General features: G+C 32.2%; 7 protein-coding genes across 10 annotated transcripts; 5 read left to right on the forward strand and 2 right to left on the reverse strand.

Moving 5' to 3' along the window:
• The first annotated feature begins 206 nt into the window (after positions 1–206).
• Positions 207–2,450, forward strand: LOC109815799 (cytochrome P450 89A2). Its single transcript, XM_020380597.2, has one exon. The coding sequence runs from the start codon at positions 590–592 to the stop codon at positions 2,138–2,140; it is 1,551 nt and encodes a 516-aa protein (XP_020236186.1). The 5' UTR covers positions 207–589; the 3' UTR covers positions 2,141–2,450.
• Positions 2,451–5,932: 3,482 nt separating this feature from the next.
• On the forward strand, positions 5,933–17,044 carry LOC109815788 (LRR receptor-like serine/threonine-protein kinase FEI 2). Of its 3 annotated transcripts, none has more exons than XM_020380585.3 (14): positions 5,938–6,244; positions 6,773–6,988; positions 7,361–7,496; positions 8,131–8,202; positions 8,301–8,372; positions 8,826–8,897; positions 9,242–9,313; positions 9,439–9,510; positions 10,441–10,532; positions 11,839–12,006; positions 12,114–12,446; positions 14,461–14,706; positions 15,621–15,754; positions 16,341–17,044. In XM_020380585.3, the coding sequence occupies exons 2-14, from the start codon at positions 6,892–6,894 to the stop codon at positions 16,557–16,559; spliced, it is 1,785 nt and encodes a 594-aa protein (XP_020236174.1). In that variant the 5' UTR covers positions 5,938–6,244; positions 6,773–6,891; the 3' UTR covers positions 16,560–17,044. The 3 variants fall into 3 exon arrangements, with proteins under 3 accessions (XP_082922343.1, XP_020236174.1, XP_082922342.1); XM_083066216.1 differs by having other exon boundaries at positions 6,777–6,988; XM_083066217.1 differs by lacking the exon at positions 12,114–12,446 and having other exon boundaries at positions 5,933–6,244.
• A 3,602-nt stretch (positions 17,045–20,646) lies between these two features.
• LOC109815789 (SH3 domain-containing protein 1) lies at positions 20,647–25,399 on the forward strand. 2 transcript variants are annotated; one of them, XM_020380587.3, is made up of 11 exons: positions 20,647–20,878; positions 21,010–21,076; positions 21,409–21,522; positions 21,629–21,698; positions 21,794–21,942; positions 22,341–22,442; positions 22,520–22,720; positions 23,361–23,423; positions 23,574–23,717; positions 24,142–24,216; positions 24,889–25,399. In XM_020380587.3, the coding sequence occupies exons 2-11, from the start codon at positions 21,017–21,019 to the stop codon at positions 24,997–24,999; spliced, it is 1,089 nt and encodes a 362-aa protein (XP_020236176.1). In that variant the 5' UTR covers positions 20,647–20,878; positions 21,010–21,016; the 3' UTR covers positions 25,000–25,399. The 2 variants fall into 2 exon arrangements, with proteins under 2 accessions (XP_020236176.1, XP_020236175.1); XM_020380586.3 differs by having other exon boundaries at positions 21,013–21,076.
• A 2,717-nt stretch (positions 25,400–28,116) lies between these two features.
• LOC109815790 (uncharacterized) lies at positions 28,117–29,178 on the reverse strand. Its single transcript, XM_020380588.3, has one exon. The coding sequence runs from the start codon at positions 29,088–29,090 to the stop codon at positions 28,407–28,409; it is 684 nt and encodes a 227-aa protein (XP_020236177.1). The 5' UTR covers positions 29,091–29,178; the 3' UTR covers positions 28,117–28,406.
• Positions 29,179–30,107: 929 nt separating this feature from the next.
• Positions 30,108–31,316, forward strand: LOC109815792 (uncharacterized). The gene has a single exon (XM_020380591.3). It carries the CDS (start codon positions 30,611–30,613, stop codon positions 30,938–30,940), a length of 330 nt encoding a protein of 109 aa, XP_020236180.1. The 5' UTR covers positions 30,108–30,610; the 3' UTR covers positions 30,941–31,316.
• A 10,390-nt stretch (positions 31,317–41,706) lies between these two features.
• LOC109815815 (Protein kinase superfamily protein) lies at positions 41,707–45,943 on the forward strand. The gene is made up of 5 exons (XM_020380617.3): positions 41,707–42,198; positions 44,403–44,538; positions 44,661–44,794; positions 44,907–45,030; positions 45,335–45,943. Exons 1-5 carry the CDS (start codon positions 41,779–41,781, stop codon positions 45,775–45,777), a joined length of 1,257 nt encoding a protein of 418 aa, XP_020236206.1. The 5' UTR covers positions 41,707–41,778; the 3' UTR covers positions 45,778–45,943.
• An 8,952-nt stretch (positions 45,944–54,895) lies between these two features.
• On the reverse strand, positions 54,896–59,410 carry LOC109815809 (protein NUCLEAR FUSION DEFECTIVE 4). Its single transcript, XM_020380609.3, has 3 exons — positions 58,920–59,410; positions 56,232–57,166; positions 54,896–55,796 (listed from the first exon to the last, which is right to left on the reverse strand). Exons 1-3 carry the CDS (start codon positions 59,319–59,321, stop codon positions 55,322–55,324), a joined length of 1,812 nt encoding a protein of 603 aa, XP_020236198.2. The 5' UTR covers positions 59,322–59,410; the 3' UTR covers positions 54,896–55,321.
• Positions 59,411–71,592: the final 12,182 nt, after the last annotated feature.

A 71,592-nucleotide genomic window follows, 5' to 3' on the forward strand; every position in this document is an offset into this window, starting at 1 on the left:
TTAATAATAATAGTAATTTGTGAAAATAAAATGAATCATAAAGACCAAAAATCATAGATATAAAAAGTTTGACCTATTTTTTAATATGTGAAAATCAAACCTAATATCAAGAAATTTATAACACTCACATATTATATTCAACCAATTAAACTAAATTCTCTAGATTGAGATTCGATATTCATGTTTCTTAATTAAATATTAAAATTTGATCAATAACTTAAATATGAAATAAAAATTAAAAATATACACTTTATTAAGTCAAAGGTAAAAAAAAAAAAAGAGATTAGACAATTATTTTAGTGGTTTAGTGACCTTGTCACTATCTTAACGGACCAAACAAAGGGTTATGGCATGTAGGAAGTTTTTATTTTTTAATAATTAAAGGCGCGTTAAATTAGAAACTATTAAACATCAAGTGAGGTATAGATAACGGTGACAAAACATGGTAACAGTATATTTCACATAACATAACCTATAAAATATATACATAAATTCTCAAAACGAGCCTAACTTGCAAGTTAGTTAAAAGAGAAAAATAGAGTAAAGAAATAGATATCTTAGAAAGAAAAAAGAAGATAGAATTGAAGAAATGGCATTGTGGTTCTATATTCTTGCAACCATTTGTCTATGTATATCTTTTCAAGCACTTCTCAAAGTAAACCGCAACAAAAGGTTACCACCAAGCCCTCCTACCATACCCATCATAGGTAACATATTTTGGCTCCTTAAGTCATCAAAAAATTTTGCTGATCTTGAACCCGTTCTTCGCTCTCTACGTTCCAAGTACGGTAACATTGTTACCATCCACATTGGATCTACCCCTTCAATTTTCATAACATGTCATGAAGCTGCTCATAGAGCACTTGTTAAAAATGGCACTGTATTTGCTGGTCGTCCTTTGGCTCTTAAAACCACCCAAGTTTTCTTCCCTAACCAATACACTGTTACTACTTCTCCATATGGCTCCAATTGGCGAATGTTGCGCCAAAACTTAATGCAAATAATTCAACCTTCTAAGTTAAAGTTATATTCTCATTGTCGTAAGTGGGCATTTGATGTATTAAAGAAACATATTTTAGATGAAATTGAGTCGGGCAATAAGGAGATTACAATTAATGGTTATTTGAATTACACATTGTATGCTTTATTTTCATATATATGTTTTGGAGAGAAATTTGATGAGAAAACCATTAGGGATATTCAAAGGGTACAACACGGTTTTGTTCACAATTTCATTAGGTTCAACGTGCTGAATTTCGTGCCACTCTTGTCTAAGATTGTGTTTAGAAGACTGTGGAGAGAGATCTTGGAAATTCGTGAAAATCAGGTGAATGTGTTACTCCCTATCATAAAAGCACGCCACGAGAAAATGAATAGCAAGGTTGGTATTGAAGATGACAATGAAGAAGAGTTCAAGGCTTATGTGGATACCCTTTTTGATATGAAGCTTCCAAGCAATGGAAGCAAGCTAACGGATGAAGAGTTGGTGAGTGTGTGTGCTGAGTTTATGTTAGGTGGCACGGATACAACAGTTACCACTTGGGAATGGACCATGGCGAATTTGGTGAAGTACCAACACATACAAGAGAAACTGTTTGAGGAAATTAAGGAAGTTGTGAAACCTGATGAAGACATTGAGGAGGAACATTTGAAGAGGATGCCTTATTTAAAGGCTGTAGTGTTAGAGACTTTAAGGAGACACCCTCCGGGGCATTTTATATTGCCTAGGGCAGTTACACAGGACATTGTTATGGATGGTTATCATATACCAAAAAATGCAATTGTGAATTTTCTTGTAGCAGAATTTGGGTGGGATCCAAATGTGTGGGAAGATCCTATGGAGTTTAAGCCTGAGAGGTTTTTGAGGCATGACGAAGGTGATGCTAAGTTTGATCTGAAAGGGACTACAGATATTAAAATGATGCCTTTTGGTGCAGGAAGGAGAGTTTGTCCTGCAATTAGTATGGCAACTCTTCACCTTGAGTATTTTGTGGCCAATTTGGTGAGGGATTTTAAGTGGACACTTGAAGAGGGGTGTGAGGTTGACATGAGTGAGAAGCAGGTCTTCACTATTGTGATGAAGAATCCTTTGAGGCCATGTGTGTCTCCAAGAATTAATCACTTAAAGACAAGTATATAGAAACTTTCTAATTTTGCATTAGGGGAGCTAGGATTCCACAACCCCTCAAGAAAATGAAAAGAAAAATATTCTTTTTTGTAGTTTGGATGGATCAATTGTAAAACCCTTTTATACTATTCATAATGTAAACTTGTACAAGCGAATAATAATATCTATATGAAAGCTGTCATAAACATAAGAATAAAGTTAGAGTAGAAGGAATTGCATAGGCATTATTTATAGAAATATACAAGAAGTTCATCCTTAATTATTCTTTTTCTTTATTAAAGGATTTATCAGATTTTCTTTGTTACTTTTTCTTCCACTTTATTATTCCTTTTCAAGCTTCTTACTTAATACATCTACTAATAGAGGTAATAATATATGAAGGGGTTTTTTTGACCAGACAATATATTGATACATGACAAATAGAGGTTCCCATCCCAAGTGACTGCATAATCTTAACTTGCAGAACTATTATTTCTGCCAATCCATCCTTGATATGGGTATTATGGTAATGAGTTTATCTGTATATGTCATGGTGTATGTCCAAATTATTTCATAATGTGTTCATGTATTGTTACCATTTTGAATATAAAATTTATATGGTTGATTGCGGGTGGAACAAACACGAACATGCATTGCACTTGAGATAATTTGTCTGCATCCAGTTTTTTGGTATCATATTTAAACCAAAGTAGTTCTTATAGCAGCTTTATGATTTTGTCTATATATCTTCTAAAGCATTGAGAAATAGAGGTCTAGTTTTATCCATCCAACAAAACCTCAAATTTCCATGTGAGTAATAGTGAATTAATAATTAAATACTAACATATTTGTCTTATAATTTTCAGCAACTCGCTAGATGCTGGTCCATTCTGCTTAGAAATATTTATCCTACACAAAATTATCCTAATCTACATCGAATATTCGAATGTTATGGTACAAGCCGAACAATATAATTTTAGCCATTTATGTTTTATTTGCAGGAGCAAGATGAGGGACATCAAGATCAAGCATTTTGATAACAATGTTAAGAAGGTCTTTGTCTCTTGTCAATCAGGTACGAACATAGGCATAATTTTATCTGTATAGTAGAAAACTGATCACAAATATGATGCTAAGATAAAATACCTTTATCACTAAATTTTGTCTTTAGCAATGTGTAGTAAACTGTTAAATAGTATGTGGCAGGGCACATGGTTAGTTATAATGTCCGTGAACTGTTAACTATTTTGGAAATGATATTTCTATAGTTCATGGTTGACATTTGTAATTTGTTATATTTTTGTGAAACTTTAGTGAAACAGTAAGATTTCTAAACTAATTTTTTCAGTTACATGATTTTATTTATATAATATATTTTTATACATTTTTATCTGTATACAAAATAAAAATACTATTTGTAGGAAATAAAATTTAACTTACTAAATGATGTGCATAAAAATATTTTAAATTATTTTAAAATTATATTAATATGAATTTTAATTTGGTTTCTTTAAAATATATTTAATAAATTTTTTTATAAAAAAAATGTATAGAAAATTTTAAAATACTTAAACACAAGTTATTTTAAAAGTAATTAAAGACACAAATTTAGTGACAATTTATAACTATTTATATTTTAAATTGTATACATTATATTATTAAACATTTGATTTTTTAAAATATTTTTATACACTAATTTTTAAGTTTTAATTATGTAACAAATCTCTGTCAAAAATCATTTTTATATTTATTTTAATATTTTTTCTCCTCAAATGAAAACTATTCTCTTAATAATATAGCATTTGAATTTTCTTCTTATTACATTTGTATTGTTACATTCAATATTTTTAAATTAAAACATTATTATATTCATTGTTTTATTTATTTAACATAAAATATCAATGTAACTTAGTTTATCTAATATAAAAAACTCATATAATAACATAACATCTATTATTTAATTTAATTATTTTTAGCACATAAAACTTAACTTACTGTATTGTATGCATAAAATAAAAATATAGCAGGTAAAAAATGATTAGATGAAATTAATGCTCAACATATAACATAATCCTTAACAAATTTAAAATTATATTAACATGATTTATTTTCTTCTTTAAAATATGTTTTTTTTACATGTAAAAAAAATAGTTTAAAATAAGGTTTAGATTAAAATCTATAGAATATTCTAACAATTCATTGTAATTTATTAAAAATGATAAATTATGAAAAGAAAATAGGAGATAAACTATTACATATATGTGTGTGATACTAATATAAACTTGAATTATTATTTTTATTTTAAAATATGTTTTAGAAACTTTTTAAAACCTTATTTAAATAACAAATTTGTCCGGCTAATATTATATAAGAAAATATTATTTATTTGTACTATAAAATGAATAACGTTAAATATTATATTAATACTTTTTTTCAAGACTAATAAACTTATTTAATATTTTAAATGTAATAATGGGAGTTATAAAATGTCGTAGTTATTTTAATTATAAGTTGGTTATTGTATTAAAAATGTTATTTTATATTGAGAAACTTTAAAATTTAAGAAATTTTTTTTTAAAGTTTGAGTAGTGTTGAGGTCTCTCTAAATAGAGATTCAGATTGATATCGAGAAGAAAAATATAGAAAGTTTCTGTTTTAATTTAAGTTTCATAAGTTTAAATTTTAAAAAATTCTATATTGAGAAAAATTCTATATACAGGAATTCTATTGAAGAAGAACTTTGGTTTTAATATTTTATAATATTCAATAATTTATAGATATTTTTATAATATTCAAAATTTAAAATATATTAATGCACATTTAATATTTTATAATATTTTTTTTAATAAAAAACAGTACTTAAAAATAGAATTTTTTTATATATTAAATTTTTCAAAAGCATTTATTATATTTTGGATAGGAATTAAAAGATAAATTATAGTGTATATATATATTAATATAAATTTGAATTTTTAATTTAATATATGTTTTTATAATTTTTTAAAATTAACTAATAATTTTTTCAGAAGAAATCTATTTACTTTTATATAAATATTTCATTAATAACATTAAATGTTACGTCAATTCTTCATGTCGAGTTTATTTGATTACATTAAATATTACATATAGAGTTATATAGATAAATACATATAACTCTTATAAAAAAGATAAATACATATAAACTTATTTTTAAATATTTGATATAGATAATGCTTTTAAAATTATAATTAAATAATGAAATTATATTATATATATATACATTTTATAATAAAGATATTAGTATGAAATATTTACTATTGAAAATAATGATTAATACATTTTTTTAATATAATTTATTTAATATCTAAAATGAATATTTAAATTTGAATAATTTGATTAAATGAGACAAGTTGTTATTATTTCTCTCCATTAAAATAGATTTTTGTCATATTATACAGGAAAAAACCCTATAATAAATTTTACATTAATAATATTAAATGTTACATTAATACTTCTTATCAATTATAGTTTCCTTACTCGTAAAAGAATTAATAATTATTTTCTTTCATATTGTCCAGTTACATAACAAAGAAGAAGAAAGAGAAAGGAATAATATTTTTTCCTGTTTTAATATTCGGATAATACTTACTATTTTACTCTGTTATTTTTTTTTCCTATTTGACAGTGTAATTTTATTTTTATTTAAAAAAATAAAACTTGAAAAAACAATTATAGATGTTAAGTTTGAGGACTTTAACAGAAGGAAGAGGTTTGAAAAAAAATTGGGGAGAAAAAGTTGGGATAAGTATTATTACAGGCGTCAGTTGAGTGTGGTATGAGCTGTGTGACTGGGTTCTAGTTCTAGAGCAAAGGCGTCGGTCGCACGTACGGTGTGTGGATGTTCTCACGTGCGAAACAGCCTTGCTCCCATTGGCTCCCCTTTAATTCCCGAGCATCTATTCACACTCTCACCTCACTCACACGCACACACGCTCACACACTCGTACTCGCTCTCGCTCTCCGGAATCACAGAAATCTCAACGAACACAACGCAAAGCAGTGAGACTCAGACAGGGTTTTGTTTTACCGTTTTTCTTCTAATTCCTTTACAGCTCAACCTGCATTTCTCTCACTCTCGCATCTCAGATCGAAATCCAGGTCAGTGCGTCTGCAATTTTCTCTCGATTTTCCGTGAACTCATATATGCTCCTCGATTTCATCATCGCTATTCCTGCAATTCAGACGCTGCCTTAATTAACTTCGATTTGATGTTTGCGCATTCACTGCTTTTGATTTCAAATGCTGAATTTCTCTTTAGTGTACTCTGTGCCAAGCTTTTCCAGCACTTTACCTAGTGTGCTTCTGTGCTGCTTTCTATTTAGATAGAAACGTGCTCCTGCGTTTCAACTGAAAATTATGGAGCTCAGCTTGAAGCATTTGCTCCTATTGTTATATATTTTTGGTTTTATTCATATGCATCATCTTAATTAAAATATAGAAAAGTTATTTGTGTTTTTATTTATTCGGTGATGTTATATTATTTAAGTGTAAGCAGCTGATGTGGACAATTGCCGAAATAGAATTTGCTTCTTGTGTGCTGTAATTTTCATTGATAAGTTTGTAATGATGATGATTCTTGTTTGCTGTGATTTCAACAGAGTTTTCTTTCTTTCTTTTTTGTTGCAGGCAGTGTCCACGTTTGTCTGCGCTGTGGATGTTCATATCGATTATATAGCTACATGGTGGAGCGAGATATTTTTCTCATATGACTTCTATTAGCTATATTATTATTGAGCAGTGTTGCTATGGGCATTTGTCTTTTGAAATGGCAATGGCCGTGGCTTCTTTGTATTCTGCTAATACGCGTTGTAATCAATGAAAGCGAAGCGATCAGTCCCGATGGTATGATCATATAACTTCTTACACTTCTATTTAGCTTATTATTTTAGAGGCTATTGTTAATTAGGATATAATCATGCTTCTAATATGATCACATTTTGCATTTATATTACACATGAAAATTTGGACATTACCATACAAATATTTGTGATTTCCCTTGTCTGACTGAAGTTATTGATATTTTTCATTATGCTTCCAATTGAAGTAAATCAAAATTTTACTCTACTGTACAAATTTACCACACATTCTTACTTGCATGCATTTGTTCTCTCTTGGGCATTGATTGAATTGGCATTTAACTATTTTTAATTAGGTAGATTCCTTTCTTTGTGCATAATCATTTTGATAGAATAATATATTCTCTCACATGTGTAGGTGAGGTGCTTCTGAGCTTTAAGACAGCAGTTGTTAGTTCTGATGGTATCCTGTTACAATGGAGGCCAGAGGATCCTGACCCATGTAAATGGAAAGGAGTGAAATGTGATCCGAAAACAAAGAGAGTAACACACCTGTGAGTTTTTATAACGATCATAAGACATTTCTTGTCTAGCACTGATTATAAGACTTTCCTAGTGATGAAAGTGTTTGATTGACTGGTGTAATTTGTCACATCTATTATTTAAAGGGTGAATAAGTTATATTATGTTGGTTTTGTGTTTGTAAATATGACAAAGTCGACAAGCCATCCTTATACAAATTACAAAGCTTAATTGGAATTATTTTTACCCCAAATGGAACATTTATATTCTTTTTAGACTGTGTATTTTGTAAACAAATGTATTTTGCCCAAGTGCTGGTTATAAATTTCTCATAAACCATTAGGCCATGTTCATTTTTTTATTATTGCTTCAGTCTATGATGCTTTTATAGATCAATGCTAGAATAAAATTCTTCCACCCTTGTAAGTTAGTTCCCCTTTTCTTTTAGGGATATTGTATTGGGGGTAGGGCTTTCATTAAAGCAGGATAGGATGGACTGTTCTTAGGTGTAAATTTCCTTGACAGTTCGCATCCATATAATACTTTGGTTACTGAACTTCTTAATTTTTGAAAACAGTGCTTACTTGATCATACATTTCAGGAGACTTGCTGACAGTTATGTCTGGAATTCTTTATCTAACTTTGCTTTCATTTGTGATATTATAGGAGTCTATCGCACCATAAATTAAGTGGGTCTGTATCACCTGACCTTGGGAAGCTAGAGAATCTGAGGGTTCTGTATGTATTTTTAAACTTTCGATTGCATATATATTTTCTTTTAAGTTATTTGTTACTTTTACATAATTGCTTATTTAATGATCATGTATCTATTGTAGTGCTCTTCATAACAACAACTTCTATGGGACAATTCCATCAGAATTGGGAAATTGCACTGAATTGGAGGGAATGTATGTCTTAACTCTGGTTCATTTGCCAAGTTGTGTTCTATCTTTTTGTTTTTCCATTTACCTTGGTTGTTGACGATATTAAGATAATGTAGTTTTATGACATCATCTTACTGTTGTTAACCTTAATTTAATGCACATTCTTACTGTTGTTAACCTTAATTTAATGCACATACTTATCAAGATTGCTTGATATGTGTGTGTGTGTGTGTGCACGTACTTATTCAGATTGCTTTTTAACCATATATATTGCATTTAATTAAGGGCTTCTTCATATTAACTTATAACATGACATTTTGCAGTTAGCGTGTCACATAACTCCCTTTTCTGAAACACATTTCTCTAATATAAGTTATATAACTACTTGATCTTGTTCTTTATATTGAGGTTTTAGTTGGGTAAATCCAATTGTTCTATATTGCTACTTGGTAATAACTGCTAATTTTTGTTGTACAGATTTTTACAGGGTAATTACCTTAGTGGAGTGATTCCAAGTGAAATAGGAAACCTTTCACAGCTTCAAAATTTGTGAGTTTCTCTTGTTTGTTTGTATTCAATAATTTGGGCGTGGATTAAACCTTATGCATACTGTAGTGCACATTTATTGTTTTCATTTGAAGAATAAATGGCCCAAGAGTATCCCCTGAAAGAAAAAGTAGTATTTGAGATGATTTATCTGGCGTTTATGTGAGTGGTCGGTGTATTCATGCATGCAGATGTGTCAGCTAATTTAGAGACGAGTGTAGTTTAGTTATTTGGTCATTTGAGGTTTCTAGTTTTTTATTTTTTATTTTTTAAGAAATTCAAATTTGATAGTTTGTGTTACAGTCTTACAGATATCATATTCATCAACATATCTCCCTATTTTACAGGGATATATCAAGCAATTCCCTCAGTGGGAATATTCCTGCATCGCTTGGGAAGTTGTATAATCTCAAAAATTTGTATGTGGGCTTTTCTTTTCTGCCGTGATACTTCTTTCTCTATGCACAATTGCACATTTTTATTAATATGTTATTTTATGTTAAACAAAAATGAATATTTTACTATTGTGGCCATGTTTCTGAAGCAATGTATCAACCAATTTTCTGGTCGGACCTATACCTTCTGATGGTGTCCTTGCCAACTTTACTGGAAGCTCGTAAGTACAGCATTTTCTGTTTATAGATGTTCTGTAAGCTAAGTGTTGATGCTTTCCTTTTGTTAAAGTAGAATTTCAATTAAATATATTAATGTGAATCTATTTGTACCCCTCAATATTAGTTATTTGTGTATTCAAAGTCTTATGATATTTGGTATTTATATTATTTAAATTTAAATTTCCTTTTATCTCTTTTTTCCTGTTTACCTTGCTAGTTACACATTTAAATTTTGATAAATTGCTCATTGTATTTTCTCATTATTAGGAACATGAAATAGCTAGAATTATTTGATGACCTTGTATTTCTAAACTTCGGTAGTTTAATAATAATATTAATGCATATTTTGTAGTTAGAGCTGTGGACGTTTGCCTTGTATTTTAATATTATATTCATAAGAATGAAGACTTTGATGTTTCAGAAAAAGGTTGGATTATTAAGATTAACTTGGAGTATGAATAGATAAATAGTAATATAAACTAATTTGACTAAATTGGCTAGATTTGTCTAGGTGAGCGTAATTCAGGTGATGCCAATTTTGAATTGTTCATGCAGATTGTGAATAGGTAATTGAGAATGTCAACAGTAGAGTTCGCATTGACAATAGTTGGCATATGTTTTATTTGCATCTACTGCTCTATGGTATGACAAGATGTGGCAGATGTCTGTAAGCATAATTTAATTTTAGAGAAGTGCTAGCAACACAGAATGCATTAACTTTGTCTGGCTTTTTGATCATTTTATTATGTTATACCAGTTGGTACTTTTATAGATATATCAAGTCTTGACATTAATATTGTCAATAATTATTTCTTAAATGCATATATTTTTATCTTTTTTTATCAATGATATTAGACCCTCCTAGTGTAATAGTCAATCTCTAAGGAACTAAATCTATTTTTCAATATTGAGACAAGTATGCTTTGTTGCAGCTTTGTTGGAAATCGGGGTTTGTGTGGAGTGAAAATCAATTCAACATGTAAAGCTGATGGTTCACCCGAGACAAATGGATCTACTTTGTCAGGTAAAGCTGTGTGCTTTTGAATCTAGTGTTTAATCCTTCATTTGATCTCATGTCAAGCTCTCTATTTCTGTTTTAATAATGCATTGTTTTTTATATAATTTTTCTTTTAAATAGAAATACAACCTAGGTGGTTAAAATAGAGAAAGGCATTGGGGTTATCCCTGACCCCAAAGTACCTAACAAGCTCAAAGGGAAGATTTATTGTTTGGCTATATATATGACCATCTAGTATCTACATTTTATGGTAATGAATGTTGAGATTTGAAGGGATAACAAAAAAAATGTGGGAGTAACAGAAATGAATGAATGTAAGATATGACCACGCAAAAATGGACAGGATACTCAATAATTGTATACAAGGGAATGTTGGTGTGACACCTATTGGGGAAAATATGACAGAAAATTGGTGGTTTGGACATGTGTAGATTGGATAGTTTTGGGCCCTTTTAAAAAGGGCAGAGAGAGACCAAGAAGGACATTGGGGAAAATTATCAAAAGGAATCATGATGAATGATGAATGATATTTCTAAAACTTTGGTTTTTAACTGAGCCCAATGGTGTCATGTAATCCATGTACTTGACTTCACCTAGTGGGATAAAACTATTGTTATTGTATTTGAGCCTTTAGCCATATAGATATTTTGGCTTATCCTTTTCGAGAAAAAGGTGGTAACTTGAGTCCTCAACTGCATTTAGATGAAGTTAAAATGAAAAGTGGGAAACCATATCTCAATCCTGGACCTATGTTGTAATCTAAATGAAGATAAGGTAGAGAGTCCTGGCAATAATATTTTTACACTTAAGATCTAATTCAGACTGCAATAATGGAAAATATGGGAAACACTGGCATCTGGTTCTTTGGGTAAAGCAGTATAGAATTAGAATGTAAACCGACCATTTTTGCACTTAAGTTCGGTTTGATGGACCATTCAAAATATCTGAAAAAAGAAACTGAATAAATGAAGGAAAAAAATCAACTGGTAAGAGCAATGGTTAAAAGTAATTTAAAGAATTAGGGATAAAATTCTAATATTCAGTTAATGAATTTGACAATATATGTGTTATAAGCTTACAACTTTTTCAATTATGGATTCCTTTGAGAGCTATCAAGTTGAGTTGTATGGTCTGAATTTATTTAATAATCCAAGCAAACAGGTCCATAGTATGTTTCACTTTCAATATGTTGGCACACTGGCTCAATTGTTTTCACAACTATGGTTTTGATTGTGTTGCATTGCATGTAATACAGTCAATTGAATCATTGTTATCAGTACCATTTTGACTTTTATTGTTTTACTCTTTATAGACCAAAATCAAATTGGGAAGAGGAAATATTCTGGCCGGCTGCTCATCAGTGCATCAGCAACTGTGGGAGCACTACTTTTGGTGGCACTTATGTGCTTCTGGGGTTGTTTTCTTTATAAGAAGTTTGGTAAAAATGACAGAATAAGTCTGGCTATGGATGTTGGTGCAGGTTTACTGCTTATCTCTTTGTACTTTGATAGACCAATTTGAGTTATCTTTTTTCTACTTTGAGCATTGTAAAATCCTTAAAAATTAAAATGTACAAATGTCTTGTAGGTGCATCAATTGTGATGTTTCATGGAGACCTACCATATTCTTCAAAAGACATCATTAAGAAACTAGAAACTTTGAATGAGGAACATATAATAGGGATAGGGGGATTTGGAACTGTATACAAGCTTGCAATGGATGACGGGAATGTATTTGCTTTGAAAAGGATTGTAAAGTTGAATGAGGGATTTGATCGTTTTTTTGAGAGAGAGCTTGAAATTCTTGGTAGCATCAAACACCGTTATCTAGTGAATTTACGAGGATATTGCAATTCACCCACATCAAAGTTGTTAATATATGATTACCTACCTGGTGGGAGTCTTGACGAAGCTCTTCATGGTAAGATCCCTATTTGAGTACTTACTATATTTAGATCATTATATCAATGCAAGAAACAACTGTATTTTTGGGTACAACAAGAATGTGTTTTTTAAGGTGGGCATGTGGTAATTAGAAAGTACGGAGAATGACTAAACTCTTATGAACCCTTACTAACTCTCAAAATAGGTCACAATATATTATGTAATTTGTTATGAACTGTTAGAATAGTGGATTAAGCCTAACTCAACCCTACAAAACTGACTTGTAAGGTGAGGGTTGCTCTGGAGCTGGGCCTGATGCCGGGCCTGACGCCGGGCCTGATGCTGGGCCTGGCGCGGGAGGGGAAGAGGTTGCTGGGCTTGGGGCCTGGGATGGAGGAGTAGGTGTTGCTGGTGCGGGTGCGGGTGCAAGTGTTGCCGCAGGTGGAGGGGTGTTTGCGGTTGGTGATGGAGCAGGTGCTGACGTGGATGGTGATGGGGTTGCCGCTGGTGGTTGCGTGGGTGCTGGTGCAGGGGCTTGTGCTATGCATGAGGTGGCCAAAAGCCCCAATATCACAAACACTTTAACTGCAGCGTAACCCATCTTATGAGAAAGAGAGTGCAAAATTTACTTTACTCCAACGAAAAGGAGATGAATTGAATAGTAGATAAGTGGAAAGCAACCCTCACCTTACAAGCCAGTTTTGTAGGGTTGAGTTAGGCTTAATCTACTATTCTAACATGGTATCAGAGCCATTTAGATCCACTTTAAATGGGCCACCCACCATTGATGCATGTGCCATAGGCATGAGGGGGTGTATTGGGAAAAAACCCAAGTCCCGCCTATCCTAGATCATTAAAAAGGGCCACCCACCATTTATCCACGTACCAAGCCCAATAGTGCTGGACGTGAGGGGGTGTATTGGGAAAAACCCAAGTCCCACATCGACTAGAGATTAGGCAATTGAATAGTATATAAGTGGAAAGCAACCCTCACCTTACAAGCCGGTTTTGTAGGGTTGAGTTAGGCTTAATCCACTATTCTAACATGAACATTGATTATTAATCAAATGAAGCAAAGCAACCTTTTCTTCACCTTAGCAGCTCATGTGAATCTCTGATGCTTTTTGTATATTAAACACCTATTCAACTGAGAATTATTTTCTAATAAACATTTTGATGTATGAAGATTAGGTTATTATAACTTATATTTGCTGGGGATGTCATGCTATTATGCTTTAGTTGTTTGGTTGTTAAATAAGGCAATTTCATATATGCTCACTAGTTGATACAAATTCAATTAACATGGAAGTTAATCTAGCAAGCGTTGTGGCTCTGCCTAGATGACAATCCTTCCAGTCCTCAGAGCACAATGTCATATTGTATTATTGATTAAAGTAGACATCAATAATCTGAAAATTGTTACTTCTGAATTGTGTGTTCTGTACAATAGTATTTACACCTTAAAGGTAAAGGCCCTTTAACTAGTTTCTTGGAAAAGGGATTAGTAACAGGAGCAAGATTTGCCCTACTGAAAGAGAATAACAGCTAGAAATGTACAATTCTTCGACAATGATACATATTCAAAGCCTGTTTAAATAACTGTTTTAGGAAAGATGTACTTGATATTGCTGCTTATTGTTTCTACACTTCAAAGACTGTGTTTGAGCTCCTCCTATAGTTTGGTGAGGTGTTAGCTCTAGACAATCTAGATATTATCTTGGCTGTCATGTTCAGTCATTAATTAACGAAAGTTTCATTTTGTTTAATAGTTACTTCTCAAAGGCCTTAAATCTTGTTCAATCTGGCTTCCTTTTTTTGCCAACACAATGTATTATTCTGTTTAGTCTGTTCAATTGGATATATTTCTAATGTTTTGTTCATTGGAAGTAGTGTCATACAGATTCTAGTACATTTGATGTGTATGTTGCATAGCAATATCATTTATAATCATTTCAGAAAATGAGTTTTCCTTTTGAAATTTACGTTTTCACTGTATTGTATCTTCACTTAAATTGTTTTGGGGGAATAATATTGTTTGTGATGCATCACAGAAAGATCTGAGCAATTAGACTGGGATTCACGCTTGAATATAATCATGGGAGCTGCAAAAGGGCTTGCCTACTTGCACCATGATTGTTCCCCTAGGATCATACACCGAGACATAAAATCAAGCAACATTTTGCTTGATGGAAACTTGGAAGCTCGGGTCTCTGATTTTGGACTTGCCAAACTGCTGGAGGATGAAGAATCTCACATCACCACTATTGTTGCTGGAACGTTTGGTTATCTAGCTCCAGGTAAGCAATGAAGAATGAGTATGATATGGGGCACATATATAGTTGGCTGAAGCATGATTGATATTTAGAATTTGAAATATTAATGAAGTTCTTTTTGTTGATTTGGGTGTCTATAACCTGTCACTAGGTGGTCTTAGACTGCATGGATGTTTACTTTGTTATATCTTGTTTTGATATCTACAATTTCTATGAAGATAGATAGCAACTCATGACATGATAACTTATGGGAAATATCTTTCTGTAGCAAGTGCTTGTGAATTATATTTTATTGATTTTGTGATTAAATGCAAGTGTTAAAATCTTCTAGCCATTCCGAGAGAGTGATAAGCGTCAAAGCAACAAAGTTTACTCCTACTCTTTATAGAAATAACTAGTGTGGTAACTTCTATATTGTGAGCCATGAGAGCACACGAACAACATGGAAGAGAAAGAGAAGAGAGGTGAAATATCCTAGTTGTTGCAAGAGAGGCAAAGTAAGGTTTCTAAACCCCTTTTTAAGAGTTTCCCTTAAGAGTTTCTAGATCCCTTTTATAAGTAAGGTTTCTAAAATGGGCCCAAGATATAAAACAAAACGGTTCTAAATGAGGTCTGAAATACGACAAACATATGAAAGTTCCTAAATAAGGCCCCAAAACATGACAAAAACATAAAAACTAAAATGAACCAATGTTTCCCAATCAACCGATGGAACAATGAGGAAAATGAACGAATGTGATTAAAACCCTTATTATTTTTTCTCAACATAAAGTAAAGTAGCTGCTAATGATCAATAGATGTGTGAGCCTTACCTGTTTGCGACATTTAAAATGCTGGTTATGTTTGGGGTGTGCTAAAATTTGGGTATTTGTTAGGACTAATAGTTTTGCATTTTAACTTCATGGTTGTCTGAGCAAGCTTCTGCTACTTCATGGCAGAATATATGCAAAGTGGCAGAGCAACTGAGAAGAGTGACGTGTACAGCTTTGGTGTGCTGACACTTGAAGTGCTGAGTGGAAAGCGGCCAACAGATGCAGCATTCATCGAAAAGGGTCTCAATATTGTTGGTTGGGTAGGTCATTCACCAAAATAGTAGATTTTAGTAGTTATGATATCTTTTCTAGTTTTTTTTCTTTTTTAATTTAAAAACTAAATTTTTAATACATACTCATTGAAGTATCATTTATTAACCTTGAGACTATATCACCTTATGTTGTACAACGGGCTTCCTTATGGCTGCCCTATAATCAGAAGAGTAGGTTGAGTGAGAGTTATATGGTAAAATAATTGAAATTTATTATCATCTTGGGTTTGGCTCTTTTAAAATGCATCCCACACTTTGAGGGTAAAGTGCGGAGTGATAGTTTTTCATTGGAAATCAATAATTTAGGTTTTAACAACATAATTTGCTTAACATGCATACGTATTTTACCACAGCCACAATATCAACCAATGATTTTCTAATCAATGGTTATCACTCCGCACTACACCCTCTGAAGGGAACCATGCACTTTAGAGGAGCCGAATTCCATCTTGTTTTAGTACATACACTAGGTGTTAGTGTTTATGTGATTACTAAGCAAGCCAAATTGTCTTAGTTGCTATTATAATGGATACTGGATCACCATTCTAATGCCATATATTTGCCATCTTTGCAGTTGAATTTTCTTATTACAGAAAATAGGCCGAGGGAAATTGTTGACCCACTATGTGAAGGGGTGCAAGTTGAGAGCCTTGATGCCTTGCTCTCTGTGGCAATTCAGTGTGTTTCCTCAAGCCCAGAGGATCGACCCACTATGCACCGAGTGGTTCAATTGCTTGAATCAGAGGTCGTAACTCCATGCCCTAGTGACTTCTATGACTCCAACTCCGATTAGAAAGCTTGCAAAGACAAACTAAAAGTATGTTGTTGTGTTTGCATCCATGTCACTGCAAACTACTTACAAGTCAGAAGCGATGAAAGAAAGAAGCTCAGAATCCGCGGTGTTACTTTTCATCTCAGTTGCATTCATTCTTATCTGGAATTATAATGAAAGAGGTCCTTCATTACAACACGTCATGATAGAAGTTGTGGTTCTCCGTCACATGTCATCATTGGACATGTTCATACATTTCTGTCATCGTGAATGGAGTTTCATGTGTTACTCAACCACAGTCCCAGTCTTCCTCTTGTTTTTTTTCCCTCCTACTTTTTTCTCCTTCTCTTTGCTAGCATTGTAATCTTTGTTACATTTGTTCACTCCAATTTAAGTGTATATGATTATGTACAAGTTCAGATGGCCCACTCTTGCAAGTGGTTCTTGGTATTTATTTTTGTAATATATGTCCCATAAAAGAATTCCTCTAATGAGTGTCCTTCTCACTTCTCAGGTTGTGTTTTGTTTTGTATTTTCGATCCATTTGCGTTTTAGTGTTTTGTAATGTCATTTACTGCTCTGGGCCGATGAATGTTCACTTTCTTTTCATTAAAAACAACACGTAAACGTTGATGAAGTTGTAATTGAGTTGAGGTCTTTGATGAAGAAAAGTACAAAAAAGGAAGTAAGATAATTCCTCAAAGGGCATGAAAGAAAGAGACACGGTGACGCAAAAATGAATATGCACTGTGCAATAAGATATTAATTACAAGAGTGGAGGATGAATTACTTGTTTAATCATATAAAAATGACTAATTGGCAGAATATATTAAATATTGCATTAAATGTCTTCAACTACCACTTTCTCCTTATAAAGAATAGAGACAAAGAACCACAGACTTGTATACTGCTCGTTAAAACGCTAAAATTATAAGTTACGTTCAATCTTTTAAAATCTTTGTTACAAGTAAAATACTCTTTAAGTGATAACTGTTACAAGTAAAATACTCTTTAAGTGATAACTACAACTTTATTGTATGTTAGTTTGATAAGACACATAACACTAAGTTAAATTTACCTACTATTTTTCTAAGTAAATTTGGTTGAAATATGAAAAGTCTTTAATACAAAGATTACTTAAATTACTTGTTTAAAAAGATATGTAAAAGATCATTTTAGATAGAGGTGTTAGTGGGTTTGGCTGAATTGAGTTTAGATAAATTCGTTACTCAATCCAATCAAAATTTAATGGGTTGGGTTTAGTCAAATTTTTGTAATTTGTTTTTAAATTCAACCCAATCCAATTATGAACAGGTTAGATTGGTTTAATCGGGTCAACATAATTATATTTATTTATTTTTTGTAAAAATTTAAATATTTCAAAATAGATGTAAATTATTTGATAAATTGTTACAATTCAATGTTATCACCTTATAAAAGATACAAATTAAATATAAAATAAATTTATTAATTTGTTACATAATTATCAATTTAAAAAACAAACATGAATTAATATCAAATAAAATTTAAAATAAATATATTATATTATTACAATGCTATAAATTTAAAACACAAAACTTGTTACTAAGTAAGAGTGACAATAAGTATTATTCTAAGTAAATGATCATTCAAACATTATTATTATTATTATTATTATTATTATTATTATTATTATTATTATTATTATATATGATCGGGTTGGGTCGGATTGTTAACGGATTGAAAACACAAAAATCCGTTATGTGACTCGTACAGAGTCGGTTTTGGTCAGGTTAGGTTGAGTTTGATCCGAACATGGAAAAAATCCAATCCAAATTCATTAGATTAATTTAGGTCAATTCAAATTCGCGAATTATCCGTACCTACTTACACTCCTAATTCTAGTTGAGCCTAAAAGACTTGTAAAAATAATATACTTTAATAAATTATATTGAAACTTCCTAATAATTTAAGAACTAAAGTTGTTTTGAGATAACTAATTTAAAATTATTGTAAAAAAATTTTTTAAAATTCAATCACATAAATAACTAATAAGTTGATACTAAATTAATTTACTAAATTTAATTTTTATAGCAATCAATAGATAAATAGAATAATGTATGCATTTCTTGAAATATGAATGTTGACATAAAAAGCTAAATAAAATATTACTAAATGACAATAATGATTTATTTCCTTTATATATATATCATTTGATTTTTTTTATTTTTTATTTTTACTTGGGTTTTTTTTTTATACTAATCCTTGTTTCGAGAAATTTAAACTCGTTTGTATTTATTATTTATTTTTTTGAAATCAATCTTAATAAATTAGTTTAATTTCAAAGATACAAAACTATAATATATTTTAGAGTCTAACTTGTATGCACCGTCAATGCGAATATTTTTATATTTTCAATCAATAAATCATAGTTAATATGACTTTTAAAAATTATTAAAAAAAATCAACAAACTTATTAAGTATGATACTTTGTAATTAGATTATAATGTATATTGTTTACATTGTGATGTATAGCCTATTCTCTCTATATTTTAATATTTATTCTCATATATTACTTTGTAATTATTTTAAATTTTTATCATTAACTAAGAAATAATGTCATTTTTACTTTTGTGAAGGAGATTTAATTCAAATATATTTATAAAATATAAAAAATAGAGGGAGTGACGTGTAATGGGTCATTATATGTAATGAGGATTTTTTTATTAAATTTTGTTTAAAAATAATAGTTTGAGAGTTATTAAGTTCAATATATTTATAAAATAAGAGAAGTTTTGATGTAAAATTTGAAAATAAAGTAATTTTTATGTAATAAGTCAAAAAATAGAAGGAAAATTAGGATTATCTACTCTGAAATTTATAATGTCCTTCGTTACACCACTGAAGGACAAAAATTGTGGTTCAACCGGACAATTTCATACGTTGATTGCGTTCCGTTGTCTTCGTGAAGGGACAAAGTTCATACTCAACGCTCTCGTATTTATCCTACCTATCATTTCTTATCTTTGTCACATTTTGGTCTCCAATTCAAAGTGTATAAGTTTATTGCCCTACTTTTGCAATCAACTGATGTTGTTATTTACTTTTCTAATACATTTTCACAAAATAATTTATTTAACTGTGGTTGTGGTTGTTATTGGTATGAATGAAAGTAGATCTAAATTTCTTAAATAATGTTATCTCATTAAAATTAAAATTTACTAGTTAGATCCTTAAGTGAATGTTAATTATTGTAAGGTTGCTCAACTATGAGTGTGATTTAAAATAAATACCGTGAAATATTTTCTTTTAAATGAGACAAATATATTAGATAATTTCTGTAAAAATATGAAATATTTCATTTTAATCTTCATATACATCGTTTTTTTAGTCGATATCATTTTATATTTTAATCTTTATAATAATAAACAACAGGAATTATAATAGATTAAAAGATAAAATTTATAAAATTATAGATATAAAAAAATATTTAAGCCTATAAATTATTAACGAAATTACTGAATATTTTGCGATGGCGTGATGATCAAATCTTCTAACTGTGGTTCTTACCTGTTAAGTTTTTAAAATGATGACTAGTTTGATGGATTAGTAAACAAACCCTACACCTTTGCTTTCCATTTTCAACGAAAATTCGTTCTAGCATAAGTATGATTATGATTCTAATTAAATAAAAAATATAATTTTTTGGATGATAAAATATGTAATCTGACTCATGTCCAGCCGGTGAGAGTGCGATTTGATTATGATTCAAAGACTATGGTAATATAAATATGGTAATGTTTTAACAAGTTTGGCTTCACCCACCTACTGTTATATGCTTTTTCTGTTCTTCAATAATCCACCATTATTTTCTACTGATTTTGAAGTTTTATGAGTAAAAACCAAAAATAGTGCCAGCTGCAAACAGATTTTAGCCAACAGTTAAATTGAAAATTCGCTATTGTTTAGTATTGGCGTCAAATTCTCAAATTGATTTTTTTTTTTTTGTTATAACAGTCTCATCTCATCTTATTTTAATTTTATGTTTTATTTCTACAATGAAAAATAGAAACAAAAAACATTTTGTGAGCTTAATTTAATTACACTTTATGTGGAAAAGTCAAGCGCGTGCGGTGCGGTGAAACAATTCTAGAAAAGACGCTTTTTTGTTTTCTCCCAAGATTCTCTCTCCGCTTTCTCTTACAACATGATTCAGTTTTCACTTTCATTCTCATAACATTCATTCAATTATTATCATATTTTCTGTTTGCTGTTCTGTTTTTTTTTTCCTCTTCAAACTATTTGGTAGTAACCTCTTTCTCTCTCTACAAAGACCCAGCCTCTTTCTTTTCTAGCTGCAGGTAATAATCAATCCTCTTCTTCCCATCTCTGTCTTGATTGAACAAATAGAAATCCCAAGACAAGACTACCTTTTTCTTATCATCTATTGTTTGGACTTCAATAAAGTAACCATTTTTATTGTCAACAAAAGTAGGAGAATGGATGCTATAAGGAAGCAAGCAAGCAAGTTAAGGGAGCAAGTTGCCAGGCAACAACAGGTCATCATCATTCTTATTCTTTCACTTCTGAGATTGAAACCTCTTCATGTGCAATTGGGTGGTGGTGATGCTACTATGTACTATTTAGGTCATAATTGTTTCTGTTGCATGGGATCATAATATCAATTTGCCTTCAACTTTTTTAAAGTGGGGTTTTAATGTTTTATGCAAAGGCTCATTTTTGCTTCTGGTTTAATTTGAAACTGGTGGAGTGGGAACCTTAAAAAAGTGTAATTGTTAGCCTTAGTGTGTTTCTAGTGGTTTTATTTGTGTTTTGTCGTGGTTTTTTTTGTTTGACTTTGGTTTTCTATCATAATGGTGTTGTTTTGCAGGCAATACTAAGGCAGTTGGGGCAAATTAGCAATGAACCGCTTATGACTGATGAATCTGAAATTGAATGTCATCAGCAACTTCAAAAGTTATACACTTCTACGAAGACAGCTAAGGTGTTTTTTTTTATTATTTTGACTCCATTTATCTTATGGAAGCTGACATTTAACTGGTTCAGGAAACTCTGTTTAGCCATGTTTTAACCACTGTGTTGCTTAATAGCATTTTCAGCGGCATATTGTTCGTGCTATAGAAGGTTTCATTTCTGTTAGCTCCAAGCAGATGGAGATAGGTGAGTTTGCTTTTGGCCTTTTGCGCTTTTGTTATTTTGGTTTATACATCGAGGATTTGAGGTTGGTAATTGATATTTTGTTCTCTATAATTCAGTGAGGAAGTTGGCTAAGGACTGCTGTAAGTATGGGACTGAGAATCAAGGTAGTACTTACCCCCTCGCAAGGGCTTCTCTTCAATTTGGTAGCTCATACGATATATCGGAAAATGAGAGGGAGACTTTGCTTGGGATCTTAGGTGATCAGGTAATCTTTTGGCGAATTTCTTTGTACTCTCAAGTGTAGTCTTTAAGATTTCATTTTGTGAAGTATAGCTTCTCAGTGGATCATATGATATATTAATATGTGCAAATTAATGGTTTTTATAAGAAGCCCTAGTTCTTCCAAACTACTCACTGAGACAACTCAATGGAACTGTTTACTTGCTAGTGCTAATTAAGAGAAGCCTAGTTCTTTGGAACTATTCCTAATTTACCATTTACTTTTTTAAGACAAATTTGTCTTTTTTCTTTCAGTTGTATGTTATATACCAATATTTTAAGTCTTTCATTCTATCCAAATATAAAATACAAACATGGAGACTTCCAATCATGTCCCCACCCCGCAATTTTTATGCTTCTAATTCTGCTTCAGGTTTTGTATAGATCTCTGAGCCACTGCGGGCACAGATAACAGGAGCTCCTTTGGAGGATGCACGCCATCTCACTCACCGCTATGACAAACTTCATCAAGAAGTAGAAGCCCAGGTAATAATTACTGTCACAATGGCATGCATATGGTGGTATGCTATGCATGGTATTTATCATAGATATCTTCTCATCAGGCTGCTGAAGTTTTGAGGCGTCGGTCAAAGTTGAGGAATTCTTCTGTTTCTGCAGAGAGTTCTGTGAGGCTTCAAAATGCAGAAACAAGGTTGAAAGAACTTAAATCTGCCTTGGCAGCACTTGGTAGAGAAGCAACTGCAGCTATGTTGTCCGTTGAAGAACAACAGCAACAGATGACTCTCCAGAGCCTTCGTACAATGGTATTGCTATATTTCTTGTGGAAGTAATTTCTTGCCAATGTGATTGCTGATTTGAATTTTTTCTGCCTGCCTGGTGGTTAACATCAAAGTTTAGTATTACAGTACTATTCTATTGCTAATTGCTGAATGGGGGTGTTAACTATTACAAATTTAATGATATCAAGATTTGTTGTTCATACAAGAGATGAGCTTACATTTATCAGAAGTAGTTTGTCAAATTATTTTACATCTTTTGTTGGCCATTGACGAAGTTTCTTCCTATATGAAGATTAAAAAAATAAAAGAAAAGAGAATAAGATTCCCATGCTTCTATAGATGACATGCTATGCACAGTCAATTCTTCTCCATTAGGCTGCAGAACTTGTGTGGATAAAATATCTTTACACTATAGACTATACCTATGGGTTGGTTACTTGAAGTGATAGAAACCAAGAGATTTATTGACATGATGGTGATCAATTTTCTGTAGCCATGGTTCAAAATTTTAAGAGAATCTAAATAAATGACAGTAACTTATGTTTGCTTGATTGAGTACAATGGTTGCATTTTTTTCTAGTTATATTTTGTATGGTTCTTGAGCCCTGAGTAAATCCTCCTTCCCTAAACCTTTTTTTACTCATTTGTTCCCCTTTTTTGGCAGGTGGATGCTGAGAGAGCCTATCATCAGCATGTCCTAGTTATTCTTGAGAAACTATATGCTGAGGTCAGTCACCATATAGCCTGATAATTCCTTCAAATTGGAAGAATAATTACTAGTTCCTGTGTCCATTCTGCATGTTAGCTTCTGGCATAATATTCTGACCATTTTTTTGGGTGCTGATCAAATTGATAACTTGGATGTTGTTTGAGTTAGATAATTGATGAGAGACAACCAAAAGAGGCTACATCATTTCCACTGCCAAGAGATGGACTTAATCAACCTGCGGATGAGAATGCTAATTCAAATGGCTTTGAATATAAACACAACAGTCCAACAGCCACATACTTTTTTGCAAAGGTAAGCCTATACAGATATTTAGCTTTGCTTTTGTTGCAACCGATATCTCATCTAGATCTTATTACTATCACTTGCTATTGCTAATGTTGATTTTTCTTGTATCAGCATATTTTAATTTATGGATATCTGCTATATTATATTTATGCAATTATTTTAACCCATAAAATATATGGCTTCTCACTCCAGCTAACTCTTTTCATTATCAAATTGTCATATACTTTATGATGAAGGGACTACAGAAAACGAGATGTATAAAATAATGAATTTTACAAGATCTTTCCATTCATATACATACATGTATAAAACATTGTGCAAAAAAATAGTCTTGTCATATGATATAATACAAAATTTGTTAGAAATAAGCAATATTCTGTTTACATTAATCTCCTAAACTGATTCATGTTCATCATCATTTGCCTTGTAGGTCGTACATCCATTTGATGCTCAAGCTGAGGGGGAGTTAAGTCTATCTGTTGATGATTTTGTTGTAGTTCGTCAGGTATTTCCTTAAGGGACTGTATAGCTATTTATGATCCATCATAACTTGTACTCCAGATAAACCAACTTTTTAAAAGCTTAAGTTGGCTTGTGCAAAGAACTAAAGTTGGACTTTTTGGTGTTTATAATTATGGGTTATTGGTTGGAGTCGTAAGGCAGCAGAAGCAGAGGGGAAAAATAGAGATGTAATTCAAATTAAATCAAAATCTACTTGTATAAAAATTTTGTCCCAAAATAAAATGACTGAAAATAAATAATTTTTTTCATTTGATTTTCAAACCTTCATCTGCTCTAATACCATTGTCTGTTGCTTAAACATATGAACCAGATAATTCAAATATTGAGATCTTTCAGCACTGAATCATTATCTTGATAACATGCAAATTTTGGGCATTTTAACCCCTGAACATATTATAGTGCTGAAGTGTGTTGTTCATTTTCTTACTGTAGAAATTATACATTGGTTAGAAATATGGCCAATGTAGTCCATACAAAACTTGGGCAGCCCTTACATTATAACCTACTAGTGCAGCTATTGATTTAGTATTTACAAGAATGTCACCATCTATTTTTTTTTTTTTTGGACATTTAGGTTATAATCTTTATTGCCGCAATATCAGACTAACTGATATGAGCTGTATTTGTATTGTCCTTATGGTTGCTTCATTTCCAGATTGGTCCTAATGGATGGTCTGAAGGAGAATGCAAAGGCAATGCTGGATGGTTTCCCTCTGCTTATGTACAGAGACAAGACTTGATACCAGCCAGCAAGATAACAGAATAATGTCACGTACCAAGATTGCCCTTTTGATTAGGTGAGGCAAAAATTGTATATTATTATCACGGAATAGGTGCATTTCGAAAGCCATAGCATGTTCTTCCTATTATTTTTGGGTGGTTCTATCATCTGTGCAGTATGTTGTATATGTGATTCTGTGAACATAATTGCAATAGGAAATAGCGGTTTGAATATGTAGATTGATATATGATTGGCATTTGCTTAGGCCGTTAGGTCATTCTAAGGAACTTAGTTTTCAAGATGAAAAGCTTAGTAAGGTGGTTAAATATTAATTTTCTATTGTCCATATTCTATAGGATGGACTGTAATTTCTAAATGAAGACAATGGGAGAAACATTGTATTCAGAAAGATGTATCAATATGGAAAAAGTAATTTCTATCTTTATTTTCTTGTTGTATGTCTTTCTAGTCTGGCAGAAATAAATTATGGCCTTTGTTACTGGGTCCCAGGGACTTAAATGTTGTTAATGGATTATCTAAAAACTAAATGAAGTTTCAAACAGGACACGGTGTATCATAGATTAAAATAAACTGGATTCCACCGCCCAAATACCTATCACAACAACTTTCCTTGATAAACATATATATCAGATGAAGGATTATACAATTCTATAACTTTTATCCTGCTAAAAAAATATATATCAGATGCTCGCCTCTGTCCTTCACATTCATGAAATGTAAATGCATAGTTGTGTACCAAATGAGGTGAAAACAAGTATGAACTTTCTTGCTTGTTTAAGATCATACAGACATAATCACATGCAGAGTCAGCTTATAAAGATTTTCTTTCTGTAAATGTATATCAGATTCTCCCCCTGTATGTATCTCACATGCATGCAACACCTGCGAACTTTTGTGCCAAATCAGTAAGAAAACATTTTAAACTTTCTTGTTTGTTTTAAGATCACACACAAATGCTTGAAGGAATCAGCTTAAAAACATAGCTTCCTTTCTCCCCGCTGTTTTTCACATGCATGCAATGTATCTGCAAATGTGTGCCAAACAAAGAGGAAAAAGAAGTATGAACTTTCCAGCTTGTTTAAGACCTTATGTGAGACAGATAGGTGAAGATTAGAGTCAGCTTATAAACACAGTTTCCTTTTGAGATTTATCTGATATTTATTAAAGTGCCAATTTTGTAATCTACCAAAATCAATTTATAATGCCGTAACATATATTTGAACACACTTCTTAATTATATTACTCAGTTCAAAATGAATTATACTAAATTCCAAATTTAATATTTTTCCTGATGGGTTTCATGTGACAATCCCTCCAAGCTACACCATTTACATAATAGGAAAGACCGTTAAATATTTTCGTTTTATATTCCAAGAATCCTCGGAAAAATAGGCTCATGCTCTCCCATTCAAACAGGTCCATTTGAGAAAGGAAGCCTGATATATATCATACATTAGTTTCCTTTTTAATTATCTTAACTAAGATGATTTTCCTTAGTTAATCGACCACATATGTTCAATAACTTCCTCATTAAAAAATGGAATCAATTACTTGCAATCACATGTTCAAGATGAGATTAAAGAATGTAAAATAAATAAAATAAAGTGAAGTGTTATGAAAGGACCAGAAGTCCAGAACTATATTTTGAAAAATTCTACATCCTCAGATTTTTAATCTTTAAAAAATTAATTTAAATTATAAAATATTAAATTAAATAATTATTTAATAATAAATTTATTAAAAAATATTAATATTTTAAAATTTCGGATACTATTTCGTTTTGTTTTAGGATGATATAGTAATTTTCATATATTTTTTTATTTTTATATGCGACAATCATTTTTAATGTCTATGTAAGAACAGCATTTAAAGCGATTGTACTTGTGCTTGTGCATATAAAGTCCATCTAGAACATTTTTCATAGGAACTACCTAAAAAACGAGTCGGGTGTAATTTTCACACTTTCAATAAGTACAACTTTTAAAATAATTATTTTACATGATTATTATAAAATTTAAGAAAGTTTTTATTATTATAAAATTTAAGAAACATATATTTGGTGTAAAAAAAAAAAAAGGAAACTTACATATATAACATTTTGTGAAAACTCGGTTAGCAATACATATATATTAAGTGCGTGTTTGCTTTCACGTTTCAAACGTGAAAAATTACGTTTAACGTAAAAGTTACAACGTGTAGTTTTATGTTAAAAGTAATTTTTCACGTTTGAAACGTGAAAGCAAACACAGGTTAAATTCATATGCATAAATTAAATAATGCATTAGCTTAGAAGAAAAATGATGCATAAACACTTTTTTTGAGAGAGAAATGCATGGTTGTACATATTGCTAGAAACCCAAAATAAGATAGAGATAAAAAGTAGAAAAATATAAATATAATAGGTTATTCAATGTGACGAAATTTTTTCTTAAATAATATTTTTTTAAAAACATCTATTACACATTATTTTCCAAAATAGACTTATTTACTGTTCACATGCAGAATTCGATTTTCTGGGAACCAAATTCTGAACAGTGTTATTTATTTATTTATTTTTGCTCAGAATTCGATTCCCGGAAAGTCAAAGTAGTGTTTAAATTTTTATTTTTTTTGTTTTGGGCTCAGGAGTGCCCGTTCTGCTTGCATTCCTTGGAAAACGGCCCATTCTGATCCATTCATCATGTGTATGTTTTTCATCTGGAACGGGCCGTTCTGATTGTATAACGGCCCGTTCTGAATCTAGTTTTCCTCTTCCTTAGAAACTAAAAAAAAAAATAACACTGCTTAGAATTTGGTTTTCTAGAAACTGAATTTTGAGTGTGAACAGTAAAGAGGTCTATTTGGGTAAATAATGTGTAGTATATGTTCCTTTGGTAATTTTTTTTAAAAAAATATTATTTCAGAAAAAAAATTCTCAGTGTGACAAAGAAATTGATAAAGATAAACAAGGAGACTCAGCATGGTGCATATAAGTAATATAATGTGCAGGTGAAAACGAAAATATATTTTAACAGCCCCAAGAAAAAATTATGCTAGCCATTAGTAATGTATAACCTTGACACATGAGACAAAATTCAAAACAATTACCAAATTGAACTGAGATTTTTAATCTGCAATAAATTACAAGTCTAGGTATTGTAAAGTTCCAAAAAAGTAATTTGCATTTAAGTATTACCAAAAACAAGAAAGAGATCATTAGATCAGACAAAATATTTCATTCTCCATTGTATAAACTCCCCAAAATATGTAAAAAATTTGTATGGACGTAAAGACACAAAATGAAACAAGACAAATTGACAGTCCCATTAATCCCCAAAAGAAACAAGACAATATAGTTGGAACACCTTATAACACCCAATTTTCTTCTTCTCTGATATAGAAGAGAGAGAAAACCCAAAATTAAGTGTTTGTAGTGTAGCCTATTGGCCTATTCATCCATCACTAAGTTCACCATCAATGTGAGAAACATTCATCCTTGCAGATGCTTGCTTAGCCCACTGAACAATCTTCTCAGCCTCTCGGCTTACCTTCTCTTCCTCCTTCATAGCCTTCTTCAACATCTTCTGCTGCTCCTTCTTCGAGGACGAGAAGCTTCCCAATTCCGACAAAAACTCGTCACCCCAATTCTCCTTGCTTTTCTTCTTCTCCTTCTTCTTCGGAGAAAACCACAAACAACCCTTCCGAGGAGGAGGCGAGAGGGAGCGAGAAGTCACAGAGTTCTCTTTGGAACCGTGCTTTTGCGACGGCCTGAAAACCCAAGACATGGAGCTATCGTCGGAGGAAGGGGAAGAAGCAGAATAAAGAGACCCATGTTTAGGTTTTTCTCCGGGAACGTTGGGAGAGGCCTGATCAGAAGAAAAATTGGGAGTTTGGTGGTTTAGGGTGGAAAAGGTGGGAGCTTGGGAGTTTGGTTTGGGTTTGGGTTTGGGTTTGGTGGGTGGGAAGGATTTGAGGTTGCGGAAACGGGTTTCGAGGTGGGTGGGGAGGACGGTGTCGGTGATGCCGGAACAGTTGATGGCGGCGATTTGGTCCAAAACGCAGGCGTCTTGGGCCTGTGAGATGATTTCTTCGACGGCGGAGTCGTCGGTGTCGGAGAGGTCGTAGAATCCGACCATTGTTGTTGTTGTTGTTGTTGGGAGTGGAGTGTGTGTGTGTGTGTGTTTTTGAGGAGTGTGAAAAGGAAGAGCAACGAAAGCGTGAGGGGTTCAGTTCTACAACGGCTAACTGGGCCGTTTCGGAATGTGGGGTCCACGCGCGCATTTTTAGGGACCCACTGCTTCACGGAGATAGGGACAAGCAAGAAGATTGCTTTTTATTTATTTATTTATTGTTTATTATTATTATTATTATTATTATTATTATTATTATTATTATTTTGAGGTTTTTGGTGAAACTGGACACTGGCACAGGGGAAACTGGAACTGGGGGTGGAAAGGCTCACTGTGACAACTCAGTCTTACCATGTAAGTGGAAGGAAATGAGAAAAGTAAAAATAAATAAAAATAGAGAAAAATTTAAACGAAAATAAAATTTGATTTTTTATCTCTAAAAATCATATTTTTTTTAAATTTTTTCTCTAACTAAATAAAAGAAAATACATCATGTTTTATTTTAATTCTTTTTTTCTATTTTTTTCTCTGATTTTCATCAATTTCAAACGTAGGTAAATGTTTTATTCGAAGGAAAGGAATGATTTGAAGTAATTTAAAAGAAACAAGTGACAAATGATGGGAAGAAAAATAAGAGAAATAAAGTAAATATTATAATTGTATAGTATGAAATTTTAAATAATATTTTGAAAATAAAAAATAAAATTAAATATGTTATTAATAAAAACGTATATAATATTATTTATAATTTTTTAAGGTGCTCAATTATAATAATATAAAATCAACATATTCAAATATTTTTATTCATAATTAATTATCTCAATTGATTATATATTATTATAATAATTACTTAATTCATTATGTTAAATATTTTATCAAAAAGATGAAGAAAATAAATAATAAATAAATGATGTTTTTTATTTTCTGAAATTTCTTGTAAATCGTCTTATTTGATGGATAATTTTTTTTTGGCATGCACTCACTCCTATACTTTGCAGATAATTTATGGTTGTTATTATAATTTTGACTAATAATATATATAGAGATGAGAAATAAAGGATTCAGAATTAAAATTGATTTGATAAAAAAAATAACTGTCATAATTAGTTCCTTGGGAGGAATGTAATTTATTTCCATATTATATACATAGATCTCCTTTAGCATAGCATAGCATAGGATGAAAATTCAACTAGCCACCCCACATTGTATAAATGAGGTTTGACGTAAACTCTTCACCAGCCAAACAATCATCACAAATTTCAACCCTATTATTTGCTTAAACTGGGTCCCAACATTGAAGCTAAACATGTTACACATTACATATAACGTACATGCTGACAAGAAACAATACCCCACTTACTAGAATAATCTCCATATTCATCCTATAACACATCATCTCAACAACTTCACATTATCACATTTTTCACTTTTCAACTTAGCTTAGAGCAAGAGGTATCAAATTGGGTCATCAAAGTTCATTCAATAAATAGCAGGGTTGGTTTTATCATGCTCCAAAATTGTCCGATATGGAGCCAGAGTACACAGGAGGATCAGCATGTTGCTTTTGCTTCTCCACCACCACCAAGAAGAGCGTTCCAAGAAACGGTAAAAGCAGAGAAGTGTTGAGTTCAGAGCACGTTGAATGGGGAAAGAAGGATGAAATACTCTCTGACATGAGCACCTTTTCGGTGAAAGAACAAGAGAAGAGGCTGAAGAAAGCGTTGGAAGAGGAAGAGAGGGTAAGCATGGAAGCCGAGAGGGTTGTCCAATGGGTGAAGCAGGAATCAGCAAGAATCGATGTTTCTATGATCAAATCAATTCTCAAAGACGATGAAAAAGAAGCAAAGGTTAAGTAATATATATATATTAGTGAGTTTCTTGATTAATTTCTGTTGTTTTCTCTTAAAGTTTCTTAGCCTAAGTTCTTATTGCTACAAATTCAAAAGTGTATAGACAATAAACATTCTCTCTCAGAAATAACCAAGTTCTTTTACGTAGACAAGGTTAAAATCATTGAATCTAATCTTTTTAATATTTTGGATGGGTTCCTTTGGCTTCAAGTTAAGCATATGATTGGGACGTAACGAAGAAGATGCATGTGTTGACCATGATCCATGAAGGAGTTGTGTTGGACTTGTCTATCATCTCTATACAAATCTTCCCCTATATATATGAAAGAAATGTCATCTTGCTTCCATCATATAAGTATGGAAATTGCATTTGTTTATATTAGGTTATGGAGTGATAAATTGATGTACTAATTTATAATTAAAATTTGCTTCTAGCTAACCCCTAAAATTAATAGTGGTAGAAAGTAAAAATGTGGTTGAAAGAGATGAATATATATACAAAGGGTTTGGATGAGCTGTCTTTCTCCCTTTTAAATCTGGAATCAGTGTATACTTTTTTACTTTTGAAAAGTGTATACTAATTGTTTTGAAAATTGTTTGGTCAAATAATAGTTGTAACGTATTGTGATCCAATTCTCCTTTGGTGATGCAAACGTTGATTTTGATTAGAGCTTCATTTCTAGAATCTAAGTTTCTATTATTAACAAAAGTTATTAATTTGAAGATTTTGTTAAAAAATATAAGCTGAATGATATCCTTTGTTTTTAATAAATTCAGAGTATGAAAAACGTTCTATGGGTTTCTAAGCTACCTGTCCACTATATCTATATCTATATATTTATTTATTAATTTTTCCTGTTTCATGAGGGATGATCTAACTTGCTCTGTTTTCACCCCTATGCGTATGCAGTGTTATGTCGATTTCTAAAAACATTTCAAAGTCCTAAAATAAATGTTATTAATGCGTCATAAAATGAGCATCGAAGATTAAAACAATGATTTTCAAATTTTCACTACCAACAGACTAGTCTTGTAGTGTGCTTGTATATCCGTTAACATGCATTTCAAAGTACCGAAATTGAAAAGTATGAGTTTTGATGGATTAAAATCAATTTATATTTGTCTGCTGCAAACAGAGAAATAAACACACACTTGGTCTCGAATAGTATTTTTCATTTGTTCAACTTAAAACAAAATCAATTGTTTTCTCTCTAGAGTGTCAGCAACCCGTTTCGCAAGTTCCTAGTACCAAGGAAAAAAGGCACAAGGTGTTTTAAGAAATTGCAAAAAAAAAAAAGAAGGAAAAAATTGTCTATATAAAAATAAAAATAAAAATAAGAATAATTATAATAAGAAATATCTCCTTTATATAATAATCGATAATATAGATAATATCTTAAAAAATATTTAATACTATATATAAATTAATGTATTTATTCTAAAACATCCTAATTTAATAATAGTTGTAGAGATGATTATTAAAATAGATATAAGTAGAAAGAATATAATAATCAACGAGAGTTGAAATTTGTAAAACTTTTCGTTTTCATTAAAAGAAAAATGACATATGCTTGCATATACATAGAAAATGATATATACCTATATTTTTTCTTCTTCTTTTATACATGATGATGTTATTACTTAAAATTCTTAGCATAAGTGATTTAATATTTGTGTTTTTTAGAGTTTGTTTGGATACAAATTTAAAAGAGATTCTTTGAAAAGAGTTTCATGATAGATAAACTCTGTCAAATTTATATTCAAGAAAACTCCTAAACAAATAATAAAATTTGATCCTCACCTAAAAGTTGTAAAAAAATTAAAATAAAACCTTAATGTATAACTTATAATAGTTAAACATACTACTTGTAGTTATTGTTATCAAATTATTAAATATGTAATAATATTTAGATATTTAGAGAAATTAAGATCATTCTTCCATTCTTTGTTATTCCTTGAATCTATTAGACAATAGAATATCCTTTACTTTATTATCATAATAACCCTCCATTAATTTTTACATTAAGAACTAAAAAACATAAATTATAACTCTTAATAATTGATTATTATTCTGTAATAGTTCCTTATAATTAAATAATTAATTAAATTAATATGATAATAAAACCAAACATAAATTATATGAGGTACATAATATTTTTTCCAACAAAAGTTGCTGCCAAAAGTTTAATTTCAACTTTGGTTTGAGCATGAAGTCAAAGTTTGAGGTACATTTTATTATTAAAATAGATTGATTAGTAGGAAGTTATAAATTGTTATTAAGATGGATTTAAAAAGGTCAAAAATACCCTAAGATTAAAATATTTGAAAAATTATATCGATTGGAGTTAAATATTTATTTGTATTCTCTTAAAATAATATGATGTTAATTAATCCATAAATAAATATTATCGATGATTCACATCTATTAAGATTATATAAGTGTTTAGAAGTTATCATTCAAGAATAAGAAAATATTTTAGTGTTATTTTTATCTTCTAGTCTTTTAATGGTAAGTCTTTAGATATTTTCAATAGCATAGCATTTTCTTAATATCATATGTTAAAAAAAAATGTGCAACAAATTTTACAAGGATGGTGGAGGAACATACTGATTTGACCACATGTTTTAACCATCAAATTATCGAACAGTTTAAGGAAGTGATTACCAAACTTGCAATGATACCATTAAAGTTTATACTTGAAATCAATCTTCTTTAGTGTTTAAAACTTAGTAACAATCGGGTTGATATTTTATTAATAATTAAGTTCGTTTGAATAATTGGACTTAATCTTTATAAATAAGATTTTTGACTTGAATTTTGTACATGAAAAAATATATTACTAAAATAGAATAATTTTATTAAAGATGATCAATTAAATTTTTTAATAAAAATTAATTATTAATAAAGTTGATAAATATTTTATATCAATATTTTTATAATTAAAAAAAAGGTTTAGTATCGTCACTATTTTAATCTAATTCAAACAAATCGCAAATTGCAACATGATAAGGCAACGTTATGCTTCATAACTAAGAAGGACTTTGCAAAGAGCAGTGAAGTTTTGGGGTTTCAACCACAAACTACGTAGTAAAGGAAAATAATTGACATGCAACATGTTGGGAACAACTGCCACCAGCTGCCAATGCCACTTTCGGTGGCTTTTAATTTAAAATTAAAAGCGGGTCCCACATGATAATAAAATAATATTAAAAGTTTAGGAGAAATTACGAAAATGTCATTGGGACTTTCCTATAAATAGGGAAGCTGAAAACCATAATTTTCATCCCAAATCTTCTTCTCTTCTCTCTTCCTCTCTTATACACCTTGAGATCTGTTCTCGGTAGTAGTAGTCTCCTAAGTCAAAGGAGTAAGTTATAGAGAGAGAAGTGTTGTAATTTCCTCCCTTTCAGTAAATAATATTTTTACTGTGGTTATTTTCTCCCTTGTCTCTTTTTACTCATCTCTTGTTTTAGCTGTGAGTAACTATTAAGCCTACTCTGGACCTAACAGTGGTATCAGAGCCACTAGGTTGTTTATTATTCCGCTGTGATGTACATTGGTATAGTGCCGAAGAAAATTCTTAGTATGCTCTGTGGCTGCAGTATTGTCTGATCAGTCACATCAGAAAAGAATTATTCTTGTTACTGGATTTTATCATTGTTCCAGTAGGCGGTACTATTCTAGTGGAAGTTACTTAAGTCGGTTTAATAGAAGAAATTATGGCAGCAAAGTTTGAGATAGAGAAGTTCAACGGGAACAATTTTTCCCTGTGGAAATTGAAGATAAGAGCAATTTTGAGAAAAGACAACTGTCTTAAAGCAATTGAAGGCAGGCCATCAGATATTACTGATGAAAAGTGGAGAGAAATGGATGACAATGCTGTTGCCAATTTGCACTTAGCAATGGCTGATTCAGTTTTGTCGAGCATAGCAGAGAAGACAACTGCAAAGGAGATTTGGGACACGCTCGTAAAATTATACGAGGTCAAGTCACTTCACACCAGAATATTCTTAAAGAGGAAACTCTACACTCTTCGAATGAGTGAGTCCACAGCAGTGACGGACCACATCAACAATCTGAATACGCTATTTGCTCAGCTTTCAACAGCTGATTTCAACATAGTGGAAAATGAACGTGCGGAGCTTCTACTTCAGAGTTTACCAGATTCATATGATCAACTCATCTTCAACATAACAAACAATAATGTTGTTGGTCGTCTATCCTTTGAGGATGTTGCCGGAGCTATTCTTGAAGAAGAGTCCAGGCGAAAGAATAAGGAAGACAAACTGGAAAGTTCAAAGCAAGCAGAAGCTTTGACGATGATGAGAGGAAGATCAATGGAACGTGGCTCCAGTGGGAGTCAAAATCATGGTAGATCAAAATCTCGAGGAAGGAAGAACCTCAAATGCTATAATTGTGGCATGAGAGGGCACATGAAGAAAGATTGTTGGCACAAGAAGAGTGGAGGAGGGAAGAATTCTGAAGCGTCAACCTCTCAAGGTTGTGTTGCTAGTACCCAAGAAGATGGAGAAATATTGTACAGTGAAGCAATAAGTTCTAGAGGCGAAAAACAACTCCATGAATGTTGGATATTGGATTCAGGTGCAACCTGGCACATGACTCCAAATAGAGATTGGTTTTGTACTTATGAACCAATTTCAGGAGGATCCGTATTTATGGGAAATGATCATGCTTTGGAAATTGCTGGAGTTGGTACTATCAAATTAAAAATGTATGATGGTACTATTCGTACAATTCAAGGGGTATGACATGTGAAGGGCTTGAAAAAGAATCTATTGTCCATTGGGCAACTAGATGATCTCAAGTGCAAGATCCACGTTGAAGGTGGAATCTTGAAGGTAGTTAAAGGCAATTTGGTGGTGATGAAAGCTGAGAAGATCACATCAAATCTATACTTGCTTTTGGGAGAAACGTTGCAAGAAGCAGATGCATCAGTTGCAGCAATAAGTCAAGAAGAGGCAACGATGATGTGGCATCGTAGACTAGGACATATGTCAGAGCGAGGCCTGAAAATTCTTGCGGAACGTAATCTCTTGTCAGGGCTTAAAATGGTAACCTTACCATTTTGTGAGCACTGTGTGACAAGCAAGCAACATAGATTACAATTTGCCAAAGTAACTACAAGGAGCAAACACATACTTGACTTGATCCATTCTGATGTTTGGGAATCACCAGAAATTTCCATGGGAGGAGCAAAATATTTTGTATCATTTATTGATGATTATTCCCGGAGATTGTGGGTGTACCCAATCAAGAAGAAGTCAGATGTGTTCCCAGTATTCAAGGAATTTAAAGCACAGGTGGAACTTGATACTGAAAAAAGGATTAAGTGCTTGAGGACAGATAATGGAGGAGAATATACAGATGGTGATTTTCTGGCATTCTGCAAGCAAGAGGGTATTAAAAGGCAATTTACAGTTGCTCATACACCTCAGCAGAATGGGGTAGCAGAGCGGATGAATCGAACTCTTCTAGAAAGGACAAGAGCTATGTTGAGAACTGCAGGATTAGCCAAGTCTTTCTGGGCAGAAGCAGTCAAAACTGCTTGTTATTTGATCAATCGCTCACCATCAACAGCAATTGGTTTAAAGACACCAATGGAGATGTGGAGTGGAAAACCATCTAATTATTCTTCATTACATGTGTTTGGATGTCCTGTGTACGTGATGTACAACTCCCAAGAAAGAACAAAGCTGGACCCAAAATCCAGGAAATGTATATTCTTGGGTTATGCTGACAATGTTAAGGGGTATCGCTTGTGGGATCCCACTGCCCGCAAGGTTGTTGTTAGCAGGGATGTAGTCTTTGCAGAAACTGAACTGCAAAAGGAGCAGGAGAATGACAGCACTATCAAAGACACTAGTATAGTGGAGATAGGAGGAAAGTCTAAAAAGGATGACACCTCTGAAACAGAACAAGAGCATGAGGAACAAGAACCAGATGAAGCCAATGATGAAGAAGTTCAACAAATAAGACGTGAGAGAAGGAGACCATCTTGGCATTCAGACTATGTTATGGCAAGTCATGATGCGTACTGTCTCTTAACTGAAGAAGGAGAACCATCAACCTTTCAAGAGGCGTTGAGGAGTTCTGATGTTTCTCAGTGGATGGCAGCAATGCATGAAGAAATAGAGGCCTTACATAGAAATAAAACATGGGAACTTGTTGATCTTCCAAAAGGTCGAAAATCCATTGGTTGCAAATGGGTCTATAAGATCAAACGTGATGGCAATGATCAAGTGGAGAGATATCGTGCAAGATTGGTGGTTAAGGGATATGCTCAGAAAGAGGGCATTGATTTTAACGAGATATTCTCGCCAGTTGTCCGATTAACCACAATCAGAGTTGTTCTGGCTATGTGTGCTGCATTTAATTTACATCTTGAGCAACTTGATGTAAAGACTGCTTTTCTTCATGGGGAACTCCAAGAAGAAATATATATGCTCCAACCAGAAGGCTTTAAAGAACAAGGAAAAGAAAACTTAGTTTGTAGGTTGACCAAATCTCTGTACGGTTTAAAGCAGGCGCCAAGGTGTTGGTATAAGAGATTTGATTCCTTCATTATTAGCCTTGGTTACAACAGACTGAGTTCAGACCATTGTACGTACTACAATAGGTTTGATGACAATGATTTCATCATCTTGCTGTTGTATGTGGATGACATGTTGGTGGTAGGCCCCAACAAAGATCAGATCCAAGAATTGAAGGCACAATTGGCTAGGGAGTTTGATATGAAGGACTTGGGACCGGCAAACAAGATTTTAGGGATGCAAATTCACCGAGATAAAAAGGATAGGAAGATTTGGCTTTCTCAGAGGAATTATTTACTGAAAGTCTTGCGGCGCTTCAACATGCAAGACTGTAAGCCAATTTCTACCCCACTTCCTGTCAATTACAAATTATCCTCAAGTATGAGTCCTAGCAATGAAGCAGAGAGGATGGAAATGTCTCGAGTGCCATATGCATCAGCGGTGGGAAGCCTTATGTATGCCATGATTTGTACGAGACCAGACATTGCACAAGCAGTGGGAGCGGTCAGTAGGTTTATGGCAGATCCTGGTAGAGAGCATTGGAGTATTGTAAAGAGGATCCTTAGATATATCAAAGGAACCTCAGATGTTGCATTATGTTTTGAAGGATCGGAGTTTTTTTGTCAAAGGCTATGTTGATTCAGATTTTGCAAGAGATCTGGATAAAAGAAAATCTACTACTGGTTATGTGTTTACACTTGCTGGAGGAGCAGTGAGCTGGTTGTCTAAGTTACAGACTGTTGTAGCTCTATCTACTACAGAAGCTGAATACATGCCAGCTACGCAAGCATGCAAGGAAGCAATTTGGATTCAAAGGTTATTGGAAGAACTCGGGCACAAGCAGGGAAAAATTACTGTGTATTGTGACAGTCAGAGTGCCTTGCACATTGCAAGGAATCCAGCCTTTCATTCCAGGACAAAGCACATAGGAGTTCAATATCACTTTGTTCGTGAAGTAGTAGAAGAAGGAAAAGTGGATATGCAGAAGATCCATACAAAAGACAACATAGCAGACGTAATGACAAAGCCTGTCAACACTGACAAGTTTACATGGTGTCGATCCTTATTTGGCCTATTGGAGACATAAGCAACATGAAGTATCAATGGTGTGAAGATATGATTAACTTAATCATAATCTTCAAGTGGGAGAAATGTTGGGAACAGCTGCCACCAGCTGCCAATGCCACTTTCGGTGGCTTTTAATTTAAAATTAAAAGCGGGTCCCACATGATAATAAAATAATATTAAAAGTTTAGGAGAAATTACGAAAATGCCATTGGGACTTTCCTATAAATAGGGAAGCTGAAAACCATAATTTTCATCCCAAATCTTCTTCTCTTCTCTCTTCCTCTCTTATACACCTTGAGATCTGTTCTCGGTAGTAGTAGTCTCCTAAGTCAAAGGAGTAAGTTATAGAGAGAGAAGTGTTGTAATTTCCTCCCTTTCAGTAAATAATATTTTTACTGTGGTTATTTTCTCCCTTGTCTCTTTTTACTCATCTCTTGTTTTAGCTGTGAGTAACTATTAAGCCTACTCTGGACCTAACACAACACCCATGAAGTCACAGATTGTAGCTACCACGTTTCGGGTTTTGGTGTAGTTAAAATGTTAATAATTTAATATCAAGGATCAAAGATGTGTTATGTTAATTTGGGGGCATTGATAAGCTTTTTGTTTTCCTTTTCTAAATGACCAAAATTTGTTGTTTACGTATCCGTGACATCAATTAATTCTTATACTGTATAATGTGCCTTACTCTTTTGTTGGAAAGGGAGGAAATTATCTTTTATTGTGTAATCCACGTTAAAGTCATTCACAAAATAAAAATGTACAGTAATATTTTTAATTACAAATTTAGAAAAAAAATCCACATGTTGAATAATGTTTTAGCAAAAATTAAATTTAATAAATACGCAGTATATGATAGCAAGTGGATGACTAGCAAATAGCAATATAGCTACCACATTTTCATAGTTGGACAAGGATAATATATATAAACAAAGCTAACAAACCCACTTCCTTAATTATGTTGAAGCATAGATCTAATACATTAATTTGTTTGCAAGTAAAAATCATTAAGTTTTATGTCCTACAACCTCTGGTTAAAGCAATTTTGGGACCTAGAAAATAGATGCAACAAGCATGCTTTTCAGAGGTTAATATCCATAAACATATATCAGGTGCAGGGAACAGTGAGCATCAAATTAATTAATTTGGTAAATATGAATAGCAAAGTGTATACGAATATCATGGTTGATGTGGATCAGTCAAAATGGTATGAACAGAACAGCGATTCTTGTTAGGTTAAAAGTGATTCGAATGATACAGCCGTGACCAATGTTTTCAAAGTTTGACATAATTAACATTGGATTGATCGATTATTTTTTTATCTTATAGTTGAAATTGGAGTCGGAACACGTACTAGTGTGTATATCCCATTCACTATAACTATACCTAGTTTTTCTTCCTTTTTTATATTGACTTTTTGGACTAGCTTATTATAGTTTGTTCAATACCTTATCCAACACTTCAACATGCAACTGCTCCTCTTCACTTAGCACCATTTATAATTACTTGTCAGTACGTGGTTGTATTTCTGAATAAAGACACAATTCATGCCATCATTCCCTTCGTCACTATTGTGGTTCATACGTTACTTAGGTTACCAAATCATTAGCGGACATATATTCATAGCAAAGGGTACGATTTGATTATATTTGTTTACATAAATTATGAACGGAAGTTGGAATAACACCATCGATATTATTAGCATAATTCTCCTTATGGATCAGATAAGGTTCTAGCCAATCAGAAATATTTTACAGTTTAAATTAAATGTATATATGTATATATCGTTATGCCACCTGGCCATATTAATTAGAGTAAGTATGGGGAGTGATGCTATACGTTATTTTTATAAACTCAGATATTTGGTAACAATCACCTTTTTAGATTAATAAAAATTTACGTAGTTGTTATACCCTCTCTGTTTTATTATTTATAGACATAAAAATTTGTAATTAACTATATACTTTATCACTGTAATTCCAATCATCCGGTCACTGGACTAGTAGTGTTTACCATTTCATAGAATGTGAATTCACTTTTACCAATATTCCTTCTAGTACTAAGAATTTGTTTAGCTAAACTTCTAAAAAACAAAAAAACTTTTAGGAGAAAAAATTCAAAAGAAAAAATGAAATTATTTTTTTTATAAGTTAAAATTAACTTATGCATAAACTAAACTTTTACAAAATCTTATTTTTATTTTTTTTATATAAATTAGTTTTAACTTATGAAAAAACTTATATTTTAATTTTTTTAATATTTTTTTAACGTATTTTTAGAACAATTTATTCAAATAGACCCTAACTCAATTATACAAAACATCCGACTTAACATATATAAACTTAATTAAATACTATTGATCGAAAAAATAACATTACCAAAATTCCTCAAATTTATAAAGTAACTTGTAACTTCTCTATATAACATCTTGAGTTTAAAATTAGTAAGTTCTCGTTAAATTTACTTTTAATTAATATAACCTCTAACTTCTTGTAATACACTCATTTGGATACACTAAAAAATATACATCATAAATATCGGTATTTCGTATCCATGTCTGTCATTAGGACTACTGATCTATAATTTCCAGTCTTCATGTTTAAGATATAAGCAAGTCATACAAGTTATTTGGTTTAATTACCATTAACAAATTAAAATACTATACCTTTACCTCCTATTAGTAGGAGATATAAATTAATGTATGTATTTATTGGAGGTGTTTATGACACATCCGTCTCAATAGTAAAGGGATTAATAATAAATTGGATCCGATGTATTTTAAGGATAAATTCTTTAAAATCGTCACAATATACTTAATAATTTTTAAATAATTATGTATGAATAATTATCGATCCTACAAATTTTCGAGCTAGACAGATACACTAGCAAAATCGACTTCCAGGAACAGTTAAAGGAAGTCAAAATGTACGTACATGTCTTGCATCGACCTAATAGGCTAACACTAGGTAGCAAAAGGCAAAAAGATATTGGTGTATTCTGCATGAAGACACAAATAAAAGAACAAAAGATAACGTATATAAGTAAATAAACATGACAACATACAAAAATTACTAGAGTGGTTAGAGCAGTTGAAGAAAGAATATCTTTAATTACACAAAACACAAAAACTTTTCTGCTATATTATATGATCTTGGTACTTATATTTGCCACACCACATCACCACCTGTTCCCACAAGAAGAGCCTCTCCTCCTTCTGCCACAAAATGAAGCAGAAGCCATCAAAGCCATGGAGACCCTTCACTTCAAACTGCTGCACCACAGAGGACCAAACCATCTTCAGAAACTTTAGCAGGTGCAAGCCATCGCGCTCCGATTTGTCCAAGAACATTGCACCCTTGCCGTCGTTCAGGAGGCTCTCTTTCTCCGATCTCAGCCGCTCCTCGTCCACGCGAATCAACGAGGATCTTGCGCACTCTTTTGGCTCCGATTTGTATGACTTTCAGCTGAGCGAGCTACGTGCTGTGACGCAGAACTTTTGCAGCAATTTCTTGCTGGGTGAAGGAGGGTTCGGAACGGTGCATAAGGGTTACGTAGATGACAACTTGAGGCAGGGTTTGAAGGCACAACCTGTTGCTGTTAAGCTTCTTGACATTGAAGGCTTGCAAGGACACCGTGAATGGCTTGTAAGTACCCATCACATGTCATTCTTTTGTTCATCTTGATTACTTTTCATGAACAAGATAATCAATTATGTTTTATACTAATAATATGATATTAAATTGATTGATAGTATTTTAGTTAAATTTATGTTTTATTTGTTTGGTTTCCATATATTAATGTGGAATGAGTAATCTTGGCTTAGCTGAAGTCATAAGAAGCAAAAACTAGTTAGAAATTTAGTTGATTATAATATATTGAGAGGAAGAGGAGATGAGTTACTACTTTATCGGAATTGATTTATTAAGTTTATTTTGTATGATGCATGTGTCAGGTGTGGTCAAGTTTTGGTGATTAAATTGTGATGGTTGGTAACATAATGGAGATTGGGGGGAATGGGTTTTATTCATGTAATTACAATCTAGTAGTCACGATCAGGGTCGTTTACTTTTGTCGTAGTTGTTAGAATAAGAACCTTGGCAATTAATTTTGAATTAGGATGAGCGTGATCCAACTAATGAGAGTGGACTAAACGCCCCCATCAACTCGTTTGATTGGGCATCCGATGATAAAAGTCAGAGAATTTTGTAACTTAGAAAGACTTTAATATTGACACACACTACTTTAGGGGAGAAATACTTCCATTTTGATTCTCGGAATGGATGCGAGTCAATCTCTTATACAATAAATGTGAAATGATGTAAGAGAATATGCAGAAATTTAATATATTGAAGAGAAACTAGAGTAGAGACTAGAGACATCGATTGTCGGATTAGATGTCAGTAATGCATGGGAAAGTATTGGGTAAATTGTTATTATGTTCTTTTGTTTTTATTTTTAATTATAAACTTTTTCTTATTTAAAAATATCAAATTATTTTGTTTTTATTTATATGTAATGACGATATAAATCAAAATATAAGTTTTTTAAATTATTAGTGCAAATAGAATAAACTAACCTCACCCGTAGATGATACTATCAGTTTATAATATATATATATATATATATATATATATATATATATTTATATATAATATGGTTTTGTTTTTATTCGTTTATAAAAGAGTGTATAAAAAACTTTGATTTATAAAACTGCTCCATAATAAAAGTATTTATATTGAATATAAGTATGATGAACTTGATATGAAAAATATTACAGAAAAAAGGTTTCCTCTAAATATTTTATTTTATTTAAAGCTATGCTAAAGTAATTTTGATAAAATACTTCAAAACTTGTGCTTCAAAAAGAAACAAGCACAAAGCAAAAGATGGCCTAAAGCCCACCAACTCTGAGAAAGATTACAAAAAAAAAAACATTTTCACCTACTAACAAAAAGTGATAATATTCTTCCCTGTTTATATATATACTATTATATAAACAAAATATCTCTTTTAATAATTATTTCTAGTTTCCATTTTAACACAAACTATTTTAACCTTTATTTATTTGCTACAACTTCTTAAACCACTTTCTCCTATATTAGTATTTTTTTCCCTTTTTTTTATTCATAAATAACTGCTCATTTTTTTATATTTTGAAATTACTCATAAATATTTATTTAGAAAAATAACTTTTTTCCTTTTAAGACGCAGGTAGGGAGTGCCTTTTTCTTGTTAATATATTTAAAGAAAAATTCTATTTACATAAGAAAACAGAGAGAGAAAAAAGGGCACGGAAAGAAATTAAAGAATCAACCATGTTTAAAGTGACCTTTTTTTTACACCTAAAGTAACATCTTTTAAAAAATATATATTTCCTTCGGAGACCCAAGCCCATTTTTATACTGACAGGCCTGAAATTTGGAGACCCAATTCAGGCTGGGGCAAAAACATTCTGTGCACTTGTAAACTCTTTTTATGGGAACAAATTCCCTTGTAATTTATAATCATTATTAGCACTTTATCCAAGCATCCTCTTTTTGAGTTGTTTAATTTTCTCTCAGACAATCAGCTTATAATAAAATTAAATTATTCTTTTAGTACTCATAGAGTCACAATCGAAAATATCCCATTACCCTTAAAATTAAAATAAAATTACTTCTTGATTATACAAAAAAAAAAAAGAAGAAAGTAATAAGAATAGATTCTTTTTATTAATCAATGTAACCAAAAAAAAGTTGGTGAGCAATCTCATGGTTATCTAAAAGGAATTTTTTAGAGAAAATATTGTACAAAACTAGAAGTAACTTTTTTTTTACTGAGCCAATTGGGTAATTGCATTGGGTTGCAGGCAGAAGTGATTTTTCTTGGGCAGCTAAGACACCCCAATTTGGTTAAGTTGATTGGATATTGCTGTGAGGATGAAGAACGACTACTTGTCTATGAATTCATGCCACGAGGAAGCTTGGAGAATCACCTCTTCAGAAGTATGCATCCAAATCCTTGTTTATAAAAATCTACGAGACGTGTGTTCTGAAGCCTCATTCAGCAACTATTTGTAGTCTCTTTTTAAGTTACTTACTCAGTTAGCTACTGCATGTAATTGCAGGGTTAACATCACTGCCATGGGGGACAAGATTAAGAATCGCAATAGGTGCTGCTAAAGGCCTTTCCTTCTTGCATGGAGCTGAGAAACCAGTCATTTATAGAGACTTCAAGACTTCCAATGTTTTGCTTGATTCAGTACGTAATTAACTATTAAACATTCTCTTTGTTATTGATCCAAACGGTGTAATAACACAAGAAACTAAATCCAATGAGCTTTTATGCATCATGTGGTTTATGTCTAAAATAGGAGTTCACAGCAAAATTGTCAGATTTCGGACTTGCAAAAATGGGGCCAGAGGGATCAAACACACATGTTTCAACTAGAGTTATGGGCACTTATGGATATGCAGCTCCAGAATACATCTCAACAGGTAATTCTTCAAACAAGTGGTGGGTAGAGATGGAATAAAGCAGATCAAATCAAACTTTGAATATATAGAGTTGATATATATTATAAAATTAAAATTAAAATTTAACCTATTATAGTTTTTCTATAGATTTGATGACATTTCTAAAAATTTGGTTTAACTTAATAGTCTATTTTATATTAACAAATATTATAAGTATAACCAAACCAAATGGACTTCAAATGGGGGGTATTGTTGGACCATGAAATAATTTCTCATTAATTTGGCATAGTTTGCCGATTTTAATGCAACATATGATTGTTTACAGGGCACTTGACCACCAAAAGTGATGTCTATAGCTTCGGGGTAGTCCTGCTAGAACTGCTTACAGGAAGGAGAGCAATGGACAAAACAAGAGCAAAGACCGAGCAAAACCTTGTGGATTGGTCAAAACCATACTTGAGTAGCAGTAGGAGGTTGAGGTATATTATGGATCCAAGGCTTGCAGGCCAATATTCAGTGAAGGGTGCAAAGGAGATGGCCCATTTGGCATTGCAATGCATAAGTTTGAATCCTAAAGACAGACCAAGAATGCCAACAATTGTTGAAATTCTTGAAGGCTTGCAACAGTACAAGGACATGGCTGTTACCAGTGGACACTGGCCAGTGTCACAAAAATCTACCAAGAATAGAGTCTCTAACAATAAGGTGAAAACTAGAGCCGTTGCCCACAAGCAACCATCTCCTCCGGTTTCAACCGGAAAAACTTGATTCCTACCTTTTAGAAGAGTGATTTTTAATTAATTGTAAGAGTAATTGTTAAGCCACCCTATATATGTGTAATTAAATGTATAAAATATATATATATGCAATATAGATAAATTATTGAGTGTAAATTACAATCTTTCTTTGACTACTGAGTATTGAGATTTTCTTTTGAATCCATGATCAAAATGAAAATTAGCTAGAGTAATTTAAACCAATTGACAAATAACAACACGCTTGTGAATGTTAGCTAACTAGAGTTGTAAACTTAACATTCAGTAATGATGGAGGAGGCTCATGGGCTAAGGGCCCAACTACTAGGGCTATGGCAAAGAGGATCTAAGAGGAGTGAGCCCAAGCCCAAGGAAAGTCCATCACATTGTTTAGTTGGGCTTTGACTTAAGCCCAAGTAGAGTAGGAGTAGTGTAGGGTTGGGCCTTAGGGCCTTGTATTTCTTTTAGGCCTTGTATTTCCGGCCATTTAGAGTAGGTTTTCATTTAAATGGTCATTTGAATTTAGGGTTACATGTGTATTTGCATTAGAATGTAATTAGTTTTACATTTGGTATGCATTTCGGCCATGTGCAACACATGCACATGGTGTGACCGAAATGCAACTCAAATGGAAGCTTAATTACATTCCAAATGAGGTGCACATGGTGTGGTTCCGGGTTTGGCTCCAAAATTTGAATTTTGAATTCAAATTTTAGGCGCCTAAGGTTAAGTAAACCATACCATGGTTTCACTTAACCTTAGGCTAACCCATGGTAACCTTAACCTAATTTTCCCTATAAGATCAAAGTGGCCGAGAATTGTATTTCACTTTTGGATTATATACATGAGATTTCTCCTCTTAGAACTTTCTCCCTCCGAAAGTCATCTTATCCTATCTCTACCCTTCTTGAGCTCCTCTCTTTGTAGAGCTAGGATAACTCATCTTCTTCCGGACTTAGCTAGAGCAAGCCTAGGTCACATTGGTGCTTCTTAGAGTCTTCTTCCTTGACATCTCTCCAAGGAATCCGAGAAGCATTGAAGGTATTCTTGAGGATTCACAAGTGGAACCTCATCAAGTGGTATCAAGAGCTTCGGTCTTCAAGAGATAAGCTCCTTATCTTGTCTTTTGAATTTTGATCCGTGGTTCATCTTATGTTCTTGTCACTTTTGAGTTTAATCTTTCCTAGATCTAATTTTTTGCCTACAAATTTGATGGATCTAGTATCATGTTGCTTGAATGATTCATTTATGCGTTTATGAATAATTGCTTCCATGAATCATGCTCCAATTCTTTTTCCTTTTAGGAATTTTCTGCCTATGATCTTTTTGTTTTACTTGAGTCTTATTTGAAATTTTATTCGGTCAATGTATGTTTGAGTCATTTTATTTTGAATCCATGTCTAGGAGTAATGTGTAGTTCTTTCTTGTTCATCATTCTTAGCTATGCTTGTTTAACCTTTTGATTTCGTTTGCTTTTTGAAAATTTTTCTGGATTTGGCCGAGATCCTTATTTTCTATGTGTGCTCATAATTTTTGATTGAATTTGAGTTCATAAACTACTATTAGTTCATTAGTAGTTTTCTTATAATTTAGGTTTCCTATACTAGAAAATGTCTTGAAATTTTTTTCTCCTTATCCGTGAGTTTGATTTTGTGTGAATTTTGTTTGCTGAAAATTGTTGTTTAAAATTCATTTTGAAATTTGAATTTGCGAGCCAAAACCGTGCATGTGCTAATCAAATAAGCAATGATAAAAAGCATGTTGCATTTACATTTCATCTTAACCTAATTTTCTTGCCATTTGCAATTCAAATTTGAACCGGTTTTGTGCTTCATATTAAGAGTGATCGAGAGTGTGTTTTGCAAGTTGATTAAAAGAAAAAGGCATCTCCTAAGATTAAAAGAAATGCAAAAGCAAAGTGATTAAAAAAAAAGTGTTAAACCTAATTCTTAAAAGAAAAAGCCATATAAGGAGATTTGTGTTGAAATTGTTCACAAAGTTGCTTCTCGGTTTTCCTTTGCTCATTGTATACATGATGTTTTCAACTTACATATCTTGAGTGTTTTGGTTTTGTTAATCAAATCTAGATCCTCTCTAGGTTAATTCTTTCTTGTCCTAGCCAACTCTTGTTCTTTGATCATCAATATTGTCTTCTCCTAAACTCTACTCTTGTCTTCTTTAACTCTCAAGTCTCTTTGTTGTTTATGTTCACTTTGGTACTCAAATGTGACCTATGTTTGACCTAGCATATCTCCTTAGAAGCTAGTTCTACAAGGGTCATCAAAAGAGGACTAAGAAAAGGAGGAGGAAGGAAGGAGTGCTATCGGATTTGGCTACCAAAAATATCAAACACCAAACACTTGTGGCTGAGATTTTTTTGTGGCTGCTGGACTTGTTACATCCGAGGAGATACATTGGAGTTTCAAGTTGATTTGTAATTGAATTTTAAAAAAAAAACAGAGTATTAGTAACGGATTTAAAGACCAAATTTTCCTTACTACTTTGAAATTTTGTTGCAAAATTGGTCACTAATCCCTCACTAATTTTGGTGGTTGTTTTTGACTTATCTTTAAGCCATTTGTTTCTTTTGCTGTTCAGTTTTGTTATTACCTTGTAATTGGCCATTTGTAGGAGTGTCTTGCGTGTGTCTTTGGTACACAACCATCTCTCCTTAGGATTTAATTTTTGTTAGACTTGGTGAGAGTGGTCCTTGATTGATCTTTGGTATCTCTCAAGCTCTCACCTTAGGAAACGTTTAGATAGTTTAATTCTTGTAATCATATTTGTTCTAATTGCTTTCATTTGTCTAGTATATCTTAGTTCACAAATCACAAAAATAATTTTCATTGAAAAGATTTTGGTAGAGATTAACTACAAGGGGGATTAGTAATTTTTTACTTGAAGAGGCTTGGTTATTAAGTGGCTCTTAGTAGCTCACCTCCCTCCAAATTTCAATTTGTATACTTAGTTCCCCAAGTACTTAGTCTTAACCTTGTTCAAAAAATTGCTTTTACAACTTCTTTCTTTAAAAGAAATCTTTCTCCTATAATGGAAGAATTTTCTACTCCTCAAAGTGATAGTAATTCAAGTGATTACAATGACATGTCAAAAGTAACACATGAATTAAGATCACTCAAAATTTGGAAAGAGCAAGAGTCCAAACAAAGACTCAAAGAAAAACTTGAAAGAGAGGCTCAACTTGCTCTTTTAGAGGAGGAAATTCGTTTGTTAAAGGAAAAAGAAGAAAAGTTACACTACAAGCACCGAAGTAGACATAGCTCCCAAACTCATAGTTCAACCATAGGAGAGTCTTTGCATGATGATAGCCTAGCCTTAGGTGATCATTACCAATAACCTCCTAGAAGAGTTCATAGGACCCCCAAAACAAGGGAATCTAGGGTAGATCTCCCTTATTTTCATGGCAAAGATGATGTTGAGGGGTACCTTGATTGGGAGATGAAGGTTGAACAAATCTTCACTAGCCATCAAGTGAGTGAAGAAAGAAAAGTCTCCTTAGCCACTTTAAGCTTTCAAGGTCATGCCATGTATTGGTGGACTTCCCTTGTTAGGGATAGACGTCTCCATAATGATCCTCCAATTCAATATTGGAATGAATTAAGGAGTGCCTTGAGAAGGAGGCATATTCCCTCTTACTACACTAGGGAGCTCATCAACAAGCTCCAAAGACTCCATCAGAGAAACATGACTGTGGAAGATTATAGACAAACGATGGAGTTATACTTAATGAGGGTTGGCATTAGGGAGGAGGAAAATATTACTATTGCTAGATTTTTGAGTGGGTTGACTTTTGAGATAAGAGATAAGGTTGAGCTTCTTCCTTATAGAGATTTGAATGACTTGGTTCAACTTTGTATCAAGGTTGAACAACAAAATTTGAGAAAGAATTTCAAAACAAGCTCATACTCATCTTCTTACTCCAAGGTTGACTACAAGAGGGAGGGCAAGAAAAACACTTTTGAAAAGAAAAATACTTTTGACTCCCCCAAAAATCTAGACAAGGGTAAAAAAAAAGAAAAAAAGAACAACACCTCACACACTAGCACCAAGTCTAGTGACATAAAGTGCTTTAAATGTCTTGGGAGAGGCCACATTGCTTCTCAATGCCCTAATAAAAAGGTTATGATTCTAAGGGGCCAAGACATTTATAGTAGCCATGATGAAGCTACTATTTCTTCATCTTCAAGTGAGGATGAAGAAGAAGCAAGTGAGGGAGAGTCATGTGAGGTCACTTACCCTTACAATGGGGAACTTCTTATGATGAGAAGGGTCCTCAACAACCAACCTAGTGATACACAATCCCAAAGAGAGAACATCTTTTACACAAGATGTAATATTTCAAACAAGGCTTGTTCTCTCATAGTGGATAGTGGATCTTGGTGCAATTGTTGTAGCACTAGGATGGTTGAAAAGTTGGGCTTGACTACCACACCCCATCCCAAATCTTATCAACTTCATTGGCTTAATGATGATGGGGATATGGTGGTCAACCAACAAGTGGAAGTAGAGTTTTCTATTGGGAACTATCAAGATAAAGTTAAATGTGATGTAGTTCCCATGGAAGCTTGTCATATTTTATTGGGTAGGTCATGACAATTTGATAAACAAACTCATCATGATGGCTTAACCAATAAAATAACTTTTACTCATAAGGGTAAGAAGTTTGTGCTTCATCCTCTATCACCTTCACAAGTAATGGAAGATCAAGTACAAATGAAGACCAAACGTGAACAAGAGAAAGGCAAGGAAAAACAAAAAAAAAATTGAAAAAAAAAAACTTCTAAAAATTAGTGACCAAGAGGATTCTAGAGAGACTAGTGTTCCCTCTCTAGAGATAGTTCAAGAAGAGATTTTTGACACAAAACCTTTACACAAAACCTCTCTCTTCCTTGAACCATCTTCTCATATCCTCATGTGTATAGGAACACTCACATGCACTGCCACAAGTTCTTTGGAAACTTCTCTACCTCTTGAAGTAAAAAATCTTTTGAAAGAGTTTGATGATGTATTCCCTAGTGAAGGCCCAGTGGGACTTCCACCTTTTAGGGGAATAGAGCATCAAATAGATCTTGTGCCTGGGGCTAGTCTTTCCAATAGACCAGCCTATAGGACCAATCCACAAGAAACTAAAGAGATAGAGAAACAAGTACAAGAGTTGTTGGCTAAGGGTTGGATTCAAAAGAGTCTAAGCCCTTGTACTGTGCCTGTCATCTTGGTGCCAAAAAAAGATGGAAAATGGAGGATGTGTTGTGACTGTAGAGCCATCAACAACATCACAATAAAATATAGGCACCCAGGCTTGATGACATGCTTGATGAATTGCATGGGTCATCCATATTTTCCAAAATAGATCTTAAGAGTGGATATCATCACCAAATTAGAATCAAGGAAGGTGATGAGTGGAAAACTGCTTTTAAGACTAAGTTTGGATTATATGAATGGTTGGTAATGCCTTTTGGGCTTATTAATGCACCTAGCACATTCATGAGGCTAATGAATCATGCCCTTAGGGATTGCATTGGTAGGTTTGTAGTTGTTTATTTTGATGATATTTTAATCTTTAGCCAAAGTCTAAGTGATCATGTGGATCACCTAAGACAAGTCTTACTTGTTCTTAGAGACAATCACTTGTTTGCCAATGTAGACAAGTGCACTTTTTGTGTGGATAATGTTATTTTTCTAGGGTTTGTGGTAAGCAAAAAGGGGGTTCATGTGGACCCCGCGAAAATCAAAGCCACCAAGAATGGCCTATTCCTACTAATGTTAGTGAAGTTAGGAGCTTCCATGGTTTGGCAAGCTTTTATAGAAGATTTGTTCCTAACTTCTCTACATTAGCTTCCCCTCTCAATGAGTTGGTGAAGAAGGATGTGGTCTTTTTATGGCAAGAAAAACATAATTTAGCTTTTCAAGAACTTAAGCAAAAACTTACTCAAACACCTATTCTAGCTCTCCCTGATTTTAGCAAAACTTTTGAGCTAGAATGTGATGCTTCAGGTCTTGGCATAGGAGCTGTGTTGTTACAAGGTGGCCACCCCATAGCCTATTTCAGTGAAAAACTTCATAGGGCTGCCTTGAACTACCCTACATATGACAATGAGTTGTATGCTTTAGTTCGTGCCCTTCAAACTTGGGAGCATTACCTTATGACCAAGGAATTTGTTATTCATAGTGATCATGAATCACTTAAATATTTGAAGGGTCAACATAATTTAAATAAGAGGCATGCAAAATGGGTTGAGTACCTTGAGCAATTTCCTTATGTCATCAAATATAAGAAAGGCTCTACAAATGTAGTAGCTGATGCTTTGTCAAGAAGACATGTTTTGTTGAACATCCTAGGTTCTCAAATACTAGGGTTTGATGACATCAAGGAATTGTATGAGAAAGACCTTGATTTTGCTAACTTTTATTCTTTATGTATTAAAAAACCTTATCAAGGGTACTATATTTCTGAGGGGTATCTTTTTAAAGAAAATAAACTTTGTGTATCCCAAGGATCTATTAGGAAACTCTTGGTAAAGGAGAGCCATGAGGGTGGGCTCATAGGGCATTTTGGGATTGAGAAGACTCTTTCACTTTTGAGAGATTCTTTTGGCCTTATATGAAAAGAGATGTTCAAAGATTTTGTAGTAGTTGTATAGCTTGTTTACAAGCTAAGTCTACCACAAAACCTCGTGGACTATACACCCCCTTGCCTATATCCAATGCTCCTTGGGTAGACATTTCCATGGATTTCATCCTTGGTTTGCCTAGGACCCAAAGAGGAAAGGATTCCATCTTTGTGGTTGTGGACCGTTTTAGTAAAATGGCACACTTTATTCCATGCCACAAAGTGGATGATGCAAGTAGTGTTGCTAAGTTATTCTTTCAAGAAATTGTGAGACTACATGGGTTACCCAAAACTATAGTCTTAGATAGAGATGTTAAGTTCCTTAGCCATTTTTGGAAAACTCTTTGGGCAAGGCTAGGAACTAAACTTCTATTTTCTACCACATGTCATCCCCAAACTGATGGGCAAACTGAGGTAGTAAATAGGTCTCTAGGGACTATGTTGAGGGCAATCCTCAAAGGCAACAAAAAGTCATGGGATGACTATCTCCCACATGTGGAGTTTGCCTATAATAGAGTGGTTCACAAAACCACTAACATGTCTCCTTTTGAGATTGTTTATGGTTTCAATCCTCTTACTCCTTTGGATTTATTGCCCCTTCCAGATGTTGCTTCCTTTATCCATAAAGAAGGCTCATCTAGGGCTGAATTTGTTAAAAATTTACATGAGAGGGTTAGAAATCATATTCAATCCCAAACTGAAAAATATCAAAAAATACAATAATAAGGGTAGAAAGGAAGTTGTCTTCAAGGAAGGTGACTGGGTTTGGCTGCACCTTAGGAAGGATAGGTTTCCTTCCACAAGAAAGTCCAAGCTTAGTCCTAGAGGAGATGGACCCTTTCAAGTCCTTAGGAAAATAAATAATAATGCCTATGTCCTTGATCTCCCTTCTGAATATGGTGTTAGTCCTAGTGTTAATGTTTCTGATTTGTCTATCTTTACAGGACTTGCTACCCAAGAGGAGGATGCTTTGGATTTGAGGACAAATCCTCTTCAAGAGGGAGGGGATGATGGAGGAGACCCATGGGCTAAGGGCCCAACTACTAGGGCTATGACAAAGAGGATCCAAGAGGAGTGGGCCCAAGCCCAAGGAAAGCCTATCACATTGTTTAGTTGGGCTTTGACTCAAGCCCAAGTAGAGTAAGAGTAGTGTAGGGTTAGGCCTTAGGGCCTTGTATTTCCGGCCATTTAGAGTAGGTTTTCATTTAAATGGTCATTTGAATTTAGGGTTTATTTAGGGTTACATGTGTATTTGCATTAGAATGTAATTAGTTTTACATTTGGTATGCATTTCGGCCATGTGCAACACATGCACATGGTATGACCGAAATGCAACTCAAATGGAAGCTTAATTACATTCCAAATGAGGTGCACATGGTGTGGTTCCGGGTTTGGCTCCAAAATTTGAATTTTGAATTCAAATTTTGGGCACCTAAGGTTAAGTAAACCATACCATGGTTTCACTTAACCTTAGGCTAGCCCATGGTAACCTTAACCTAATTTTCCCTATAAGATCAAAGTGACCAAGAATTGTATTTCACTTTTGGATTATATACATGAGATTTCTCCTCTTAGAACTCTCTCCCTCCGAAAGTCACCTTATCCTATCTCTACCTTTCTTGAGCTCCTCTCTTTGTAGAGCTAGGATAACTCATCTTCTTCCGGACTTAGCTAGAGCAAGCCTAGGTCACATTGGTGCTTCTTAGAGTCTTCTTCCTTGACATCTCTCCAAGGAATTCGAGAAGCATTGAAGGTATTCTTGAGGATTCACAAGTGGAACTTCATCAAGTAACATGACACATCTTTCTAAAATATCTCCCGCTTCATCCATCGTTAATGTTGAATTTGTAAAGAAATAGAGATAAATACTTGTTCTAAGCTCATCTCTAAATTAAAATTATAAAATAATATAAATAATGAAAATAATAATACAATTTAATAAATATTTAAATTTATTATAACAAAAACTTTATTATAAAAATAATTAATTAGATGTGATATTTTTTTAAAAAAATTTTGAATTTTGAGATACAAATTGTGATGGTTTGATGTCTTTAAGTTTTTTTAAAAATAAAAATATTAAATTAAATTTTAATGGATTGATTTAAGTGTATCTCTTTATTAATTTTATATTTTAGGGTGGATGAATTTTGATAACTCAGAAATCCTAAATTTAATGAAAGAAAATTTTAATTAAAAATATCAACACAAACATTTTCTACAAAATAAACTTTTGACTTTGATTCTTCATTACACTGAAAGATATGTAGACTCTGATTTTCTATTGCATCAAAAGATACGTAAGAACATGAAACCAACCACATTGAATTCCTCAAAAATAAAAATTGATTTTTACTTTTTTTAAAAAAAATTATTAGTTAATTAAATAAAATTCCCTTATTTTTGTAATTAATTTTTAGTTGTGTTTTAAGGTGAGATAAATGTTTCAAAATGTTATAAATGATTTGTTTAATCAATTAGGATAATCATCTAAAATGATAGATGTTGTAGAATACTAATACCTTCGTTATATACAAATGACTTTTGAATAAAAATTTGTTTTCAAATAACTTTTGTCTTTTATTATGTTTTCCAATATTTTTCTATATTACATATTTTCCAATATATACATTCTGCCTTCTGCTTCTTCATAGGCTACTATAAAACATAATATGTACAAAGCAGAATGTTTATCTGCTCACGTTGACCCAATTCAAGGTGACAAAACTTCATGAAGATCCACATTTTCATCGTCTCATATCAAACCTCAAATGCTTCCAAAGCTTTCCATCCTTATTTACTAGTTTTGTTTCTAATTGTTTGCCTGTTTGGTGCATTGTCATAGAGAGAAGCAAAGTCCTCACTCGCCCTTGCTTTAGCTCTGCCTCCCAAAGCATACCACATATTCATGTTTCTGCAGCACCAAAAGCTAAGACAGACTCGATGCTGAAATTCTGTGTCTCTCAAAATGATCATATGCGTATTTGGTTCTTAGGAACAACAACACACTAGAAGCTAGTCCTACGACAGACACTCCTCCCCACCAGACAAATGTCCAGAAATAGCACTTCCTTCCCATGCACACCAGTGAGTCAGCCATCATGTCTCCCGAGGTTGACTGAGCATGCATATCATAAACCAATGCAGCCAGAAAACCATACAGAAGCGACCCAATTGGGATGTTTGTTATGAGAATGTTGTGATTGACGCTCACACTGTTGGGTCCAAATAGCTCAGATGTAACTGCCACAGCAGCCGCAAATATGAAACCAGAACTCAAACCAATCAGTGCAGTGCCTGTGTTAAGTGCTGCAGCACTGTCTGATGCAGCAAGAACTATAAACGCAACTGGGGTTGGAACCAGCGCAATGGCTAGCCATCCGGTCCTTGCAAAGTAGAACTTACTGCATTTTGGAAAAGTATTATTGTCATAACTGCTACAAATTTATTTTACAAGATTTAATCCTGAATCAAGAGAATTAAAAAAAAAAACAAAAAAAAGGAGTTTAACCCGTGATGCATACAGTCAATATAAAAGTTTTTATATTATCATCCAGTCATCATCTTTGATATGACCAATAAAAAAAATAAAATAAAAAGGTTAACATGCATGCATGATCTGTATATACTATAATATATTTTATACGATCAAAAATCACGTATCAATTTATCATAATTTATCATAAAAATGGATAAAATTATCATACATGACCATAAAAATACTTTACTGTCTTTAGTGCTTGAATTATTTATTCAGAAAGTCGTCACTTTTCTCCATGATAACTGATAAGCTCCAAAAACTGATGCAACAGATATAAGATAATGGTGAGAATACTTACTTCCGAATATAGTCTGGTACAGCTGAAAGCAAACGGCCAAAGAAGGAAAATGCGGAGTATAGTGTGACAAGGGTAGATATACTTGAACTCTGGCCTAAAGATTGAGCTATCTGTCCTAGATTATTGCTGTAGACAAGACCAATTGTGCCTCCGCAGAAGTATGCAACATAATAGAGCCAGAAATCCAACCTTTTGACAACCACTGCAGCAGGGTGCTCTTCTCCTAGCATTACCAACTGATCCTGACCTAGCATCTTCTCACAACCAACATTGCTAGATTTTGCCCTCTGACTTCCATACATTGATTCATTCTCACCTAGTAGGCTGTGACCATCTCCATTGCTGAGAGCACTGCTTTGACGGGTGAGGAGTTCCTTATGAAGCTCAAGATCATCAACATGAACAAGAATGAAGCCAGAGCCTTCCAACCGAAAGCTGTAATGGATGGCTTGGTGAAACCAGTCTCGAGCATATATGGTACCAGGGATACATAGTGGGGATACGAGGAGAAAAATGGCACCACCAAAGTAGAGTCTCGATGTGGCTTCATCAGAATTTGATGAGGCAAAGAGGAGGAGGTAAGTGCCAGTGAAAATGGCTAAGAAGTTGAGTATGAGAAATATCACTGAGTTTCTGCGAGCAGCCTCTGGAGATCTAGAGAGGGAGTTTAAAGGGGGTTGGAGAAGAATTGGGACTAGTGCTACAAGGGAAGTGAGAAGGGGAACAAGGGCATTCAAGAGAAGATACAGTGTATCAGATGAAGGGTCTATTGAATTGGCAGCCAGTGTGTAGAGTGCTGCACTCACACCATTGAAACTCACTGTGAGTGATAATGCAAGGGGTCTGTTAACCGGGAAATTCCTAATGCAGAGAACAAAACACACTGTGTTGAACCAACAGATGCTACAGCCACTCAACAGACACAGAAGAAAGAACTGCCACATACAAAGTAAAAGCTAGTTAACTCAATTGACTAAAATATAAGCAAATCTCCGTAATCTATTCCAACTAGGTGATTATTAATTGCCACTTTCGAGTCGATCAACATATATAGTTTTGTTAGCACTAGTAAACGACACAAGAATCTCATAATGCATGTTTCTTTAGCGACTAGCTAGGGAATCGTACCAGTTACCGCATAATATCACCACCAAGAGTACTTCAAATTACTGTAAGGTTTGGGGAAAGCAAAAGATTGGAGTGGAAATTAAATTAAAACAAAATTTCTAAAGTGGTTTTCATTTATCATTTATATGAATAATTTATTGCGTAAGTATCATTGTTCTATTATTCTATTGATGACTTTTTTGTCGTGGCATCCTGATGCTGTAGCTGAGTAGCGTATAGAAAAGAACCACGTCAGTTGGGTTCGGGAACCATCATTTGGAGTTTGGTCGCTGGTATCAGCAGAATGAACAAAGTGACAGTTGAAAAGTTGCGGAATGAAAACGATGTGCCAGGAAAACATGACCACAAAACACTAGATATTAAATAGAAGATTTATGGAGGCAATTAAGACAGTTATGGCCTCATAACTTCTATACTTTTCAAAAAATATGCCGTCCATTCAAAACTAGTCAATATAACGACATTTTCAAACTTGCAAAAGCTGCAATTTTTATTAGACACATCATTGGAATCTTTAGAATGAATTGTCTGTAGTAATAAAAATCACCGTACCAGATTCCAATACTATATACTTATTTTAAAATTAAAATTTAAAAGAATATATAATAAAAACGTCACACATGAATACGGTCAGTCTTTTTTTCATTTTTTTTTTTCACATAAACTCAAAAAATTATAAATACTAAAAGTATCACTCAGTGGCTCAATGAAAATGCAAAGTGCAGACAAAGGACAAAGACATCCTAACAATTAACATGGGAGTTGCACAACAATCCCGAATAAGAAGGTAAACGATTATAATTTCTCAAGAAGGAAAAAAATCGATAGAAGCTCAAAAAGCGAACGCCCTATATCTAAGGGGACCCAGAATAATTAATAGTATATCCTTTATTTACTAGCATTTTCCTTAAAGAGAAAAGTCCTTTTTTTTGAAGAAAAAAAATCAGTAATATGTATTTATTAAAATAATAATAAATGATGATAACTTCGCTCATCCTCAAAAATTTCCCTCCCTCCCGAGGAGATTTTAGTGTCTGTGCCTCTGTGGAATGTGTAGTTCTTCTCCTTTAAAATTTAAAATAAAATATACGGTTAATTTTTCTTTTCTAAAATAAAATAAACAAAACACTAAATTAGTAAGAAAAATATTATTTTTTTCATAAACAGTGAGTATTCCATAGTACCAAAGACTAATTTAGTAGAACAAACATTATTCCAATAATTATTTTTATTATATCAGGTTTTGTTTTTATATCATTATATTTGTCAGATATTAAAAACATCCTTTCTAAATAACTAATCTTATAATCTTCTAATATCTTATGTATAATAGTTAGAGACACCAAAAATTTGGACAATTTAGTTAACATAAAACCAATTATGACAAAATTAAGTTAACCAAATAAAAATAAACGGAACGGTTATCGCAGCAAGTGAAGGCCACGACTTATGAATTCAAAAATGGCAAGTTGCTCCCTAACTAACTGCTAACATGTTGCGTTTGAACGAAGAATGAGAATGAGTTAACGATGATATTGTATATAACAAAAGATAACGAACCATAGGATAGGGCAGGGTGATGATGTCCTGGATGGCGAGCCACTGGAGGCCGTAACCGACGAGGCCCATGAAGGAAGCAACGAGGAGAACGAGAGAGAGGGGAAAGTACATGAGGGCGAGGCCGGAGGACCAGCCGAAGAGCTTGCCGATGTCGCTGGCGGTGGCGAGGTAGTTGAGCTGCACCTGGGAGATGTTGAGGGAGGATTTGAGGGAGGAGGAGTAGTCGGAGAAATCGAAGTTGGTGCCGGTGAAGGCCTGAATCCATATGGTGGCAACCAAGATCATCCACTTCCGAGATTGCCCCGCCATAGGGAATAGGGATCGCTTTCTCTCTTTGCTTGCGTCTTCCTCTACGTGGCCTTCTGTGTCGCATGGAATTCCAAACTTATATAGCATCCGCATAGCCACACAAAATCCTCGCCTCTTTTAGTACACACCAATTTTATTTAAATATATATATAAATTCCCAATATGTCAAAAAATAAATATCTATAGTACAGTTTTTTTTTTTTTTGTTGGTGTCCATATTGGTGACTAATCTCCTCGCTACGAGGGAGGTACCTCAAAGGGTTAACGCGGCTGTATACACAAGGCGATTTGAACTCCTGACTTTACTTAAGCGTAGATCAACCCCTACCGCTGAATCACTATATCTATAGTACAGTTGCTATTTTTTATTATTATATCTTTTAAAAAAATTATATTTTACATTATTTTTAATTAATCAATAGTTTAATATTTACACTATAATTAAACACGTAACATAATTTTAATTTTACTTTTTTCTCATGTTAGTTCATATATATTTCAAAAATAGTATCTTTAATAAAAAAATTTACATCCAAATTAAAGACTGAATTCTAATTCTTAATTATAAATTACAAATGTCAAATTATTTATACTAATTATTGTTGATTAAAAAAAAAATTTATTCATAAAAAAATTATATAATATTTTAAAATTAAAAATTAAAAATTAATATGTGTTCGCAGGATATGACTTTTACATTTTCTTTTAATTGATCAATTCTTATTTTAATTTAAATTTGTGCATGTAAAAATAAGTATTATCTTCACGTCCATGTGCTACAAGTTTGCTGCATCTAGTTTGGTGTATCACAAGTATTGAATTGTTAGTTATTAGTTGTTGGAGTTCTGGTAAATTTCTTTGTAATTAGCTTAAATTTCCATTTAGAAGTATGGTTTGTTTTAGTGGTTTGTATTTGGTGAATTGGTGATTTATTACTAATATACTCTGTTATGTTTTATCTTTATATGGGTTGGAGTATCCCTTGTACTTTCTTTTAAATATTATTCACTTTTGCTTAAAAAAATAAATAAATAATTTTTTTTAATATACTATTATTTTGCCGTATAGATTTTCTCTCATCCGTTGGTTTGCAAAGCCCACGGATTATATTTCATATAGGGGTGGTTTAGCCCAAAAAAATTATATTCTCTTACTAACTTTTTTTATAAAATATTTCGTTTTTATTTAATAAATTCAGTTAGTGAATTATTCAATATTGTTGGTCAAATTTTATATAAATTGAATATTCTATATTATCTTAATATTTATTTATATCTTAAAAGTTTAATATATAATAAATCAAGTTAATATGAAATATTATATAAATTTTAAATTATAAAATTATATTATTGATCTGTTTAATGAGACCTCTCAAACCAAAAATTATATTAATGTAATTTAAGGTTTATAAATTAAACCACAAATTGACATACATTATTTCCATCTTAAAAATAATACAATTTTTTTTAAATAAAATAATATATATATATATATATATAACTTTATAACTTTTATTTACTTGTACTTTTAAATTATATTTATACTTAAAATAAAATTATTGAATAAATTTTTAATTTATTTTAAAATTATATGTTTCATAAACTTTATATAAAAATCTTCAAATTTAGTTATTCAATCGATAAAAATCAATATTTATGTAAAATTATTAAACAAAAAATTAGAAAAAGACTTATTTATGAAATAAGTGAATATTGTTTTTATCTTATTTGACTAGTTGCAAGAATATAAATAATTTTTTCTTGACAAAATCATTTAAAAAAAATAAAGACAAATAATAATAAATATACGTAACTATATACTAATCATTAGATTATTAAGTGTGTGTTTGGTTCAGATTTTCAACGTGATAAATCACGTTAGAATGGACGCTATTAGCTATAACTTTTACGTTTTAAACGTGATTTTTGCTCTGAATCATGTTTTGGACGTGTAACCAAACATGCACTAAGAGGTGAGACATTGGGAGAGAAATAAGAAAGGATTCTAGATAAATAAGCCGGGTACGTTTTAATATTTTATAGAAAATTCTATTTTAGCTTTATACTTTTTTCTCATTATTTTTTTTATAAACTTAAAAAAAAAGTTATTATTTAATTTATTTTTTCTGTGAAAACATAAATGTTAAAAAAATAAAACTGCTCGTATAACAATAAGAATCAACGACAACTCTTGCAATTTGACACAATTATGCTTTAATTGATATTCGAATCAAGTTACCTTAACATGAAAGAAATCATATTCGTTTATTGTTGTTTTATAGCGGTATTTCAAGTGAACCACTAAATTCAATTTCATCCATAAACGTGTGACATAAGCAAATACACCTAAAAACAAATAACATATACACACTCGTAAAATTTGGTGTTTCACTTTATTTATTTATCGTAGTTTTGGACATTTAACTAATTGTCAACGCTACATAGAAGGGGGTGTTTGACTCTTTGTTGTGTGTGTCTGACTTTAAACAACAGTCACTTTTCTTTTTAAAGTCAAGCAAATAAAAGTAAGACGTAGACGATGCCACAATGGGACACGAGATCGATCAATTTTTCTTTTAAATCATTGTGGTGCTTTATAAACTTTTTCTTTAGATTCTCCTCCAAAATTTTATTTTAATTCTTTTAAATAATTTTATTCGTTTACCATATTAAAATCATCAATTTGGCGACACATTATTTTTTTAAAGAAATGTCACATCAAATAAATGTTTAAGATTGATCATATCATAGTTCAAAAATGAAAAAATTGACTAAAAAATACATTTAATCTAATGATATGTTTTAAGAGAATAAAATAATATTTTTTAAAATTAAGAGATCAAATTTAAATAAAATAAAAAAAGATGAAGAATTAAAAGTATATTTTAATCGAAAAACTTATTTATCAAATATAACAAATATCTAATTAGGTATTGTCTCACAATTTTATAATTAATTACTATTAAGTTAAATTGATTTGTTGGCATCTACATATATTATTCAACTAACTTTTTAATTAAGTTATTATAGTTTCAAAAGTTATAATACTTTTTTTTAAAAAAAAATGTAACTAAATATATACTTAAAAACTACTACCATCAATCGTAAAGCTTCATAACTTTTGATGTTGTGGCCATGCTGGTTACCATTGATTCAATCTGGCCGTAACATAAGCAACTAAGCATGATGGATAAGTGTTATGTATTATGGGCAAATAGAGTGCATTTAATATACATTAAAGGTACAAGATAAGAAAAATAGTATAAAATAAATACTTAAATTATTAGACAACTTTTTATTAGAATATTATACGGTAAATATATAGTATAAATAAAACAATGTTAAATTTATAGCAAATTCTTTTTTTAGTATTAATATAATAAATGAAGATGATGATAGTGAGAATTGTGATGAAGATAATAATATTGATGATGTTGATAGTGATAAGAGTAGAGACAACAGTGACAGTGATAAAAACACAAATGATGATAGGTAGTGTAACACTGTACATTTTTATTTAATCATTGTTGATTTGTTGTTATCTCTGTTGTGTTGGAGTTTTTGGGGTCAAAAGGACCATTAAGATAGTTAAGTTGTTTCTAAGATAATTTTAGACAAAACCAAATTGGTTTAACTTAAGAAAGAGTATACAAAGTTTTCCTTAAAACTTGAACATAAGTTCATGTTTTAATAATAAAAAAAAATTAGAGAGAAGTTAGAGAGAAAGTCTATGGCCCGAAAACCTTCTTCTTCCTCTTTTTCTAGTAAAAACCATTCATTTACCCTTCCCTATAGCTGATCCAAGGTGATCAAGTGGTAGATTCAAGCTTTTGAACAAGAATTAGTTTTGTTATTGGTGGTGGTGCGGAGTTCTCGAAGTCTAGTTTCGCTTCCTCTTCATCTTTGATTTTGGAACTTTCAAAAATAAAGGAAGCTAGAGCTCTATCCTGGTTGATAATGTAGTTGAATGAGTTTAAACTCATTGAATTTCATGGATATGTTGTTATTGATCGAGGATTTGGGTTTTTTTAGTTTTGAGGTTTTGGTACCTTGGAGAAGACTAGTAGAGTTTGAACTAATCAATCCTTGCATATTGTTTTTGTTGATGGAAATGAGATGCTAGTGATGTGTGATGTTTATTTATCCACTTACATGTTGAGATTTGTTGAGTTTTAGGTGTGGAGAGTTAAATATGTGAATCTACTAAATACATAATTCACCATTGCATTGGGTATAACTTCATGGCATTAGACGTGACTTGAGTTAGAGGCTCTCTGTCTCACTAACGTTATGCGTAGGATTGGTAATGCCTAGCATAAGTTAGAAGGGAGTTATCTAATTTGGTCATGTCAAGAGTAGGTTGAATGGTGTTGGGCATGAGAGCCTTGGTAACATCGGACGTTAATTGAGAGGCATTAGGCATCATCAAGTTAGAGGCTTTCTGCCTAGATGATGTTGGGCACTAGTCCAATAACATTAGGCATGAGTTAAATAGAGGCTCTCAGCCTAAAATAGGTTCGAACATGGGTTTAGCCACGTCAAACATGATTGTCACATGGGTGAGCTCGAGAGCTCTTTACCTCAATGATGCTAAGCGTGATAAGATTGGCACTAGGTGTGGGTTGCCTTATGAAAATGTTTTGTTTTCTTGATGAAATGTTGACCATGTATACAGTAATTGTATTTACTAAATGTTGTATGTTGATATATGTTGCTTGTTTCTTATACATTGACCCAAGATAATGTATATAGATAATTATTTGGTTGAAAATATTGAAAGGATGGTGTTGAGAATGTTTAATACATTGAGATGTTTTGTGTTGATTAACTTAGGATTAGATAAAATAGTGTTTTAAAAGATGAATATCTCATCGTGAGGATATTATTGTGGTGCTCTACAAGTCCCGTTATCGAAAAATCCTTATTGAATAGTTGACTCTTGAAGTGGATAGAGTCTCTTTTAGGATCTTAGTTAATGTGGTATGTGGGCAATTCAAGATATACTGATTATAAGTGACGATAGTATAGGGGTCACGTCAAGCTATACTAATTATAAAATGACCATTGTTGATTCATATGGGACCAAGTCGAGTCATACATGTTTAAAGTGATCATATGAGTAAGATACAAGGTCAAGGGCCAAAATCCCTAACAAAGTACTAGAAGAGACGTGGTATTGGAAGGGTAGTCAGTTGACTAATCTCATAAGAGACTTAGTTATGGATGCTAACATTGTGGTAAACTCACATCCAATTAGTTCTACCTTTATAAAAATACTAGACTTTCCTAATTCAAGTGACGAAATCCAAGAAACTATGTTGTGAATTTTTATCTAAATTGATTGTTGATTTAATAGGTGTAAAAAATCATGTTGATTTGATAGGGGTCAAGTCACTTAAACTCCTCATCTTTATTGTATGAGATCTATTTTTTTTTTTTATACTTTAGTATTAGATTATTGTCTCTATGTGTGTGTGTACACACACACACATATATATATATGCATGTTAAATGTTTAGTTGTTAAATTTTTACATATGTATATATATATATATATGACATGTATATATTTAAATATTGTGTGTATGTTAATCATAGATAGTTAATTTTTCATGTTTTTCTTACTAGTAGTTGAACTATTACATATAGGGATCCTATTAGGTCATTATTGGCGACAATGGTCATGGGCAACGATGATGGTGTTGGGGGGCAAAGGTAATGATCAAGGTGATATTGGTACGATCGTAATCATGATAGTGAGTATTTTAGTATTTGAGACAAAAAAAAAATGTCTCATGATTTATTGAGTAACAAAAATAGGATTTTGGTCTCATCATTCTCCATCTTTTTTTGTCTTATCTCTCTCATCCCTCTGTAAATTGAATGCAAAACAATATTTTTCCTATCTAATACCATAATTTTTAACAAATCCAACAAACCTATGGTTTGTTAGAAGAGAATGATAATAAACTCATGTTTTATTTACAAGCACATGGTTGTATATGAAAATTAAAATATTTGCTCCACCCGATTGAAATGGTTTTCATGAGTATTTCCTATTTGGAAAAATCCCTACACACAATTAAGATCAAAAGTATGGGCACATACATACAACACAAATATAAAATAGTTAAAACATGAGTTTCATTAACATGATTTGTCACTTTGTGGCTATGTTTACGAGAAATCTCAATAAATATGCATTTATTCAAATCACATTACAAGTTTTTTTGAGACAAATTTGAAAATTTTCCTATTACAAAAGCACCTCTCATAGGGTGGTGAGTGGTGACTCCCTCACTCTCAGGTGTATGGTAATTCCCTCTCTTTTAATGAATGGTGGCTTCCGCTGGATGATAACAACATCTCTTTATGGATTGTGACCTTTGTTTTAGATATGAGACTATTCTCATCACAAGATCTCTTAAATTTAAATCTTGTTATTATCAAATGTAATTTTGTTAGATAAATAAAATTAATATTAAAAAACGTAAGAAAGGTATTATAAGAATACGAGCGTTATAATTGATGTTTGTTTTAGGTTTTATGAATCTAGTTAACATAGGATGGTAATGTTGGTTTGCATAATCGTTTGGTTATTAATTTAATAACGAAATTAGCCAACTGGTCTATAAGTTCACCATTTTAACACAACTTTCTTATTTGAGTCCATGGCCATTTTTTCTTGCATGTCTTGTTTCCCAATTTTATTGCATTCTATCCCTGTCCTTAATTAATAGGTGAAGATGATAATATATTATGCTTTATTATCTCTCGCTGGGTTAGATGATCTATCACGTGAAACTGATGCAAGTGTTAGTGTATCTAACTGTTGTTGTTGTTGTAGATAGAGCCACTTGTTCTTAAAAATATGGACTCTACGAAGATATCTCATATTCTTGTTAATAATAAAATGGACTTAAAGATAAAATATCATATACGCGATTGCAACCCTTTCAAAGTTGTTAATAATAATACAAAAAAAAAATCATATGTTCACTTTGTAAGATATACATGTCGATAACAACAGTCAAGACTCAACTCATAATCTTTGATTGGATTTATACGAGGGAAAGAAATGTAGAATTAATGTAAAATTTAAAATATGAAATTAAGAAGAAGAAGAAAAAAAAAAGAACTCTTTTAAAAAAATATAATTATTTCATTATTATTTTCAATCGAATAATTTCAGGTTATTTATTTATTTATTTATTTTTATCTAAAAATAGATCAAGGCTCTTTAATTAAAATACTAATAAATAAAATTGTGAAAAATGAATTGTGAAGTTAAAGTAATTAAGTTCGTAACAATTATTTTGTTGATTAAAACTCATAGTTTTATACCAAATCTTTATTTAAAAGAGTTAAACTAATATTAATATTTATATTTTGATTAACACTAATGTTCATTTATCAAATATTGCCTTTTATAAAGTAGGGTAACTGGATAAGTGTGCGATATTCTTGCTTCTACTCGATCTAAAATTTTAAGAGGATTATTTATTTAAGCACAAAGGTGATTGGATAAGACTTGGTGTTATAAATATAAAATAAGATTATATTAACTTAATATATTAATAATATATTAAATTTAACATTATGTATAATTAAATTATGTAGTTAAATTATGCATGTCGATATCAAGAATTATTTGTGTCTTAAGAGTTCACTTCGTTAATGTTTACTTAATTATAGTGTTTTTGATTTGTCATTATTTATATCTCTTAAATATAAAATTGAAAGAGATTACACGCAAGTCAGTCCAATAGAACATTTTAACTTTGATTTTAATTACATTTTTTATTTTTGAAGTTACTTAATTTTAGTTTAATTATTTTCAATTGAAATTGTTGGAAATTAAGAAAAACAAGTATATAATAAAGATAAAAGAAATAGTTTTTTGATAGTTTGAGATGATCGAGAGAAATATATTTTTACTAGTTATAAAGATATTATGTGAAATGTACCTCCTAAAAGAGGAAATGTTTAATTGAGAGTGTGAACTCATTCTCAGACCAGAAATTTTTAATTTATAATATAAGAATAAATATAAAATTATTAATCTTGCAAGAAATTTTATTATTTATTATTTTGTTCAAAATCCCACAAGTAGTTTAAAATTAATAGACTTGAGCAGTATTTATAATTCAGTTAATTGAAAATACGGGTATAAGCTGCTACAAATTTCTTGGTATCAAGGTGAAAAAGATAAACACCAAAGTCCTCCCCTCTGTCAACAAGCTATGGTCAAGTTGTATTTTCACTATTTTCTAATAGTTTTTTTTTTTTTTGGTTGGATATGTAACAATGCAAAAGACCTAAACCTACGAACAATTTGAAGTAGGTAAAAAATTTGGTGACGTCTAAGGTGAAGCATATACTCATGTATCATTAATATTAACCGTCAAATATATCTATAAAATATTTAACAGCTTAAGTTAAAGAAATGTAATCGGATGATTAATAAATATTTTTTGATTATGTTTAGTTTTTATTTTTTCATCTTATTCAACTTTGGTAACCTTCCACAAAAGTGCATCATCGTTTTGGCTACCGAACAATCATCAAAACGTGCACAAACACGATAAACATGATCATTTTGAAACCAAATCTCATTTTGTTTGTTGTAGCATGAGGTTATTTTTATGGTATTTTTCTGATGAAATATTTTAGGTTAAAACCTTATTTTGGTCCTTTATAATCTTTTTTTGTTTCAATTTAGTCCCTCATTAATTTTTGGTCTCAATTTGGTCCCAAATTAATTAATTGGTTTCAATTTAGTCTTAAATTAATTAATTAGTTTCAATATGGGACTTTCCGTCCAAATTGCTTTAACGGTGTTAACTTTTGGCCACGTGGACGCCACGTAGATGCATACGTGGCATCCACGTGGATGAGAATTTTTTTGAAAACACCTGGACCCAGAACGGCCCATTCTGAAACCGGAACGGCCGTTCTGGTTGCAAAATTAAAACACCACCAGTGAAGCAGAACGGGCCGTTCTGAAATCAGAACGGGCCGTTCTGCTTTCAAAACGGGCCGTTCTGAAATCATAACGGGACGTTCTGGTTTCAGAACAGCCCGTTCCAGAACTGTGAATAAAATATTCTTTACTTAATTGTGTTTTTGATATTATAATTATGCAATTTTGATCTCTAAGATTTTAATTGAGTAATTTCAGTCCTTAAAAGATTATAATTGTGTAATTTTAGTCTCACAATTTTTAATTGAACAATTTTAATCTCTCAAATATCATAATTGTGGAATTTTAGTCTTTCTCATTAAAAATTTAATAATTTTAAAATTTTAATATATATATATAATGTTTTAAAACTATATAATTGTTTGTTTATTTAAATTAACGTATATTATTTTTTTTAATGTATCAAATGATATATATTTACTATTACTAAATAAATAAAATTTATATATTATTAGTATTTTAATATTACTGATAAATTAATATCAATAATATTTTTATCCTTTTTATAAATAAACTAATAATTTGATAAATATAACTTAATATATATTAATATACTTTTACAAAAATATAAATATATAAGATCAGATATATATTTCTAATTAATATACTTATATTTTTGTAAAAGTATATTAATATATAACAAGTTATATTTATCAAATTATTAGTTTATCTATAAATATATTAATAATATTATTGATATAATATCGAAAATTATAATATACGTTAATTTGAATAGATAAATAATTATTTAATTTTAAAACATTATATATATATATATTAAAATTATTAATTTTTAATGGGAGAAACAAAAATCATACTATTATGATATTTGAGGAACTAAAATTGTTCAATTAAAAATTGAAGGACCAAAATCGCGCAATTGCAATTCTTTAAGGACTAAAATTATGCAATTAAAATCTTGGAGATCACAAAACTGCATAATTGTAATACTTAAGGGATAAAAAATGCAATTAAACCAATATTCTTAATTAATTTTATTAAAAAATATAATAATTAATAAGATAAAAGGAATATCACTTTATAATTTTTTGCAACTTATTTAAGATTAAAGGAATAAAATGATAAAAATTAATAAGATAAACATAATAAAATAAAATATAACAAAAAATATTAATATATTTATTTTATTGGATATAATAACATAATTAAAATATAATTAATAATATATATTTTATAAAATTATTAATATTTTATATATAAAAAAATAAAATAAAACCGGAACGGCCCGTTCTGAAACTAGAATTGGCCGTTCTGGTGCATTTTGGGTGTGTTAATTTTGCACTTGGAATGGGCCGTTCCGGATGCAAAATTAACACACCAAAAGTGCACCCAGAACGGCCCGTTCCGGTTTCAGAACGGACCGTTCTAGGTCCAGGTGTTTTCAGAAAAATTCTCATCCACGTGGATGCCACGTATGCATCTACGTGGCGTCCACGTGGCCAAAAGTTAACACCGTTAAAACAATTTGGACGGAAAGTCCCACATTGAAACCAATTAATTAATTTAGGACTAAATTGAAACCAATTAATTAATTTGGGACCAAATTGAGACCAAAAATTAATGAGGGACTAAATTGAAACAAAAAAAGATTATAAGGGACCAAAATAGGGTTTTAACCAATATTTTATAAGAGTTATTTTTATAAGGTTATTATACAAACATATTCTATAATGATGAGATATTGTCCGTTTTGAACCTTAGTTTTCACAGTTTTGCTTTTGGTCATCACCTAAAAAGCCTCTTATTTTAACAAGGGACCTAACCTTTCATTATATGTTATGAGTTATGAGGGGTTATGAGAGTTGTTACCGCATTCAATCAGGGGGCTCTGATACAGTGATACCACTGTTGGGGTTATTTTATGGTATTTGTATGAGTGAATATTTTATGAGTATTATTTTTTATAAGGTTATTACACGATGAGATATTGTCCGTTTTGGGCCTTAGCCCTTACAGTTTTGCTTTTAGTCATCACTTAAAAAGCTTCTTAATAATTGAAATATGTTTTGTGTTATATAAGTTATTATTTCTTATTTTATTTTATCGATATGTGACTTATTTATATCCCAACATAACCTATGTCAATATAGATTTGGACATGAAGACACGACACAAATACGAATACAGGCATATAATAGAATAAAATACATGAATATAACATATATATATATATATATATATATATATATATATATATATTGTTCTTACCGGAAATCTACCGTAGGGATGATTCTCCGAGTAAGATTGGTGAGCCTCCTTTACTAGTACGTTGGTGCTCCAAGATGTGGGTGGTATCTGCAAAAGAGACTCTGATGCTAAAGTTAGTGTTTGTGGGAGTATGAGTCTCGTATAAGTAATGCACGTACCTTAGTGTGAATTAGGGTTGCTTTGGGCCTTGGGCCCGAGATAAGATATGATAAGATTAGATAGCAGATCTCGTCGGGAGCGAGATCTCTTGAGATCAGTTGTGATCTGCTCAGATGCCGAGCTGACGTCGCGTAGCGTGTGCCCGAGGTCATCTTGTGTTGTGATGCCGAGCTCCCGAGCTCGGAGCTCGGCTTCACAGTACGGACAGTACACTAGCCCCCCGAGCTCTGAAGACCGTAAGTCGAGGAGTTAAGACCGAGCTTGTTAGGGAAAGTGACTTTTCATATGCCCTGGCCTTCCAAGATGTCGTGTGTCATAACTGTTCATTTTCCGGAAGCGTGCAAGTGACGCGTTAGAGGGAAGTGACGGTTATGCAATGATGGTTTATATCCGTCATAATGGCTTTCCATTAATGTGGCATCAGACTTGTCCCTTGGCTGACACGTGGCATGACCATTTTGAATTTTGGAAGGACCTTTTTCTCTCTCTCGCGCCTCTTCCCCTTTCACTTTACTCATTTTTCACTCTTCCAACTTCTTGCGCGCGTTGTCTCTTTTGTCCTCCTGTCCATCTTCTGTCTTGATTTCTTCCGTTTCCGCCATCGTTTTCGGTAACCCCGTCGTTGTTAGGGTTATTTTCTGACGAGGAGTACCAGGTACTTCCTTTCTACAATTCTCTTTTTTCTTTTCCCCAGATCTTCTCTTTCTTTTAATGGCTGGTGGGAGTGGTGCCGTCTTCCTTCATTTTTATCAGTTGAAGGTGGGCGTTCTGCCATACGACATATTATCTCTGAGTGGGAGTAGGGATGGAGGTTTGTTTACTCTCTACTCCCAGTCGTACAAAAATTTCAAACAAGAGTTTTTCCGAGTCGCTCTTGTGAACGTTGACCCCTTGGAAGATGGGGCGTTTTATTTCGGGGGGCTGCCGAGATTTCCCTTCTATTGGTGCCCCCGACCTTCTAGGTTTCATGGGGTGGGCCAATTGAAGCTGATTGC

Source organism: Cajanus cajan, chromosome 11 (genome assembly GCF_000230855.2).
Source record: "Cajanus cajan strain Asha chromosome 11, NIPB_CcT2T_4, whole genome shotgun sequence".
Lineage (NCBI taxonomy): Eukaryota > Viridiplantae > Streptophyta > Magnoliopsida > Fabales > Fabaceae > Cajanus > Cajanus cajan.

What these genes read in the sequence shown, in the direction of transcription:
- LOC109815789 (XM_020380587.3), top strand. Translation starts at nt 21,017, where the DNA reads ATGGATGCTATAAGGAAGCAAGCAAGCAAGTTAAGGGAGCAAGTTGCC. An exon ending in CTTCTACGAAGACAGCTAAG is followed by an intron (nt 21,523 to 21,628) that starts GTGTTTTTTTTT and finishes GTTGCTTAATAG; the next exon opens with CATTTTCAGCGGCATATTGT. An exon ending in TTGAGAAACTATATGCTGAG is followed by an intron (nt 23,424 to 23,573) that starts GTCAGTCACCAT and finishes TGTTTGAGTTAG; the next exon opens with ATAATTGATGAGAGACAACC.
- LOC109815815 (XM_020380617.3), top strand. Translation starts at nt 41,779, where the DNA reads ATGAAGCAGAAGCCATCAAAGCCATGGAGACCCTTCACTTCAAACTGC. An exon ending in GGAGAATCACCTCTTCAGAA is followed by an intron (nt 44,539 to 44,660) that starts GTATGCATCCAA and finishes ATGTAATTGCAG; the next exon opens with GGTTAACATCACTGCCATGG. An exon ending in CCAATGTTTTGCTTGATTCA is followed by an intron (nt 44,795 to 44,906) that starts GTACGTAATTAA and finishes TGTCTAAAATAG; the next exon opens with GAGTTCACAGCAAAATTGTC.
- LOC109815809 (XM_020380609.3), bottom strand. Translation starts at nt 59,321, where the DNA reads ATGCGGATGCTATATAAGTTTGGAATTCCATGCGACACAGAAGGCCAC. An exon ending in TCACCCTGCCCTATCCTATG is followed by an intron (nt 57,167 to 58,919) that starts GTTCGTTATCTT and finishes TGTATGTGGCAG; the next exon opens with TTCTTTCTTCTGTGTCTGTT. An exon ending in GTACCAGACTATATTCGGAA is followed by an intron (nt 55,797 to 56,231) that starts GTAAGTATTCTC and finishes TCCAAAATGCAG; the next exon opens with TAAGTTCTACTTTGCAAGGA.
- LOC109815792 (XM_020380591.3), top strand. Translation starts at nt 30,611, where the DNA reads ATGGAGCCAGAGTACACAGGAGGATCAGCATGTTGCTTTTGCTTCTCC.
- LOC109815790 (XM_020380588.3), bottom strand. Translation starts at nt 29,090, where the DNA reads ATGGTCGGATTCTACGACCTCTCCGACACCGACGACTCCGCCGTCGAA.
- LOC109815799 (XM_020380597.2), top strand. Translation starts at nt 590, where the DNA reads ATGGCATTGTGGTTCTATATTCTTGCAACCATTTGTCTATGTATATCT.
- LOC109815788 (XM_020380585.3), top strand. Translation starts at nt 6,892, where the DNA reads ATGGGCATTTGTCTTTTGAAATGGCAATGGCCGTGGCTTCTTTGTATT. An exon ending in CTAGAGAATCTGAGGGTTCT is followed by an intron (nt 8,203 to 8,300) that starts GTATGTATTTTT and finishes TATCTATTGTAG; the next exon opens with TGCTCTTCATAACAACAACT. An exon ending in TTGTATAATCTCAAAAATTT is followed by an intron (nt 9,314 to 9,438) that starts GTATGTGGGCTT and finishes ATGTTTCTGAAG; the next exon opens with CAATGTATCAACCAATTTTC.